Source organism: Lolium rigidum, chromosome 1, assembly GCF_022539505.1.
Source record: "Lolium rigidum isolate FL_2022 chromosome 1, APGP_CSIRO_Lrig_0.1, whole genome shotgun sequence".
NCBI lineage: Eukaryota > Viridiplantae > Streptophyta > Magnoliopsida > Poales > Poaceae > Lolium > Lolium rigidum.
In genome coordinates this window covers 170105316-170177404 of record NC_061508.1, presented here as the reverse complement: position 1 = coordinate 170177404, position 72089 = coordinate 170105316, and the positions used below count along the sequence as shown (strand labels likewise).

Here is a 72089-nt window from a genome sequence, read left to right as displayed (position 1 = left end):
CCAAGCAGGCTATGATAATTTTGCAACATAAACACCATTCTTCGGTAACTTGTGGTGCGTAGTTCGGCCGATCCTAACGACATCGGCTCCCCGGAGCAGAGACCTTCAAGGTGAGCTGCCCCCGGGCCTTCAAGGTGAGAATAGCAGCGAGCTGATCACGTCAATCATCCTTGGTTTCCAACTCGCAACGCTCGTATCAACCGATTCGGAACAAATCGGCTCTTTAGAGTGAGGGAATTTCAGGACGAGCCGCCCTCCCCGAGCTTTTTCAGTCCAAACCTTGCGCCTTGCCGATCGGATCAGCTCATCATCTTCGGCAGGTCGAAGCGACTTCCGGTGAGAACGTCTTCGCATTTCTGACACCCTCCAGACTCTTGGAGGGAACTACCCCCTGCTCTTAAGTCGATGTCTGTGCATCGGCTATGCCTGAAAATTTTCGAATTTTTTCGGCCGACTTGTATATCGGCCCCCATGTTCCAATATCCACCATCAAAGGATGAGACTCTTCTACCGCATACCCTCATGTTTTATCCACTTGGCGCCCCCGAGCCGATTCTCGTCAAGAGATTTGATGACATCGGCTCGACGGACCGTGAATGTGTTGAACCCGAGCAAGTATGGATGGTGAGGATATTCGCGGCCGATTACTGGAATCGGCCTCCACGCTGTTTGCTCAGTGAAGGTTTTGTACTGTTCCTTCATAGACCCTTGGGGCCGATCACAAGGATCAGCCTCGACAATCTTGCACATCGCTTGGCTTCAACTACATGGTCAGGCCAGTGGATAAAACTAGCTTAACCCTTCCCTTTGTCACATCGATGCGCTCGCAGTCGTCCAATTTGATGCCTGAGAGGGGTTCTTGGCCTGCTGCTTCCCATGCGTTCATGCCGGCCGTTGAAACTTCGGCCGAGTCGTCGGCTTGGACGACCTCTACCTCATCACCATCCCACCGTATTATGCATTGGTGCATCGTGGAGGGAATGCAGCAGCTTGGCGTGGATCCAATCTCTTCCCAAAGAAACAAAGATAATCGCTCGTGCTATCGACGATAAAGAACGCCGTAGGGATGGTTTTTCTTCCTACGGTCAGATCCACATTCGAACTCCTTGTGCCTCGGACGCTTGGCCGTTGAAGTCGCTCAAAGTTACGTTGGTTTTGATTAGATCCGAACTCGAGCGCCCCAGCCGACGTAGCATAGAGTACGGCATGATGTTAATCGCCGCTCCGGTGTCCACCAAGCATCCTGTTCACAGGCCTCCCATCGATATATCCTCGTAAGTACAGGGCCTTCAGATGCCTGTAGCTCCTGTCTCGTGGCTTCTCAAAGATAACCGGCCGTGGGCCGCAGTCCAGTTGTGCCACGGATGTCTCATCTGATCCTGGAGCACTGAACTCCGACGGGAGGATAAACACCATATTTGTGCCAGCCGATGTTTCATCATCGGCTTTTCTCTGCTCGGGGCGCCACTCTTTTCTTTGTGGCTCACCCTCCTCATCCAGGGTTCGCAGAATTTTGGCGGCCAGATCAGGCCGTGCCTTCCTTAGCGTGCGCAGGTATAATCTTTCAGTTTCTTCTAACTCACGCAGACGCTGGGCTTTCTGCTTCTGGGAACGGCTGAGCCCATCAGGGCACCATCTGGGCTGATGATATTTGTATTCTTCACCACCGTCCTCCAGCTCCTCGAGATCTTCCATCTGAGGGGACTCAAGCACGCTTGTTCCGATGCGGGAAAGGCCCTAGCCGGCCGAACACGTACACGTTAGCGGCACCCTTCTTCCTTTGTTTGCATTCCGGGCAGTCCTCGATTGTTGGCAATCGGCTCATCCCCGAGTCCCAAGCAATGTTTGAAGAACGGGCAGTCCCAGTGCCTATCCGTGTCACTCTGCCCCCTTGGCTTCCCTTCGGCGCGACGATCGTACCCGTTGTTGCTTCTACCATGTTGGCGGTACCTTCCGTCCTCGGCATCAGACCGGAAATTCCTTTCATCGTCGGCGTCGTAGCGCCGACGTCGGTCGTGGTGTTGCCCGTATTTGTTGAGAGGGTGCTTGGAGTGTGGGCGTTGATACCGCATGCTCCCTATTCCCCCTCTTGCCAGGTACCGCCTGTCCTCACCTCGGGGTTGGTCGCGCGGATCGGCTCCCTTTTCCTCCTTGCCACGGGAGTGGCTGCTTTCTGTTTCCTCTTTGTCATGGCGGCTTGCAGATCCTGCCACATTGACACCAAAGGAAAACTTTGGCCGATCTATGGGGTGGCTGAGATCCACCGTGTCGACACCGGGACCCGGACGTGGGTTTCTACCAAGCCCGATACCGTGCGGCCGGGTCTTCTCGGCGGAGCCGATGAGTTCGGTTCCAAGGGTTGCCTTGATCCCGTCATGTTTCCTTCGAGCTCCTTGGGCAGATCCCCATGCTTCAGAGACTTGGTGCGCTCCTCCAACGGGGTGGAGAGATCTCTCCCATCAAGTGCGCCTTCGGGCGTGGAGCCCCTCCCCCTGACGCCATGGGAGTGGGTTCGGTGGGAAGAGCCGAAGAGTGCGGCTTCGAGGATGGCTTTGATCTCGTCGCATGTGATCGGCGTGCCGTCCGCCATCTCGGATGTAGATGGCGATGTGGTTGATGCGGACGATTGTCCCACCGGGCGTGCCGAATGTGTTGACTGCCAAAACCCACCGGCGGGCAGCGGCCTTGTCAACACCGTAGAGCCGGGGGAGCCTAGAGCTGCGGCTGGCCGAGACCCCTCCGAGCGACGGCCCGCAATGCTCTTCCGGTCACACGCGGCGTTGCGAAGTGCAAGGGCGTGCCACCTGACCTATACCTGGTCAGGAAGGTGATGAGGGTGCCTCGCTTAGTTTCCTGCAGGGCATACATGTAAACGTTAAATACGAGCCTCGATCGGCTCTCGAGTTATCCCGTGAATCGGCTCAAAGAGCCGATCCACCCATGATCCGTACGGGGTGCACGAATACTTGGTGGTCCTGCTTGATCAAGATGAAGCTAATGAGATCTACGACGATTTAGGGTTTTCACCGCATAACCGGATCATCCTACTCCAGGTTGGGCCTTGCGGCCACGCACGGTGCTCGTAAGCCGATCCTAAACAAGGCCAAAAAACCAACATGAAGTTGATCCTAGGAACATCCCGTTTAGGACTTGCGAACGCCACCCTACGTGCCACCGGATCCTCCCCCCATTGTAAGGCCAAACTATTGCGGATATTAAACTAATCCTTGTAGAACAAGGAGCAATCGTAACGGATCAGATCTACTAAATAATGATCAAGCGGGTGCCGCCCCCACACCTGAGATAGGCGTGAGGGCGGCTAGATATGCAAGGGTTGCACTACGTAAGCATGCTTAAACGAAGAACAATGCTAACCCTAACACATCTAATGATAACTACGTTGCTCGCCATCAAAAGCGCTTCAAGTACGAGCAACGCATGAACAACGTGGCTTGTGCTGCCTAGATCGCAAGATGCGATCTAGGCAGCATGTCGCTACTCGATAGAAACCCTCGAGACGAAGGAGTTGGCGATGCGCCGAGATTGGTTTGTTTTTGGGGTTGAACGTGAGTTGTTGTTTATTCCATAAACCCTAGGTACATATTTATAGTCCAGCGGACTCTCTAACGCGGGCGTGCACTAAACCGTGCACGAGATAAACTCTAACTTCTAAACCGATACACAATCTATTATTTTAAGATACACAGGCTAACTAGCCCAAATTCTCCGTGCAAGGCCGCTCCATAGTTCTTCCATATGTAATCTCCCAAGCCCATCTTGATCGCGGCCCACCTCCTGATTTAGCCAAAATACTACACCATGCAGTGGTATGCCGGGTCACCACATCAGGCAAGTTCATCGCTTGCTCATACCATTTGAGTATCTTTATCAAATTACTTGCAAAGTACTATGATTATCACTATTGCATAAAAAACCAAAACCACTATTTTCATAATTATGAATATGACTATGTGGTGGGCAATGGAACCATGGATTGTGTGGATATGGTGGAGGTTCCATTGCAAGGGTTAATATCCATCTAGGAATAACAACAAATGTCGTCCAGTGATTCTTCTGCCGTAATACCCGTGTTAACCATAAGATCCGGAGTGGGACGGAGTAGTCAAAAGTGTTTCCACCTCTCGTACATCAACGGATGCGCTCTACCGTAGAAACTTGTATCTGTCGGGGGCGAGCGGTTGGCTGGGGAAGCCTTAAGTCCCCACGGCATAGTCCGTAGACACTTGTCGCCCGAAGAACAAGCGGTTGGCTGGGGAAGCCTTAAGTCCCCACGGTATTGTGGTCTATGATGGGTTGCAGCTACCGGCGAAGGAGTTTGGTTAACAAGTCCCAAACTGTTGTCGTGGTCGGGGTCCACCCGTGAGTGGGAATAATGGGACCGGCGAGGACCCAAGGTCGGGGTTTGCAACAAAGGGTGGGTGTGCGAGGTAGCGGAGGAACATGATTGGCTAGACCTTATACCGGGCCTCACACCATAGGAACTGTGGACGGGAAAGCTGCCCGGTTGGCACCAAGGTTAAGATCTCTTATGGGTAAAGCAACACACCTCTGTAGAGTGTAAAGAACCGTGACCTGTCACTCCCTGTTCCGGGATATGGAACTGTGAACGCGGCCGGAAAGGAGCTCCATGAAGTTCTAGTAAACCGGTGAAGGCTGACGGACATAGCTCTTCGAAATAAAAGCAATCTCTTGAAGAAATGTTTATCAAAACCTTCATTGGTATTAGACTTTCTGGTCTAATATCGTAGTTAGTGCATTAAACACCTCTTATCTATAATGAACTTGTTGAGTACGCTCGTACTCATCCCACTCTTAAATCCCTTGCTTAGATTGTCTGAATCGTCTGGAGGAGGACTACGACAACCCTGAAGGAGCCGAGATCATCGGCTATGAAGAACCAGACCTCTCTGGAGGTATTGAAGGCGTAGACTACCTCATAGTCTACGGAACCGGGGAGGCTTCCGGAGGAGATCAAGCTTAGAAGCACCGAGTAGTAGTAGTAGCCGAGCAGTGTGAACTCTTAGTATTTAGCTGCTCGAGGTAATAAATGTATAACCTAGTGAAACTTCTATATTGTAAGTTAAGTTGGGTTCGCCTCGAACCCAGTTGTATCCCTCTTAGGACCCAAGAGGAGCTCCGAGACGATATGTGCTTTATGCTTGTAATAATAAATGAATGAGTTATGGACCTGCTATGTTCTGTTGTACTACTCTGAGGGATGTAATATTTGCGGAATGGTACTTCGTGAATGTTATATCAATCACTGGCATACTACAACATGCAGTGGTATGCGGTGGTCACCACGGTTGGTATCGAGCAAAAGCTTTGACCTTAGGTTGGAACCTAGTAAATGGGACCGAACGTTAGGAGTCAAATAGGACTAGTAAAGAATTATCTAAAAATATGGTGTATATTCAATTGAGAATACAACAATCATATCTTTTAGTGCGATAATTCTTTATTATCTCTATTATGATGCATTATTACTAATCTTATATTCTTTCTATTTCTACAGCCAACAATGGCAAGTTCACGTCCGGGACGAAACGTGAAAGTGATGGATTCCACACTGAGTGAATATGAAGGAGGACTCGCAGATATTCTCCGTGCCATGTTACTTGAATTTGGGTGTGATCCCCAGATCCAAGTAAAGAAATACATGTACTACGATGGTACTGTATTGGCAAAGTGTAGGGTAGGGCTACGACTTCCCGAATCTTTGGGAATGAGCGTAGTAATGCCAGCAGTGAAGCCGTAACTATCAACACAGCCTACCATATAGCCGTTATGAGAGCCATAACCGATATTCGGGAGCATAAGACGAAAGAGCTTATGGGTTCCGAATTCACACACATTCCTCATATGGAGGAGGAAGATGATCCCATGCTTAACCACTTCAAATATGCAAAACGCAAGCCAGCAGAAGCTGCAAAATACATGGATAATAGCCGCAACTTACTATCATTGTTCTTTCAGTTGAACCGTCATTTGACGGGAGCAATTGATACAATGCTAGAGGAGTTTACTGAACCCAAGGAGGGGACTAAGGGGAAGGAACCTATGGAGAATGAGGTGCACACACCAGATTACTCAGCTGGTGACTATATTAGTATTGACCACCCTGAACGAGAAACTACACCCGTTACACCTGGGAACTATCTTAGTAGTTCCTATAGAGGATATGAGGGTGGAGAGGAATCCGGAAACAATCAGCGTTCCATGACTCCTATAGAGAATTCCACGGGTTGGCGTTGGGGGTCTGATACTGGAACCCATAGTACTTCAGTATATTATGACGGGGAGATGAATGAGGACGCCACGACCCAGCACCAGTTATCCGTGGAATGGGGAAGAAGATGGAGGGTATCCGACACAGGTTTAGTCGGATACGAATGTTGGAGATACCTATGGTGGAGTCACAGGGGAGTACACCCGATGGGTGGACTATGATGCACTGAATGATCAGTTCGTGAACACTGATTTCTCCCTAGGATCATCATCAGATTCCGACTACCAGCCGACGGGGAGACCTTATGTTCCGGGTTTTGTCGGGAGGACGACACGTTCGACCGGATGGAAGCCTCGGGATGTATCGGGAGTGAAGATCGACTAGAGACCACCAAGGGAAGCAAGACTACAATACACAAGTACCACGTGTATTGTAGTGTGTAATATTTTGTAGAAATTTGTACATATACTTTAATAAGTGAGTTTGCATACTCACAATGTCACTGAGTAATGTAATAAGACCACTTATGTATGTATATACATGGTATATGTTTTGTATGATTTGGATTTGCTTCTTGATTTCCATTGTGTGACTAGTTCTGTGCACAAAGTTGAGCTCAGAAAACTTGCGCATGGAGTAATTATGAGTATCATCTTGTGTTGCAGAACTAGGGGGTTATGTCGGGACCGGTAGGTGAGGAGACAGAAGCGCAGCGCATGGAGCGCGAGGCGAAGCAAAAGGAAGAGGCTGATGAAGCAGCCAGGAATCAGTTTCCACCATCACCACCACCCATGACGCAGCAGAACTTTGTCCAGTACATGCAGATGATGGAAGATAGACAACGTGTAACGTTGGAGCAGCAGAATAAATTCTTCCAAGAGCTGCTACAACAGAACAGGGTGGAGAGACCCGAGAATCAGGGAGTCACCTTATCAGACTTCCAGAACACAAATCCTATATCTTTCGCATACACGCCCGAGCCGATGGACGCGGAAGACTGGCTTATGGACACTAAGCGAAAGCTCAATACTGTTGGTTGCAACGACCTGGAGAAGGTCCGTTATGCTACACACTTGTTGTGTGGACCTGCCGCATCATGGTGGGACAACATCGTAGCCGTTTATCCGGCTGGAAAAGTATTCACCTGGGAGGAATTTGCAAGGAAGTTCAGGGAATCCAATGTCCCTGAAAGCATTGTGGAACTGAAGCGTCGGGAATTTGAGAGTCTCGAGCAGAAGGATAAAGCTATCCTGACTTATGTCAGGGAGTTTTCAAAGTTGTCTCGGTACGCTGTTGAGGAGGTCAACACCGAGGACAAGAAAAAGAAGAGGTTCTTGCGAGGGTTAAGTCCCCAGTTCAAGGTACAGCTCCGGATGATGAGAGCGACAGAATTCCAAGAGTTGGTGGATGCAGCCATCACTCTTGAAGATGATTTCAAGCAACTGCAGGATGAGAAAAGGAAGAAGGCTAAATTTGAGCCTAAGAGGTTTGTCAGCAACAAGCCAAATACCAGCTTGAGAACAACAACAACCACAACAACAACAACAACAACAACAACAACAACAACAACAACAACAACAACAACAACAACAACAACAACAACAACAACAACAACAACAACAACAACAACAACAACAACAACAACAACAACAACAACAACAACAACTACTACTACTACTACTACTACTACTACTACTACTACTACAATAGCAGGAGGAACCAAGCGTTTCAGACTGCAAATCCAATGGTTTGCCGAAGCTGTGGACTTCCAGGGCATTTTGCCAAGGATTGCAAGAAGCCAAGGATAATATGCTTTGGTTGTCGCCAGGAGGGGCACATGCTGAAGGACTGCCCCAAGAGAAATACTGGAGGAGGTCAGTCAGGAGGAGGAGGAAGCCGAGGAGGGAACTGGAAAAACAAGAAACCCTTCGGCAAGTTGAACTGCACCAGCCTGGAGGAGGTGGTTAACTCCGATCAAGCAGTGATAGGTACGCTCCAGATACTCACTCATCCTGGCAAAGTACTTTTTGATACTCGGTGCAACTACATCATTCATTTCTCAGCAATTCATCATCAAACATGGGATTAGTTGCACTAAGTTAGAAACACCCATAACCATACTTTCCGCGGGGGGAACGATAGTAGTAATCCATACCAAACAAAAACAAGTCATCATGATCAATAAATGCGCGTTTGACGCAGACCTATTCATTTTACCGATGAAGGACATTGATGTCATTCTTGGTATGAACTGGTTAGAAGCTAACGGAGCATTGATCGACTGTGTGAACAAGACCGTGTCTTTGAAAAGCCCCGATGGAAGTAGAATGATCTACCAAGGAGACAAGCATACATAGATTGAAGTTGAGCTACAGCTGAACAGCATGAAGGAGGTGAAGTTGGAAGATATACCTGTAGTAAATGAATTCCAGGATGTGTTTCCTAAGGAATTACCTCGAATGCCACCAGATAGGGAGATAGAATTCACTATCGACCTAATTCCAGGAACAGCTCCGATTGCTAAAGCACCATATAAGATGGGGCCTAAGGAGTTGAAAGAACTCAAGGAGCAATTGGATGACTTGGAACAGAAAGGATTCATACAAGAAAGTGTTTCACCATGGGGATCACCTGTGATCTTCGTAGATAAAAGAGATGGAGGTAGAAGGATGTGCGGAGACTACAAGAATTTGAACAATGTCACAATCAAGAATAAGTACCCACTTCCAAGAATACAAGATCTATTCGATCAAGTTAGAGGCGCGGGAGTCTTCTCCAAAATTGATCTAAGATCCGGTTATCACCAGATAAAGATCAAGAAGGAAGACGCTCCGAAAACTGCCTTTGTCTCAAGGTATGGACATCATGAATACCTTGTAGCGCCTTTTGGGTTAACCAATGCCCCAGCAATTTTCATGAATCTCATGAATAAGATTTTCATGCCATATCTAGACAAGTTTGTCATCGTATTCATTGATGATATCTTGATCTATTCCAAAGACAAAGCAGAACATGCTGAACATCTGAGGTTAGTGTTGCAAACACTAAGAGAACATCAACTGTATGCCAAGTTCATCAAGTGTAAATTTTGGCTAGATCAAGTGGAATTTCTTGGTCATGTCATTAGCAAAGATGGAATAGCTGTTAACCCGAGCAAGGTAGCAGCAGTTTTAGAACGGGAAGCACCCAAGACTGTCAAGGAAATCCGAGGATTCCTAGGAATTGCAGGATACTATCGGAGATTCATTGAAGGATTCTCCAAGATAGCAGGACCAATGACAAAGTTGTTAAGAAAGAACACACCATTCGTGTGGTCAGAGGAGTGTGAGAAGAGTTTTCAAACTCTGAAGGAGAAACTCACCACAGCACCGGTGTTAGCAGTTCCTGAAGTTGGCAAGGATTACACCGTGTACTGTGACGCATCCAAGCATGGATTGGGTTGCATACTCATGCAAGACCGGAAAGTAATATCTTATGGATCAAGGCAACTCAGACCTCATGAAGTAAACTATCCAACACATGACTTAGAATTAGCAGCAGTTGTATTTGCACTAAAAACTTGGAGACATTTTCTCTATGGAGCCAAGTGTGAGCTCTATACGGATCACAAGAGTCTCAAGTATTTCTTCACTCAGAAGGAACTCAATATGAGGCAGAAAAGATGGCTTGAACTAATCAAGGATTATGATTTGACCATCAATTATACTCCAGGAAAGGCCAACGTTGTAGCAGATGCTTTGAGTAGGAAGAGCACTGGAGGAGTGGAACAAGAGTTATCACCGGAGTTGAGGAAGGAAATAAGGCAAGCCCAAATACAACTTTGGGAAAAGGAAGCTCATGAAGGACTATCGGCTTTACAAGTAGCCGATGAGCTTAATGTTAACTTAAAGAATGAGATAATGATGGGTCAACTGGACGATCCGTTCATCGTAGAGGAGATGAGAAGGATAGATGAAGGTAGACCATCAGAATTTCACAGAGGAGAATCAGGATCACTATGGTTTCAGAAGAGGATTTGCGTTCCGGATATTGCTGAAATCAAGGAAGTAATACTCCGGGAAGCCCATCAAACACCATACTCCATTCATCCGGGAAGTACGAAGATGTACATGGATCTAAAGGAGCTATTCTGGTGGAACAACATGAAGAGAGAGATAGCACAATATGTGGCGGAATGCCATACCTGCCAAAGGGTGAAGGCTGAACACCAGAGTCCGGCAGGAAAGTTACAACCTTTACCCGTTCCAGAATGGAAATGGGAGGAGATAGGAATGGATTTCATCACCGGACTACCCATGACCAATAAAAAGAAGGACATGATATGGGTAATCGTGGACCGGTTGACGAAAAGTGCACATTTTTTAGCGGTAAACCAGCAAGATAAAGGAGAGAAACTCATCGATCTTTACATCAAAGAGATCGTGAGTAAACATGGAGTGCCCAAGAAGATTGTGTCGGATCGAGGATCCGTGTTCACGTCAGCATTTTGGAAGCAACTACACGAAGCTTTAGGATCCAAGTTGGACTATAGTACCGCCTATCATCCTCAGACAGGTGGACAAACGGAGAGAACTAATCAGATCCTAGAGGATATGCTTAGGGCTTGTGCCCTAGACTTCGGAGGATCATGGGAGGAGCACTTGCCACTAGCAGAGTTTTCATACAATAATAGCTATCAAAGCAGCATCAAGATGGCACCGTTCGAAGCTTTGTATGGAAGGAAGTGTAGATCACCTATATGCTGGTATGAAGCTGGAGCAAGCAAGGAGTTTAATCCTGATTATGTCAAGGAAAAGCAACAAATCATTGACATCATAAGAGATAGGTTGAAGATAGCCCAAAGCCGACAGAAAAGTTACGCCGATCAGAAGAGAAGAACATGGGAGCCACAAGTTGGAGACATGGTATATCTCAAGGTGAGCCCGATGAAAGGACATCAGAGATTTGGAGTAAAGGGAAAGTTAAGCCCTAGGTACATCGGACCTTTCAAGATTATGAGTCAAAATCGAGGGTTAGCCTTTGAATTGGAACTACCAGGAAGGTTATCTCAGGTTCACAACGTATTCCATGTGTCGCAACTCAGAAAGTGTTTGAAGACCCCAAATGAGCCAGTATCACATGAAGAGCTCGAGTTACAACTAGATTTGACATACATCGAGAAGCCAGTGAAGATTCTCGAGGAGAACTGGAAACAACTCAGGAATCGAGCCATAAAATACTGCAAGATACAATGGAAGCATCATCCCGAGAGGGAAGCCACCTGGGAAAAGGAGGAAGACCCGAGGAAAACATACCCCGAACTCTTCAGGTATTACAACCACAACTTCGGGACGAAGTTTTCTTTAAGGGGGAAAGGTTGTAATGTCCCAGGTTTAGAGACAATCGAGGGGTAGATTTTAGAAAGGGATGTGCATTGCATCGTAAATTCTGGGGTAATTTCGCGCTTTTAAAATAAAACTGCATCGAAGGGGGACAAGTTTCTCTCTCGACATCTTACAGGGTTAAGGTTTCGAGAGTGCGACAAACTTGTTCCTACTTAACTAGATTAGGGTTTTGAGAAGAGAGAAGAGATATTGCATCACAATCTTAAGTTGCATGATTGAATTCAAAATTAAGTTGCATGATTGAATTCAAACCAAATTTGAATTTGAATTTCAAATTCAAACAACAAATTGATATCACATAATTCAAACTTGAGATAATTCAATAAATAATTAAAAGTAATCAAGAATATAAATAATATAGCACTTAGACAAAGCTCATTGAGGAAAACTTGAGCTTTATTGATAATCACATATGATACATTGTCAATTACAATATCCAGAAATGCAATGTGAAATATTACAACATATTACATGAATTGGAATAAATAGAAATAAGCAAAATAAAGAAGATTACAATTCAAATGGAATTCCTAAACAACAACTTGATCTTCACTTGATCATCATCCTGATTCCCTGCACACAACAAAACAAAGAACTAGTTATGCCAAGTGGTATTACCACTTGGCAGATTAGAAGAAAAATGAGAAGTGAGAGGATATTCTCAAAGATCAGCCGAGCTGATCCACCAAATGGACCAAGTCCCAAGCTTGGTATACTCACACACACAGGCTGCACACACAGCATGTGTGCATGCAGTACACACACACAGCAAGAGAAGAGTCACCAACACATGCCAGGCTCAGCTGTCGACCAGGGAAGCAATGGCTGGTCATATATAAGCTTTTCACAGCCAAAACCCTAGCCATTAGTTTCATCCATCGACAGGCAGCAAGGTAACCATCAGATACCAAGAACAACTCAAGAACACCAAGAACGGGTGAACAGCTAGATCTGTTTCACCCATTCCCCAATCACCAGAAAATAAACCAAGATATCAAGTTTGCAAGGAGGAGCAGGGCAAGCCAAGAACTCAATCAGCAGCTGAACCTCTACACCAACACCCAATTTCTAGGAGCTGGAGTGAGGTATACACAAAAGAACCTGAGCAAAACACTGATTTGCTCATAAATAAGCATACACTTGCATCACGAAGCAAAGTGGGTGGAAAACCCTGTTTGTATCATCATATGGCTGCCAAGCCATTTGGTGCCAGCAAACCAGTGACCTAGCTAGAAGGAATTCATCAAGGGAACATTGGTCATATCAATACAGTGGTATAACCAAAGGAATCCATCATTGATGGATCCTGTCTAGTCAGCCAGATTTACAAGACACAACCATAGCTAGCTAAACCATCAGACAGATAGACTTAATGATGTCTATTTTGTTTGTCAACAGCAAAGATCACTGAAAATCCAACAAGAGATTGTCCAGTGATGCATTCACCAAGCCACCACCAGCCACAGAGAGGGGGGGAGCCACCATGACAGCACCAAAGGGCTGTCAGGGTCACCTCAACCCTTAACCACCAAGTCCAGCACATACATCATCACCCATAGGGTTCAGTATGAGCTAGGGTTCCCAACAATTGGTTGGCATCCCTCTAGCTCAAGAAAATCAAAGAAAAGAATCATCACTGAATTACAGTTCATCCATTTATCCATTTGACCAAGCCAAACTAGACAGAGAATTGAAATACACAAGCAACCAGTGGTGAGATACTTGCAAATGATCCATAGGATCACTGCAAGCATCAACAGATGCTTGAGCAAGCACCAGCACACACCAGGCCAAGCCTGTGTGATGCACACACAATACAGTGAGAGCAATAGTGAGGGACAGTTATGAAACAGCAACATTTACAAGCAAATGATGATCATGTGATCATCAGCAGCTTGCTAGAGCATGCCAGTACATGCTAGAGCCAACCTAGCAACAAATCATGAATCATTTGACTAACACAACACCAATTCATCAACAGTTGCTTCACAGCTAATCACATAAATAATTTATGATTGTATCCAGAAGCACATCAAATGCTTGATGAATCATTGGATCATAATACACCAGCTAAACATATAAATTCATCACTGTATAACACAGATAAGCCACAGTGATATTCAATTGAGCATAATCATAAATCGAGCACACGAATTAGCCACAATGGCTCAGGCACTTGCAAATATGCAAGAATTACACACTGTAATCAAGCCATAGCAATTGAAATGAATACACTTGAGGATCTGGCAAGCTTATCAACAAGAACAGAGGCACAAGGATGGAGTTAGACAAGAAATGCTAGCACAGCAAGTGATTAGGCTAGGAATTCTTGCACAGAGGCATGGCGGTGCTACACACAGCAGTAGCACGCGCATAGCGCAGCAGCATAGCACAGCAAGAGCGGGCAAACATGGCGCTGCAGAAGAGCACAAGAGCTCTTAAGCAGGCAAGCAAAGCACAGCAGTAGGGCTAGAGGAGGAAGAAGGTCAGGCACAGGAGGGGAGCAGGAAAGGAGGCGCACTTACCCGGAGTCGAGGAGAACAGCACAGCCATGGCGGCCACGGCGGCACACGCCGGAGCGCGGCGGCGCCAGGCCAAGCCAGACCATGGCAGCACCACAGCACCACACGCACCACGGCGGCGAAGCCACGGTGGTGCCACATCACCAGGGTGCCAGGAGCGGCGGGATCGCCCAGATCCCGTAACCCTAGCCGCCGCAGAGGAGGTCGAAGACGAGCTGGAGCAGCACCCGCTCCAGATCGACGCGGAGGAAGATGACCGCCGTCGTGAGGCGCGTCGATTGCGCATCATGGCGGGGGCCAAGTCCGGCGGAGCTCGCCGGAATCGAGCGGCGACGGAGGTGGTCGAGCCAGACTAGGTGGGTCGGTCGACCTAACCCACTGGGTTACACCGACAGGTGGGCCCAGGGGCATTTTTGCCATTTCACCAATTAACAAAAATCATGAAACTTCAAAAATCAATAGCAAATGTTTCCTAGCTCTAAAAAAATAATTAAAAATATGAAAACCACTCAGTATAAAATTCTCTATCTAAATAAAATATCAAAGAGAATTTTTGAAGACAACTAAGAATAAGTCTTAATTTGATGATTTAATTAATTATTTAAATCATACATATTATTTTCAATAATGAAAATAGGTCCATTAATACAATTGGACTTTAAAAACACCTTGACAACATTTCAAGGTTGTATTTACCCTAAATAGAGTATCTCCAAATCAATCTTAGTATTAACCTCTTACATGAAATAATAATGTCGTCGGAAGGGGGGAACCAACCCTAAAAGCTGAATCATGCATAATTGCTTCTTTAACCATTGCCCTTATCGGACAATGATGCTATTTTTCAGAACCAGAGGACAAGGGTCAGTCCACACCATCCAACTGCAAAACTTTGCAGTGTTCAAGCAAGTTCATCGCTTGCTCATACCATTTGAGTATCTTTATCAAATTACTTGCAAAGTACTATGATTATCACTATTGCATAAAAAACCAAAACCACTATTTTCATAATTATGAATATGACTATGTGGTGGGCAATAGAACCATGGATTGTGTGGATATGGTGGAGGTTCCATTGCAAGGGTTAATATCCATCTAGGATTAACAACAAATGTCGTCCAGGGATTCTTGTGCCGTAATACCCGTGTTAACCATAAGATCCGGAGTGGGACGGAGTAGTCAAAAGTGTTTCCACCTCTCGTACATCAACGGATGCGCTCTATCGTAGACACTTGTATCTGTCGGGGGCGAGCGGTTGGCTGGGGAAGCCTTAAGTCCCCACGGCATAGTCCGTAGACACTTGTCGCCCGAAGAACAAGCGGTTGGCTGGGGAAGCCTTAAGTCCCCACGGTATTGCGGTCTATGATGGGTTGCCGCTACCGGCGAAGGAGTTTGGTTAACGAGTCCCAAACTGTTGTCGTCGTCGGGGTCCACCCGTGAGTGGGAATAATGGGACCGGCGAGGACCCAGGGTCGGGGTTTGCAACAAAGGGTGGGTGTGCGAGGTAGCGGAGGAACATGATTGGCTAGACCTTATACCGGGCCTCACACCATAGGAAGTGTGGACGGGAAAGCTGCCCGGTTGGCACCAAGGTTAAGATCTCTTATGGGTAAAGCAACACACCTCTCCAGAGTGTAAAGAACCGTGACCTGTCACTCCCTGTTCCGGGATATGGAACTGCGAACGCGGCCGGAAAGGAGCTCCATGAAGTTCTAGTAAACCGGTGAAGGCTGACGGACATAGCTCTTCGAAATAAAAGCAATCTCTTGAAGAAATGTTTATCAAAACTGCATTGGTATTAGACTTTCTGGTCTAATATCGTAGTTAGTGCATTAAACACCTCTTATCTATAATGAACTTGTTGAGTACGCTTGTACTCATCCCACTCTTAAATCCCTTGCTTAGATTGTCTGAATCGTCTGGAGGAGGACTACGACAACCCTGAAGGAGCCGAGATCATCGGCTATGAAGAACCGGACCTCTCCGGAGGTATTGAAGGCGTAGACTACCTCATAGTCTACGGAACCGGGGAGGCTTCCGGAGGAGATCAAGCTTAGAAGCACCGAGTAGTAGTAGTAGCCGAGCAGTGTGAACTCTTAGTATTTAGCTGCTCGAGGTAATAAATGTATAACCTAGTGAAACTTATATATTGTAAGTTAAGTTGGGTTCGCCTCGAACCCAGGAGTATCCCTCTTAGGACCCAAGAGGAGCTCCGAGACGATATGTGCTTTATGCTTGTAATAATAAATGAATGAGTTATGGACCTGCTATGTTCTGTTGTACTACTCTGAGGGATGTAATATTTGCGGAATGGTACTTCGTGAATGTTATATCAACGACTGGCATACTACAACATGCAGTGGTATGCAGGGTCACCACAGATATTCCAAGATATTGAGAAGTGAGAGAAGATATAATAGTAACCATAGCCGTGTCCATACAAGAATACTACAATAGTACTAAACTTAGTTGTTCAAGACAACATTTGATCTTGGAGGTGAGAACCCTATTCCAATAGCAATACCTTAGGAAACCAATTCCATAATCGTCACAACTTGGTATTAATTATAAACCCTAAGAATCTAGGATGAGTGTGATGAGAGGAATATTAAAGAGGGATTAGTGAGGAATGAGTGAATCTTGTCTAATGCATGATCATACCTTGTAGACATAGATGATAAGTTAAACCATATGATTACTAGATCTCATCTATCACATAAAATAATAAGTATATCACTAGTAGTTAACCCCAGACCAATCATCATGCCTTGTATGGAGGAGTAACCCTAGCTATCCAATAAAACATAATCAGAGCTTATGCTTATACCCAATTCTAGCTTGTGTATCCCATGGGTAATCTCCAATAAAAAGCCTAGACCACATTTGAATCCAAGTACCACTTGGAATCATGAAAAGAACCCTACCATGCCTCATGCCTACTTATATTGCAATTTAATGAAGAGTATGCAAAACCCTAAACCCTTTCACATAGGATCCACTTCACATAAAATGATATGCCCTAATTTGTGTATCATGCATCACAAGTATAATCCAAGCTAGAAGTTGCTAAGCAAGATTAGGAATTATAGAGTTTAATCAACCATTTTATCAAACCTTAGAAACAATCATACACATAAAATCATGATTCAATTCCATCCTTATTACCATTTATTTTGAACTCTAGCCATAATTAAAATAAGATGAACAATCAATATTGTTTAACACTAGCAAAATATAATGTGTTCATCATGCAGTGATTATAAAATTCAAATCACCTGAATACATTGAGTTCCTAAATTAAAAGGAACTAAAATAAAAACATAGTTCCATGTCTATTTTCATTAAACCTCACAACATATTCGTCTAATCATGAACTAAATATTTATTGAAAAAGCAACACTATGCAGTAAGCAATAGTATTAAGTTATCTTGATATTCAAGTAATTTAGAATCTACAAAATAAACAGAATACAAATTTGAAACAAATAGAAAATTTCAAAAAACAGAATTGAAAATATAAAAGAAAGAAAAGAGAGAGGAAGTTTACTTGGCAGGCCTGATGTCTACGGGTGCTTCTATTCTTGTAGACAGTGTTGGGCCTCCAAGAGCAGAGGTTTCTAGAACAGCAGCAAGTTTCCCTTAAGTGGATCACCCAAGGTTTATCGAACTCAGGGAGGAAGAGGTCAAAGATATCCCTCTCATGCAACCCTGCAACCACAAAGCAAAAAGTCTATTGTGTCCCCAACACACCTAATAGGTGCACTAGTTCGGCGAAGAGATAGTGAAATACAGGTGGTATGAATAAGTATGAGCAAGTAGTAACGGCGCCGGAAAAGTGCTTGCCGGCGTGTAGTTGATGGTGGTAATATTGCGGACAATACGGATGCGATGAGAACAAGTAAACAAGCAGCGGTAGCGATATTTAGGAACAAGGCCTAGGGATCATACTTTCGATAGTGGACACTCTCAACATTGATCACATAACAGAATAAATAGATAGATGCTAGACTCTACACTCTCTTGTTGGATGATGAACACCACTAACCGTGTAGGATTACACGAACCCTCAATGCCGGAGTTAACAAGCTCCACAATATTCGATGTTCATGTTTAAATAACCTTAGAGTGCATGACAGATCAACATAACCAAACCAAGTGCTAACATAGCATGCACACCGTCACCTTCACGCTACGAAAGGAGGCATAGATCACATCAATACCATCATAGCAATAGTTAACTTCATAATCTACAAGAGATCACAATCATAGCCTACGCCAAGTACTACACGATGCACACACTGTCACCATTACACAAGTGCAGGAGGAATAAACTACTTTAATAACATCACTAGAGTAGCACACGGATAAATTGTGATACAAAACACATTGCAATCATAAAGAGATATAAATAAGCACTTCAAGTATGCCATTCATAACGGTGAATAAGTATTCCGTGAAATATAGCCTAAGAGACCCACACGGTGCACACACTCGTCACCTTTACACACGTGGGACAAGGAGTCTCCCGAGATCACGTAAGTAAAACCCACTTGACTAGCATAATGACATCTAGATTACAAGCATCATCATATGAATCTCAATCATGTAAGGCAGCTCATGAGATTATTGTATTGAAGTACATAGGAGAGAGATGAACCACATAGCTACCGGTACAGCCCTTAGCCTCGATGGAGAACTACTCCCTCCTCATGGGAGACAAGCAGCGTTGATGAAGATGGCGGTGGTGTCAATGGAGGAACCTTCCGGGGCACTTCCCCGTCCCGGCGGCGTGCCGGAACGGAGACTCCTGTCCCCCGCATCTTGGCTTCGCGATGGCGGCGGCTCTGGAAGGTTTCTCGTACCGTGGCTTTTTCGTCTCGGGGTTTTAGGTCAGGGACCTTTAAATAGGCGAAGAGGCGGAGTCGGAGGGCTGACGAGGCGACGACACAACAGGGGGGCGTGGCCCACACCCTGGCCGCGCCATCCTGGTGTGTGGGGCACCCAGGGCTCCCCTCTGGCGGCTCTCGGGTGTTCTGGAAGCTTCGTCCAATTCTAAGACTCTCGGCGTTGATTTCGTCCAATTCCGAGAATATTTCCTTACTAGGATTTCTGAAACCAAAAACAGCAGAAAATAGCAACTGGCCCTTCGGCATCTCGTCAATAGGTTAGTTCCGGAAAACGCATAATAATGACATATAATGTGTATAAAACATGTGAGTATCATCAATAAAGTAGCATGGAACATAAGAAATTATAGATACGTTTGAGACGTATCAAGCATCCCCAAGCTTAGTTCCTACTCGCCCTCGAGTAGGTAAACGATAACAAAGATAATTTCTTAAGTGACATGCTATCATAATCTTGATCAATACTATTGTAAAGCATATGAGATGAATGAAGTGATTCAAAGCAATGGTAAAGACAATTAGTAAACAAATGAATCATAAAGCAAAGACTTTTCATGAATAGTACTTTCAAGACAAGCATCAATAAGTCTTGCATAAGAGTTACTCATAAAGCAATAGATTCTTAGTAAAAGGCATTGAAGCAACACAAAGGATGATTAAGTTTCAGCAATTGCTTTCAACTTGTAACATGTATATCTCATGGATAATTGTCAACACAAAGCAATATAACAAGTGCAATAGGTAAACATGTAAGAATCAATGCACAGATGACACAAGTGTTTGCTTCTAAGATAGAAATAAGTAGGTAAACTGACTCAACAATAAAGTAGAAGATAGGCCCTTCGCAGAGGGAAGCAGGGATTACTATATTTGTGCTAGAGCTTTTCATTTTGAAAACAAGAAACAATTTTGTCAACGGTAGTGATAAAGCATATGTGTTATGTATAAAACATCCTATAAGTTGCAAGCCTCATGCATAGTTTACTAATAGTGCTCGCACCTTGTCCTAATTATCTTGGATTAACACTGATTATCATTGCATAGCATATGTTTCAACCAAGTGTCACAAAGGGGTACCTCTATGCCGCCTGTACAAAGGTCTAAGGAGAAAGCTCGCATTGGATTTCACGCTTTTGATTATTCTCAACTTAGACATCCATACCGGGACAACATAGACAACAGATAATGGACTCCTCTTTAATGCATAAGCATTCAACAACAGTTAATATTCTCATAAGAGATTGAGGATTAATTGTCCACACTGAAACTTCCACCATGAATCATGGCTTTAGTTAGCGGCCCAATGTTCTTCTCTAATAGTATGCATACTCAAACCATTTGATTGTGAGAACCGCCCTTACTTCAGACAAGACGAACATGCATAGCAACTCACATGATATTCAACAAAGGTAAAAGTTGATGGTGTCCCCAGAAACATGGTTACCGCTCAACAAGCAACTTATTTAGAAATAAGACACATAAGTACATATTCTTCACCACAATAGTTTTTAAGCTATTTGTCCCATGAGCTATATATTGCAAAGACAAAGAATAGAATTTTAAAGGTAGCACTCAAGTAATTTACTTTGGAATGGCGGAGAAATACCATGTGGTAGGTAGGTATGGTGGACACAAATGGCATGGTTATTGGCTCAAGGATTTGGATGCACGAGAAGAATTCCTCTCAATACAAGGCTAGGCTAGCAAGGTTGTTTGAAGCAAACTCAAGTATAAAAGGTGCAGCAAAGCTCACATATGAACATATTGTAACTATTATAAGACTTTACATTGTCTCCTTGTTGTTCAAACACCTCAACCAGAAAATATCTAGACTCTAGAGAACAATCATGCAAACCAAATTTTAACAAGCTCTATGTAGTTATTCATTAATGGGAACAAGGTACATGATGCAAGAGCTTAAACATGATCTATATGAGCACAACAATTGCCAAGTATCAAATTATTCAAGACATTATACCAATTACCACATGCGGCATTTTCCGTTTCCAACCATATAACAATGAACGAAGCAGTTTCAACCTTCGCCATGAACATTAAAAATTAAGAACACATGTGTTCATATGAACCAGCGGAGCGTGTCTCTCTCCCACACAAGCATTTATTCAAACAAAAACAAAAACAAAAGCACACAGACGCTCCAAGCAAAGCACATAAGATGTGATGGAATAAAAATATAGTTTCACTAGAGGAACCTGATAATGTTGTCGATGAAGAAGGGGATGCCTTGGGCATCCCCAAGCTTAGACGCTTGAGTCTTCTTGAAATATGCAGGGGTGAACCACCGGGGCATCCCCAAGCTTAGAGCTTTCACTCTTCTTGATCATAGTATATCATCCTCCTCTCTTGACCCTTGAAAACTTCCTCCACACCAAACTCAAAACAAACTCATTAGAGGGTTAGTGCATAATCAAAAACTCACATGTTCAGAGGTGACACAATCATTCTTAACACTTCTGGACATTGCTCAAAGCTACTGGAAGTTAATGGAACAAAGAAATCCATCCAACATAGCAAAAGAAGCAATGCGAAATAAAAGGCAGAATCTGTCAAAACAGAACAGTCCATAAAGACGAATTTTAAAGAGGCACCAGACTTGCTCAAATGAAAATGCTCAAATTGAATGAAAGTTGCGTACATATCTGGGGATCACTCACGTAAATTGGCATAATTTTCTGAGTTACCTACAGAGATTTAGGCCCAGATTCGTGACAGCAAGAAATCTGTTTCTGTGCAGTAATCCAAATCTAGTATGAACCTTAATATCAAAGACTTTACTTGGCACAACAATGCAACAAAACTAAGATAAGGAGAGGTTGCTACAGTAGTAACAACTTCCAAGACTCAAATATAAAACAAAGTTACTGTAGCAAAATAAACACATAGGTTATCTCCCAAGAAGTTCTTTCTTTATAGCCATTAAGATGGGCTCAATAATTTCAATGATGCACTCGCAAGAGATAGTATTTGAAGCAAAAGAGAGCATCAAGAGGCAAATTCAAAACACATTTAAGCCTAACATGCTTCCTATGAAAAGGAATCTTGTAAATAAACAAATTCATGAAGCATGATGCAACAAGCATAGAAAGATAAAACAAGTGTAACTTCAAAAATATCAGCATATAGAGAGGTGTTTTAGTAACATGAAAATTTCTACAACCATATTTTCCTCTCTCATAATAATATCCAGTAGCATCATGATCAAACTCAACAATATAAGTATCACATAAAACATCTTTATTCACATGCATAAAAGTGTCATTACCCTCCACATAAGCATAGTCAATTTTATTGGTAATAGTGGGAGCAAATTCAACAAAGTAGCTATCATTATTATTCTCATCATCAAATATAGGAGGCATATTGTAATCATAATCAAATTTATCCTCCATAACAAAGCGGTACTAAAAGACTACTATCATTATAATCATCATAAATAGGAGGCAAAGTATCATCAAAGTAAATTTTCTCCTCAATGCTTGGGGGACTAAAAAGATCATGCTCATCGAACCAGCTTCCCCAAGCTTAGAACTTTCTATATCATTAGCAACAATGGTATTCAAAGTGTTCATACTAATATGTTCCATGGGTTTTTTAATTTTCGCATCAAACCATCCATGTCTTAAATCAGGAAATAGAATAAGAAGCTCATTGTTGTCCATTATGCCAAACTAGTGTAAACAAGAAACAAAAAGATGCAATTGCGGGATCTAAAGGAAATAGCTTCGAGTACTTACAACGGTGCCGGAAAACCGCTTAGTAGCCGAGATCCGGAGTGTGAGTACCTTTTACCTTTCCTCCCCGAGCAACGGCGCCGTAAAAGTGCTTGATGTCTACGGGTGCTTCTATTCTTGTAGACAGGTGTTGGGCCTCCAAGAGCGAGAGGTTTGTAGAACAGCAAGCAAGTTTCCCTTAAGTGGATCACCCAAGGTTTATCGAACTCGGGGAGGAAGAGGTCAAAGATATCCCTCTCATGCAACCCTGCAACCACAAAGCAAGAAGTCTCTTGTGTCCCCAACACACCTAATAGGTGCACTAGTTCGGCGAAGAGATAGTGAAATACAGGTGGTATGAATAAGTATGAGCAGTAGTAACGGTGCCAGAAAAGTGCTTGCTGGCTTGTAGTTGATGGTGGTAATATTGCAGACAATACAGATGCAGTAGAACAGTAAACAAGCAGCGGTAGCAGTATTTTGGAACAAGGCCTAGGGATCATACTTTCACTAGTGGACACTCTCAACATTGATCACATAACAGAATAAATAGATAGATGCTAGACTCTACACTCTCTTGTTGGATGATGAACACCACTAACCGTGTAGGATTACACGAACCCTCAATGCCGGAGTTAACAAGCTCCACAATATTCGATGTTCATGTTTAAATAACCTTAGAGTGCATGACAGATCAACATAACCAAACCAAGTACTAACATAGCATGCACACTCGTCACCTTCACGCTACGAAAGGAGGCATAGATCACATCAATACCATCATAGCAATAGTTAACTTCATAATCTACAAGAGATCACAATCATAGCCTACGCCAAGTACTACACAATGCACACATTGTCACCATTACACCGTGCAGGAGGAATAAACTACTTTAATAACATCACTAGAGTAGCACACAGATAAATTGTGATACAAAACACATTGCAATCATAAAGAGATATAAATAAGCACTTCACTATGCCATTCATAACGAGTGAATAAGTATTCCGTGAAATATAGCCTAAGAGACCCACACAAGTGCACACACTCGTCACCTTTACACACGTGGGACAAGGAGTCTCCGGAGATCACATAAGTAAAACCCACTTGACTAGCATAATGACATCTAGATTACAAGCATCATCATATGAATCTCAATCATGTAAGGCAGCTCATGAGATTATTGTATTGAAGTACATAGGAGAGAGATGAACCACATAGCTACCGGTACAGCCCTTAGCCTCGATGGAGAACTACTCCCTCCTCATGGGAGACAAGCAGCGTTGATGAAGATGGCGGTGGTGTCGATGGAGGAGCCTTCCGGGGGCACTTCCCCGTCCCGGCGGCGTGCCGTAACAGAGACTCCTGTCCCCCAGATCTTGGCTTCGCGATGGCGGCGGCTCTGGAAGGTTTCTCGTACCGTGGCTTTTTCGTCTCGGGGTTTTAGGTCAGGGACCTTTAAATAGGCGAAGAGGCGGAGTCGGAGGGCTGACGAGGCGACGACACAACAGGGGCGCGCGGCCCACACCCTGGCCGCGCCAGCCTAGTGTGTGGGGCCCCCAGGGCTCCCCTCTGGCGGCTCTCGGGTGTTCTGGAAGCTTCGTCCAATTCTAAGACTCTGGGCGTTGATTTCGTCCAATTCCGAGAATATTTCCTTACTAGGATTTCTGAAACCAAAAACAGCGAGAAAACAACGAATCGGCCCTTCGTCATCTCGTCAATAGGTTAGTTCCGGAAAACGCATAATAATGACATATAATGTGTATAAAACATGTGAGTATCATCAATACAGTAGCATGAAACATAAGAAATTATAGATACGTTTGAGACGTATCAAGGCCATCACAGCCCACGTCGGGGCCCAGCAAAGGACCAAGAGAAACTCAGCCCAAGCCAGATACCGATTCGGGGGCTTTAAAAATCGTGCAAAAGAGAGAAGCTCTCTTCTCCTTCTTCCCCGGCGTCGACAACGCACGGGAGACACCTGGCCACGATCTCATCGTGGATAAGCTCGGCCCGGACGCTGCAGACGAACTCAAAGCCTCACCAAATCTTCTCTGCGTCCGTCTGATCCTATTCACGCCAATATTCGTGCCCGTAGCACTCAACCCCATCGCCGCCGCATCTGTGCCATCTCCGGCGAGTTGCCGTCGCTCCCAAACTCCACTCGCTATAAAAGCACGAGCAGACGCGCACGAACCCTAGCTACACTCAGATCCCCTCCATTATCTCTCTATCCCTCTCTATCTCTCACTGGGACCACATCCATGGCCGGTCAGTTCTCCGGCTAGCCGTCGATTAGAAGCACCCCGGCGCATGATTTCTGGTCGAGGAGAAGCGCCTGGTTCTGTTGATCATCCTCGAGCGAGGAATCGAAGAATGGAGCCCCAAATCGACGCCATCGACGCGTTCCCTTTCCCGGTGATCATCGGAATCCTTGATCGTGTTGTCACCACCGTCAACGATCAACGCCGTCGAGCAGTCCATCAGAATCACGGTGAGCTTGCGCTTCCTCCTAGCTATCTATTGCATCCTAGGATCCACCGTAGCGTTTTTCCCGAGTTCGCCGGAGTTGAGCCGCCGCAGCACATGCTCGCCGTCGCTGCTCCGGTGACCATATCGTGGTGGCGTCACCACTATCGTGCTCAGCATGACGAGACGGTTCGTTTGGCAATCTCCGCGCACTCGCGGGATGGCCAGAACGCCGACGCCGTCGTTCACCGGCGCGTCTCCGGCGAGGTTGATGTGGCAGGTGGGGCCTCAGGGTATAGTTGACTGGTCTTTGCCCTTGTGGCATTTGACCTGGTCAAAGGACCCACCTGTCGGACACTAGGGTTAGATCCAGATCGGTACAGTTAGTATTTCTCTTTAATTTTAAAAATTAGTAAATAATTGAAACTTTGCAAAAATCATATAAAATTCATTTTAGCTCAGAAAAATATAAATAAGATATCAAAATGCTCACAAAAATAAACTCTATTCAAATAAAATATAAAATAAAAATGTGTGTCAAAATAAAAATTCACTTATTTTTAGCTTTATTAATAATACCTTTTCATTTGTTTTGAATACAATTTGAATTCAATAAATAGTTAAGTTCAATAATTAAATTTTAACTATTCAGTAACTAAGTAAAATGTTAAGATTAGTTTTCTTTATCATAATTTCATCCACTTAAATATTAGTGATAATTCATAAACCCTAATTTGGAAATTACCATTTACCATTTTCTTTAAATAATAATAAAGCAAGAAAATATTAAAAGTTAATATTATTTTGGTAATTCAAAACTTGTTTACTTAAGAATTTTTATTTAACAAGTTAATTATCTTAAAACCTAATAACAATTATTAAACCTAGGTTCTTAATTAAACCCTAACTAATATTTGTCTTAATTCTTAAACCTTTTAAAATAATTAAATGCTAAGGCTATTTTTAATTTTATTCAAAGTACTTAATCACTTTAACTCTAGCACCAATTAATATTTGAAGAATCATATCACAATTTAGGAACCTAGTTCTAAAATAAATAGAAGACCAACCTCATGATTTCATGTGGTCATCTCAAATTGTTTCAATTCTAAAACCCTAAAGATTTAGCCCATGTGATCATAAAAGCTTCACCTATACCTATAAAACCCTAGTAAGAAACAAATGAATGCATGCTTATGATCCACTAGCATAAAACCAAGTCACATGAGATTATCATTTCATGTCCCTATTCTTAATTAAAACCTATATGATTCCCTAGTATCACTTAGGAGCAAACCCTAACTTGTTAATTGGATTAGTATCATTGATAACCACTCCTATATACCATACCATTAGCATCAACCTCAACCATCAAACCCTAGTATAACCATAATAATGGACCCTAGTACCAACCTTGTGTAATAATTCACAACACATGTTCCTATCCTACTAAACCCTACTTAAGGATCATAAACCACTTAGCTTGGAAACCATTAGTGATTCCTTAGTGAAACAAATAGGAAGTTATAGTACACCCTAACCATAGTATCACCTTGAACCATCCTTTGATATGATGTCTAGGAGAAACCATAGTAATAAACCTGCCAAGACTTGCTGCATATAGACCCATTCCAACTAAGAACCAACTAGTCTCTAATAGTAAACTTAATTGAATCTAATAGTAAACCCTAGAAGTCATAGCTTCTATTTAAAGTAGTTCTTATTCTTATTAACCTGTTCTTCAAAAGTTATTATTTTGAAGTACAAATGTTAATCAAACCATAGAAGCCCTAGTTTTTATTTGAAGTACTTACTATTTCTCAACCAAGATGTTCTTCAAAAGTTATTCTTTTGAAGTATAATATAAGTAATAATCAACCATGTCTTGTAGGACTTAAAATTGACAACTGTTCTTTACATATTATTCCACTACAATTCTTTGTATGTATGATTGTTATGATGCATTATATCACTTGCTTATGATACTAATATAACCCAACTCTAATAAAGACCTTGTTTGAGAACCATTCTAAAAATGTAACACACTAAAGAAATCTTTACAACTCATAAATCGTAAATCATCGAGGTTAGGTTACGCTCGGGACGATTGCATCTCATACTATGCATTATAGCATCTTTGCCAGTTCTTTAAACATTGTCCTTACCGGACGATGATGATATTTCATAATTTGGAGTTATCACGTATCAAAGCTTTTACCTGCATAATCTTGCAATCAAGAAAGGCAAGTTCATCGCTTGCTCATGTCATTTGATTATTTTTATCAAACTATATGCAAAGTACTATACTTATCACTCTTGCATTAAAAAGCAAAGTATTTTTTTACAATTATGAATATGACTATGTGGTGGGAAATGGAACCATGGTATGTGTTTATGGTGGAGGTTCCATTGCATGGGTACTATTCATCTAGGACTAAGTACCAATGCCGTCCAGTGATTCTAGCGCCGTACATATCGCGTTAACCATAAGATCTACAATGGCTCTCGGGAAGTCAGCTGTATCTTTTCCCTCTCGCATATCAACGGACTAGTGATAAGGGTTGCCTGTGTCGGTCTATCTTTGGTAAAGGTGGGGACATGTGGTCCGTCATGGTCTACCATTAGATACAGGAGAGGGCAGACTTATTAAGGGTCTATGAAGGATTGTAAGGGTTTTCCGGATCGGTCTATCTATGGTGTATAGGACAAGGCACATGAGTGGTTCGGAACGGTCTACCTTAATGGTATAGGTGAGAACAAAGGCCTGGGTCGGTCTACCCATAGATAAAGGAGAGGACAGACTTACAAAAGGGTGGGTATGCAAGGTCGCGGAGAAGGCAGGTGATTGGCTTGGGTCTGACACCTGGCCCCACACCAAGGAAGTGTGGACGAGCATGCATCTCGGATAGGTATCAAGGATAAGTTCTCTTATGGGAAAAGTAACGCACCTCTGCAGAGGGTATCAAATTGTGGCAGTCACTCCCTGTTCCGGGAAGGGAACTACAAACGCGGCAGGAAAGGAACTCCATGAAGTTCTGGTCAACCTGTGAAGACTGACGGGCATAGTTTTCAGAATAAAATAAACCTTTTGAAGAATTGTTTATGAAAACTTGCATTGGCCTATGACTTTATGGTCTATGGCTGTAGCTAGTGCATGATACACCTATTTCCTAATATGAACTTGCTGAGTACGCTCGTACTCATTCCCTCCCATTTGAACCCCCTTCTTAGATCAAGGCACCGAAGGAGAAACTACCGTGGAACTCGAAGACAAAGGAGTCAACTGCAAGAAGATGAAGAATCCAGTCAAAGAAGTCAATGGAGTCAACTTCTGCATCAGCTATAATGGAAACCTAGACTAGTAATAAAAGGGAACCTTTCCCTAATCCTAGCACCTAAGTAGCTAGATTTCTATAGCAAGCCAAGTAGCTCTTAAACTTGAGTTAGCAATAAGTTATACTATGAGTCGTTCTTCTGGAGCTTTATTTGAAGTTTTACCTCACTGTAAAGTAGGAGGTTGTGTTGATCTTATGTAAACAGTTCGTGTGTACTTCTATAGACATACCTTGGACTCGCATATGTTTCTGTTGTACCACTCTGAGGGATGTAATATGAGCGGAACGGTGTTTCACTTGTGTTATGTCAACGACTTGTGTACTACACCATGCAGTGGTACGGTGGGTCACCACAGCTAGCCCCCGGCAACGACGCCAGAAAATGTCTTGATACCCACAAGTATAGAGGATCGTTGAAATCTTCGATGGGAATTATTACCCAAATTTATATTTCGACTCAAGGGGAATAGAAGAAGACCAATAAGACCTTAGCAATTGAGACGTCACTCTCAATCACACATGTATATCAATAAACTCACAAAGCAAAGTGGTGATTTTGTAGCAGTTGATTCAAAGCAATAAAAGCAAATAGTAAATTAAAACAGTAGATTTCTAGTTTTCACCGGAAGTAGTAATGTGAAACTTGCAGTCACTAAAAGCGTAGGGATGAGGCAACAATGGGGTGATATATGGATGATATTGATCATGTAATGTAATCCAACTAACATAGCGCTCATCTCTAATTCATTTGTGTGTAGGTATGTGCTCCAAATATAGTTATGCGTACTAACTAAGAGAATTTGCATAACATCTTTTGTCCAACTTGCTCATTTCACTGGGGCCAACTTGGAACTACAAGAAATTAAGGTCTACCCTTCCGAATAGACTAGAACAAATCATTAAGATTCATGAACACACATAACCCTCGAAATTATTACATCCCCCTTTGTTTTCCCCACCTATCACCTTAGGGATTCGTAGGATCAACATAATAACAAGTAATAAACCTTGCAGATAAATACCAACCTCATATATATGATAAAGTAATATAGGTTCAGTACTGAAATCATGTCACTCGGGCCCTAGTAACAAGCATTAAACATAGAAAAGGTGTACCAACACTCATACAAGAATATCTTCAAGACAAACACCTAAAATCTCGATATATATGGAGGATTACATGATCAATATCATCCAAAACCCATCCACCTCTTAAGACTATAAAGAACAACTCACTCATGGTGATGGAGAGTGAGTCCATGATGGTTGGTGATGATGGCGATGGCGGTGATGATGAAGAAGCCCTCGAAATTCTTCTCTATGGGGTGTAGAGCAGGATCAATCCGACCCCCGAAATGAAGATCGTGGTCTCGGCAGCGCTCTGTTTCGCGAAATGTCGTTTGCTTTCCAGGGGGGGTCAGTTTTTAGGTATATAAGGCACCTCGCGAAGGGGGGAGGCGAGACGATGATCGAGGGCTGAACGGGTCTAGGTGTCGCGCCCAAAGAGTTGCGGCGCACCACCTGGCCTCCTTCGGGCCTCGTGGCTCCCCTCTCGTAATCCAAAGCTCCAAGGCCCTTCTTTTGGTGAAAAACTTCTGTGGTATTTTTTCCCCGATTTTATTTCCTGCGAAAATTTGACAAAAATGAGACTTTGCTAAAAGCAACATCAGATTTAGCAATTTTTTTCGAAGTATGGTGAGATTCCAGAGTAATTCATTGAGCTAAGTGCTTGGAAAAGTAAATACATTTGGCATGTATCAACTACACTTTGAAGTGTGGTTAACTGAACGGCGAGAAATGACATTACCATATCGGCACTTCAACACATGGATAAGGGGGGTAAAGGGGGATTCACCAAGCTCATATCGATAACCATGGGGTAAAACCCTTAATTCGATAGTCCATATATGGTTTGCAGAAGGCTAGCCGTAATGGTTATTTAGAGATGCGATGACCCATGGCTTTCTGGGAACATCTTCTTATGGAGCTCTCTTCACACACAATCTGATTAAAAGCATACTTTATTTTGATTAACACGAAACCTAATGCTAGAGGTGGATCCAATAATCCCCGAGAACAATTTGTCTTATTAAGTTTCAATCAATTTCCCATAACGCTTTTTTATTTATTGCTTTGTTTACTTTCTTGCAACCAATTACAACCATCCTTTAAAACACCTTAAACTTTATATTAGAGAGTAATTTACAAGTAACCTTTAATATATAGTATCAAGGGGCATTAAGACCTTAACTAGTAGGTCCTCGTGGTTCGATACTCTTATTTCGAAACTAGCTACAATTGATATGTGTACTTGATGTCATCATCCATGATAATAATGTGTTTATTGAACTTCATCATCATGATATTTTTGTAAAGGAACTGGACACGAGAGCACCCATCCTTAGAGGTCGTTGCTATGGAGGTCTCTACAAGATCAAAGCTCATGTCATCAAGCAAGCCCTTTCAAGTGTCAAGGTGTCCCGTGATATGTGGCACCATAGTTTAGGACATCCCACCCTTAAAGTCGTTCAGCATGTTCTTCGTAGTCATGAGTTACCATCCACACATGAGTCAAATAAGATTGACTCAGTTTGTGATGCTTGTCGGCAAGGGAAGAGCCATCAGTTGCCTTTCCCTTTGTGTACTCGTGTAACAAAATTTCCCCTAGAGATATTTATTCCGATGTTTGAGGTCCTGCTCAAACATCTGTTAGTGGACATCGTTTTTATGTGATTTTTGTTGACACTTATAGTAGTTTTACTTGGCTCTATTTACTTAAACATAAATCTAATGTCTATGATGTGTTTATCCAATTTCAAAAACATGTTGAACACCTCCTCAATCGCAAGATTATTCATGTTCAAACTGACTGGGGTGGAGAGTATGAGAAGCTCCATCCCTTCTTGCATAAGTTGGGTGTCTCTCACCGTGTGTCTTGTCCTCATACATACCAACAAAACGACACTTCTGAGCGTAAGCACCTTCACATTGTTGAAACCGGTCTCACCTTACCCTCCCATGCATGTGTTCTGTTATGCTATTGGAGTGATGCCTTTGCTACATCTTGTATCCACATTAACAGGTTTCCTAGTCGCACAATTGACATGAAAACTCCCCTTGAACGATTCCTTAAAGAAACACCTGACTACACATTTTTTAAGGTCTTTGGGTGTGCTTGTTGGCCTCATCTTTTATTTTGTTTAAGAGTAGCTTATCACGTGTACCACACGATTTGTTGGCCCCATCTTCAACCATATAATAAAGTTGAGTTCCGCTCGAAGAAATGTGTTTTTCTGGGCTATAGCGCTCTTCACAAAGGATATAAATGTCTCCATGTTCCTTCTAATAGATTTTATATCTCTAGGGATGTTATATTTGATGAGAATTTTTTTCCCTTTTTCAATATGCCCAACTCACACACATTGTCACCTGTCTCGGGGTCATCTTTATTTTCAACTTACAAGTTTATGAATGTTGCACATTCTTTGCCTTTGCTCGCTGACCATGGTGCAGGAAATGGATGCGGTGCACGTTTGGAGGTCTTAATTCCACCACAACCTCCTATTCACGTCGATCATGGGAATCAGCTACTGCATGGCTCATCCTTGGACTTTGCACCCATGCATGGCTCGCCTGCCTCGGGCTATGTGCCATTGGAGCCGCTCCTGGACGAGCCAGTTCGTGCGCCCTCGCCCGTCACGCTCCGGCCTTGCGTAACCTGCGTCTCGCAGTACTCGCCCACGCCCACGCCTGTCACATGCCCTGGGTCGCCCGCGCTGATGACGCCCACGCGTGGGATAGCGCCATTGCGCCCGACCAATGCGACAGTAGCTCGCCTCAGTTGTCCCCTGGAGCGCCTAATGTTAATTGGACAGTGCCCATGCCTCATGTCTTCCCTGCAGCAACGCCACTATCGCCTACCACCCCCGTGGAGACCTTGTCACCCGTTGTTACCTCTTCGGGCTCACCAGCTGCAGCTTCACTGCCTATGACCTGGTCTAGATTATGATGATGCTTTCAGCCCTACGATGATGCTAGCTACTGTTCGTTTATTGCTTGATATAGCTCTATCTCACCGTTAGCATCTTCGTCAACTTGATATTCAGAATGCCTTTTTCAATGGATTTTTTATGAGGATGTCTACATGAGGCAACTTCCTGGTTTCACAGATCCTGATCACCCTGGTCACTACTGCAAGCTTGTCAGGTCTTAGACTGAAACAGGCTTCTTGTGCTTGGCATGCTCATCTCAGTTTGGTTCTTGGCACCTTGGGGTTCTCTCGTTCTGTGGCTGATACGTTCTTGTTCATTCTTTGGCGTCCAGAACTCCAGATGATACAGTCTATTTGCTGGTGTACATTGATGATATTATTGCTCTCAGCCCCACTCAGGCTGGGATTCCCAGATTGATCAGTAACCTTCGTTCTAAGTTCTCAATTAAGGATATTTGTGTTCAACATTATTTCCTGGGGATTAAGGTTTCATCACCCTTGTCTGGTACTCTTCTTCTTCGACAACGCAAGTATGCCCTTGAGCTTCTTGCCCGTGCTGGTATGTTGAAGTCTACTCATGTGACTACGCCCATGGCGTCTTCTAAGCGCATTTGCAGCACTAACGGTAATCCACTCTCATTTGAGGAGACTACTCAATATCGTAGTATTATTGGCCTACAGTATCTCACAGTGACACGTACCGACTTGTCCTTTGTTGTCAACAAGGTGTGTCAATATCTTCATGAGCCTGGTAGACCTCATTGGTCTGCAGTCAAACACATCCTCTATTATGTTCGCCACACTGTTGATAGTGGTCTGCAGCTTCGGTCTTCCTCCTCTACATTGCTTTCTGCCTTCTCCGATGCAGACTGGATTGGCAGTATCGATGATCTGCGATCCACATGAGGGATATGTTATATTCTATGGAGGAAATTTAATCACCTGAAATGCTCGTAAGCAGTCTACAGTTTCCAGATCTAGAACTGGGTTAGAGTGCAAGGCTCTTGCTAATGCTATATCTAACTTGTCTAGGTGCAGGAGCTTGGTGTTGTTCACACTCAGCCTCCAGTGCTATGGTGTGACATATTTGTGCCACATACTAGTCATCAGACCTAGTCTTCCATGCAAGGACAAAGCATATTGAAGTTGACTTGTGAGCGTGTCACAGAAGCAACTACAAATTCGATTCATCTCTTCGAAGGATTAAGTTGGCTGATATTTTAACTAAGCCACTCTACAATTGTTTTATTGTAAACACAATCTCAATCTTTCACTAGCTGAGATTGAGGGCAAGTGTTAAAATATGTATCGTATACGTGTAAGATATTTAATATATACCTACTATATATTTTTTTAGGGAAATATACCTACTATATAGTAGAAAGATCCCTACCTCATGAGGTAGGTCAGAACGAGCTAAATTACTCTCGTTACGTTTACATGTGTGCGTTAGGGCATCTCCAACCGAGCGATCCAAACGGACGCGCTGAGCCGTCCATTTTTGGGCCATTTGGGTGGACGCGCGGACGGAGCCCCGCGTCCGCGCGTCCGTTTGGGTCGCGCGGTGCGCCCAACGCTGCAGAAATGGGTCGCGGCGCCGTATGGTATGTTTTTGCTTGTAAATTGACTATAAACGTCAAATAAATTATAGAAAATAGTAGTCGGTGAAGAGCTGGTCGTGGTCGCGTTCTCTTTTGCGGTCCAAGGCGGCCGCGCGCCCCGGCAAGGACCCCCGGTGCATGGCTGCGAGACAATGTGCTCGTGGATGATCAGCGCAGCCTCCGTGAAAAATTCGTCGTCTGACGACGTGTCGATGAAGTTCTTGAAGAAGTAGTCGTCGTCGCTGTCCACCATGATCTACAGATGAAAAGGGCCAAATTTTAGTAAGCCCATTTCATCGAACACATGGCAGACAGAGGCCATCCAATGCGTCCGTAGGGACCTGCAGGCCATGGCCGTCTCGGCCGACTTGCGGTCTGGAAACACGGTCCAGGAGAGCTCACCTCCGGTGGCAACGGCGCACCTGCGAACGGCGGGAGGTCTCGCGATGGTGAGAGGATAACAGCGACGGCGACGGCGTCCTCCGACTCTGCTACGACGCGGCGAAAGCAGCGCGGGGCCGCGACCTATGCTTCCACCCCGCTTGTCGGCATCTCGACGACGGTGGCCCGCGTCGACGCCGCTCCCAAATCGTCGGTCCTTGGCTGGCGGCGGAGCGGCGGTAGATGTGTGCTAGGGGTTTCTGTTTTGGGAGACAGACAGGTGGGTCAGGGGCGGACAAGGGGAGGATGCGAGCGACCAGCCTTCCGCGTCCGCGGCCACACAAACTCGTCCCAGATTTGGGCTGGGTTTGGGTCGTCCCGGACGCCGCGGCCATCCGTTTTAGGGATGGGTCCGCACGCTGGGCCATGTTTTTGTCCGAATCGACCCATCCAGACGCGCGGGCGCGGGATGGATCGCCCCGTTGAACATGCCCTTACGAGACTATCAACAAGCCGTCCGGCCACCACAGGCCCACAGCAGCATGGTCGTCATCGGCGTCGTCTATCTCCAAAGTACCAACCAATAGTTTTCTCATCCAGATGTTATGGTGTGTCGTGTCTCATGGTAATTTGTTTGGTTTATCGGCTGGCATATTCATGGTGCGTCCTATGAATCTTTGAGGCTAGTTTTGGACTATGCAAATGGTAGATACACACACTACTGTTTTAAACTTGATTGTTTTTTAACGACATCCTTACAAGACAAGCAGCACCACATCCTTAGTGAATGTTTTGTGCGAACTAAAATGTAATGAGCAGAATGTTCTCATAATTAAGCTCCTCAAATGTTTGACCGTTCAGGCACTTGCAAAGACATATTCTTTTCTTTTTACTGTGAAACCGTAGGGGAAGCCTCTACGGTGTGATTTTCTTTATTTATTTATGCACAAAAGCCATAACAAAATTCAAGAGAGTTACATTAAGGAGGAAAACTATCTTTGCAAAACTATCTTAAATAGCCAGATTAGAATGCGCCACCTCTCAATCAATTTGGATACGCATTCTGATAATATTTTACTAGTATTTACTTGCTCAATATTGTAAGATTGTTGTAGATCTTGCAATTTAAAATATTCAATCTTGGGGTCCCAATTCTGAATTTAACTATGATCCAGAATTTAAAAAAGGAGAATTTACAAGTTCAGTCTTCAAGCTTTGACACCTCACACTGTGGTACGGTACACCTAGACTAAAAGCCATAAAACTGCTCCAAATTTTGTTTTGATCAAACCAAATGTTGATGGTTTCTCTGACTCCCTAATAAGTTGAATAATATCCGCACGTGCATCCTGATATCCGAATTGCTTGTGATATCCGAGTTGTTGCAGATTTCATGTGTATTTGATATCTTCTTGATGATAGTATATATAGTCATTTATCCCCCCCAAAAAAGTTGTTTGAGTATCCTCATGGTATCCAAAACACAACCATGACTACCATTTTTTTGTAAGTAATATATTTCTAAAACCCAACAAAAATACACGTGCGAGTGGAGAAAAAAGGTTATGCACGTGGATTTGTGACTATCAATTCTTTTAGCAAGATGTTTAATTGTAATCCAAGATTTAGAAATCGAATGCTATACATTGAAATTACATACGCTGTTGTTGAGGATTATGAATAGATCGGTGTACTCTTCGCAAAAAAAAGCAAGATGTTGATAACCAAAGTTTTCGAAACCTAACTATCCTTTGAAACGACATATGCTATAGAACTGGAGGGAATATTACAGTTAACATTCAGTAGTAGAAATATATTTTCGTGTTGTATGTATTTGATGTTCTCCATGATTCGGCAAACCCTAACGCCACCTCCAACCAAATACATGGTGGCCTCGCCTACCGCCGCTGCCGGCAAGGGCCGCGGTAGCGGGGTGCCGGGGGTTTGCATCGTGGAAGCACTTCGCTGGTGACGGATGAGGATGGCGCTAGTGTCATTCTTCGTGCGGCGGCGTCCCTGGCCGTGTAGCGGCAGCGACCTTCTCTTCTGCACGGCATCCGCGAGGGGAGGATTCTGTCTGTTCGCGCAAGATGGGCTAATGCCCGAGGTCGTGTGGTGTAACGGCCCAGGGTAGCACCCCTATTAGAATATGTTTGTTCTTTTTCTTTGTGAATCATCATGGCATCATGCATCATATCATCCATGTTTTACCAAAATAAAATTATTTTATAAACCCTTCTTATTTTATTTTACCCTCCCATAAGGTTTTTATAATAAACCTCCTCTCTTCTATGATTTAACAAAACCCTAAAGACTAAGCTTTTAAAACAAAATAAAAATGTTTCAAATGTTTCAGAAATAAAATCTGGTTTGTTTTGGTTTATTTTGAAAAGGTTTTATAAAACCAGTTTTTAAAATCAAAGGAGAAAACAGGAAACCTTTCACCCTCTCTCCCTGGGCCCTTATCCTTCTCCTCTGGCCCATCTCACCTCTCTCTGTTTCTCCCCTCCATCCACCGAAGCAGCCCAGCTTGGCCCAAGTATCGCTCCATCTGCTCATGTCGCTTTCTTCCTCGTACGGCAACGCATCGGCGCACTCCACGTCGCCTGTCGCACGATGGGACGGCCACCGTGCAGCTCTCTTCTCCCTATAAAATCCTCTTGCTGCTGAGCTCGAACCCTAGCCTCCACCTTCTTCCTCCTTGCCGCTGCCACTCTGTTTCGTTTTGCCTCTCCAGCCGCTCCGCCGGCGCCTTGCGCTGCACGGGTCTGCATGGCCTGCAGCTCGACTTCCAGCGCGACCGCGGCTCCCTGCAGTGCTTCTTCCGGTGCCGTCCCGGACGTCCTTGTTTCTGACCGCGTTGACCGGCGTCAAGACCTTCCCCGTCGGCCGCAGCTCGTCTCGGGCGTCCTGGCGCTCGTCCTCGAACCGCGACCTTGTAGGTCCGCGCGAGCATCCACCTGACCTGCACCGTCTTCGCCAGCGCCTGTCTCCGGCCGCGCGCTCCTCCACATGGACGCCACTGGTTATCTTCAGGACTCTTAGTCCAACTTGTATCTTGTCCGTACTCGGACGTATTTGATCTTCTGTATGATTTGGATCTTTATATGGTATATTTGTATCTTGACTCGTTGGAGTTGTTGTTGTAATATATGTATCTTGTGGGATCTATTGTAATCCTATTGTAATGTTACCGCTCGTGTTAATTCCTCTGGCATCACGTGTGTGATTTGTCGCGCACGTCGTGTCGGAGGGCGTCTCTGGATCGATATCGTGCGGATTTCGGCGGGATCGCTGGAATCCTCATGGTACCGGTTCCGGGGCGTCACATGTGGCAGCGACGGATTCCCCTTTTGCGCCCGCGCGTGGAGTGGAGATTGCGGTAGCAGATTGAGGCTCCCGCCTTGATCTGCCATCAGCGCGGCTATCGGTCGCTCGGAGGCGCGTGGGAAAGCAGCTCGGTGCATGCTACCGTTCTTGGGCCAGCGTGTGTGCATCATTCGTGTTAGGTTACCTCCGCTTTCGCCGGAGGAGGTCGACTAGCGGGCGGTGGTATGGGGTCCTACTCTCTGCTTCATAGAATAATGGTGGCAGGCAGTTCTTGAATCCCTCTCACACCGTGATGATGAACTGCATGGCGCTATGTCTTCATTGATCTTGGACCGAATGTCGAGTTCCAGAAGGCTACGCCGGTGAATTCCAAATGGACGACATGCTTGGAGTTTACCAGAGCGGGTGGGCTTCGGTCGCGCGTAACCATGTTTTTTCTGACCGTTTGGTTTTAGAGGGAGCGTTGTGAAGCTCTGCGGTGTGTTGCTAACGTGTAACATGTCTTATAGTTCCACTGTGAAGTCAAACACGGAGAATGGCATGGAAGCAGAGAACTAAGGACTAGCAATGGAGGTTTGAATCTTGGTGGTGACGAGATTCTGGCTTGGTGATTTGTGATTTGGAGCAGCAGCATTGGCAACTCGGGGCGATAGGAGGAATTTAATGTCTAAACTTCCAGGGTGAAAACCTAAGATCTGGCCTTAATTGATTGTATATGGCAATGATCTTGTTATGTGAGTGCAAACTTTATCCGTGGTGAAAACCTATGGGCATTGATCAGGGCGATCAGGGCGATGACGGTGCTTGTGCACTATTTTCTTCTTGCATCGCTTTTGGAGATGAAGGATTCCTGGTATTATCTTGGTGGTGTTTGGTCCGCTGTTAAAAGGAATATGTCATCTATTTTGCAACCGTATTGCCAATAGAGCATTGCGTTATTGCAGCTGGGTGTAATCGGTATCTTCGCGATTTTAATATATACTCTTTATTGAGAATCAATTTTAATAAGATGTTGATATCGAAGTTTTAGAAATCGAACGTATACATTGATATTACACGTAATGTTACAAAACTGAAGAAGATAATATTTAGTTTACCGGTTTCAGGGCTACTATGGTAGTCCCATCGATTGAAATTAGATGATTTTTCTTTTTGACGATTAAAAGTAGGAGCTCTGCCATTTCATTTCAGAATTCGGAGAAGGGAGTAGATGAAAGGAGAGTGAGATTATGCACGACAAGCTAACATACCAAGGGAGGTGGGACGAATCCATTTGCTTAACCAAGACATGTTCAACCGGCTGATCAAGCATCTCAAGGTGGTTCTTTGGATTCCTTTGTCACGGACAAGGTCTAATTTTGTTTTGTAGGGGCAAAGTTTACTTAGAGCCTCCATGCGTGCGTTTGGCTGTATTATTCATCTGCAGCAGCGACCGAGCAAGTGACCATGCATGGGTGAGTTCCACACAAAATAGATCGGTGAAAACTAAGGAGCCACGGGTAAAGAAACAAAATTCCCGTGGACAGGTCAGTTTATTTCATCTTGTTGGCACGCCTGCATCCAGACAAAAATACGGAACTTACGTGATTATTTACATGTCGCATTGTTGATTTGATCAGCTTGTTTCTATCTCCCTCACTCGTCCATCGCAGAGGTCAAAACAATTGCATGGTTTCCATCACACAGTCTTTGTAGAAATCACCTCCAAAAATAACTGTCACCGCATTACGGCATCGCTATATATAATAGCGATATCTTTACTCCCACTGCATTCACAAGAATCACCGCCTACCAACACAAATTAGCTTGGTCGATCGAGAGCTAGAGACATCAGTCACACACAAAGCAAGTGAGCCATGGGAGAAGCTGCAATTGATGTCGCGGCGTCTTACGACGACTTCTTCGGCGTGGGCGAGTGCAAGGGCCAAGTGGAGATCGACGGCGAGCAGGTGCCGCTTGTGCTGACACCGGCGAGCCAGGAGGTGAGCGGCAACCACGAGGCGCTGGTGGCGGCGCTGGTGGCCAACCGGGAGTGGGTGGAGGAGAAGGTGGTGACCAACAGCGCCGTGCTGCTGCGCGGCTTCGGCGTGCGCGACGCCGTGGAGTTCGACGCCATCGTGGACACGCTCGGGTGGCCGGACATCCGGTACGTCGGCCCCGCCCCGCGCACCCACATCCACGGCCGCGTCTGGACCGCCAACGAGGGCCCCCTCGAGGAGTTCATCTACTACCACCACGAGATGGTCCTCGTAAGTACACCGGCGCCGCAACTCCATCTCCATCTTGCTTGCTCCACCTCACCACACACATGGTTACCACTGATAGTGTGTTGTTCGTACAGATCAAGGAGTTCCCTGGGAAGGTGATCCTGTTCTGCGAGGTGCCGCCCCCGGAGGGCGGAGAGACGCCGTTTGTGCCGAGCTTCCGTGTGACGGAGCGCGCGCTCAAGGAGTTCCCGGAGATGGTGGAGGAGCTGGACGCCAAGGGTCTACGCTACACCTTCACGGCGCTGAGCAAGGACAACACCAAGTCCATGCGCGGGCGAGGGTGGGAGGACGCCTTCGCCACAACCGACAAGGCCGTCGCCGAGCAGAGGGCCCGCGCGCTGGGTATGGACGTGGAGTGGCTGCCGGAGGAACGCGGCGTGAGGACCATCCTGGGCCCGAGGCAGCTGACGCGCGTGTTCCCGGGCAGGAAGGGGCGGCGGATGTGGTTCAACACGGTGGTGGGGATGCACGGCAAGGAGCTCAGCTCCGCCACGTTCGCCGACGGGTCCGAGATCCCGGAGGACTTCGTGCGGCGGTGCGGCGAGATCATCGAGGAGGAGAGCATCCAGTTCCGGTGGGAGAAGGGCGACGTGCTCATCCTCGACAACCTCGCAACGCTCCACGGCCGCCGGCCGTCGGGGGCGCCCAGGAGGGTCCTCGTCGCCACTTGCAAGTGATGATCTCATGCATGCTCGTCTCGTCATCCATCTCCAGTATACTAATTAATTAGTTAATTAAGCTTGTGGATGGACCTAAGCTTGGTTAACTAATTAATCTTCGTTGCTGGCGATGGATGCCACATTTGGCTCCTCTATGATCAGCCGTACGTCCTACTTGCTCCGGGAAAATAAGAGCTGCCTGCGAGTTTGATTAAGTCAGTGGACTTAATAGTTTATTACCAGGCAGAGAAGGTTGTGGTGTATTCTCCTTTCACAATAAGAGTATATGTACTAGTAGCAGTAGTTTTGCATCATGCTGAGTGACATTTCACTATCATATATGTAAGCTTTTTATTTTCTTTGAGACAGAAATACTCATGGAGACGTGAACATGCATACCCACTGTTGTGCTTCTAAGACTACTCGACCTCTCATAGTGGGAGTGATAGGTAGTTTTTTCCGAAAGGGAGAAGCGAGCCCCAACCTGCATTAAAATGATGCATACGGCCTCTATTAATTTATTGAAAGTAGTCTCAAATTCACCTTATTACACTTTTATTACAACTCACGGATCACTTAAAGTCGATACATGTATCAACCATCTAAAAAGTGATAAACAAAAATATCGCCAAATGATCAACATGATGTTAGCTTGCGATCAAGCTGACAGCCGCACCGGCTGAATAAATCATGAGCGACCGTCTCCAAACGGTTGCACCCAAAATTCATGTCCTGGCGTTGGTCATCTGGCTGGAGACATAACCACATACGGGTACAATGTATTGAAAGAGGGATAACCTACAAAAATAAGCATTTTTTGAATTGTTAAAGATAGAATCATTCCGTACATGCCATATCGGTTACATCACACAGCCTAAAAAAAGAGAGTGAGGTAGTAAGACTACTCATAGTGGGAGTAACTAAGGTAGTAATATGAAACTACATGCATTGTTAACTAGGCATTTTGATGATATGGCATTCCATTAAATGAAAAAAAAAACGCAACCAACCCAGGCACTAGCACCCGTTGGCATTTTTATAAAAGAAAACTCCTGAGCACCCGTCGAACCCAAGGTTCGAACCCGGGTGGGCAGGGTGCGCTCCCGCACGCCTAGCCACCAGACCGACGGTCTGTTCTCAAAACGCAACCAACCCAGGCACTAGCACCCGTTGGCATTTTTATAGAAGAAAACTCCTGAGCACCCGTCGAACCCAAGGTTCGAACCCGGGTGGGCAGGGTGCGCTCCCGCACGCCTAGCCACCAGACCGACGGTCTGTTCTCGGTCTGGTAACATAACATCACATTTTTTCAAGGTACAATGAGTCTACAAGCTAATTAATACATCCATGCATGATGCTACATCTAAGTTACATAGACTAGTGGCATATGCATGACACTACAGTACTCTATGTTACTCCCCACTATGACTAGTCTAACTAGCTATGTTACCATATCATCACACACCCTAAGACAAGATGAGTCTACAACATAATAAATGATACAATGCATGAAATTACAAAATTACTACCTACTCATAGTGGCATAAGGTAGTTCATGTTACTACCTTCATAGTGGAAAGTAACATAGGGATGATATCATGCAAAGTCTTATTTATTAGTTTGTAGACTCATTTTTTCTTGGGGTGTGTGATGTTAGACTAGTCACAATGGAAATATCATAAGTAGTAGTATCATGCATGCCATGTTGCCAAAAATCTAATTTGGCGCACCAATTAATGAGGTGAGAGATGGTAGTGGTATCATAATATGATACCCTCTCTAGGCTCAGATTTGATCAAGTTGCATTGTTATATGTTATAAAAATATCATTAGAAAGTTCAAATGTTCTATTTCAGGATATAATTTTGTATTATATAATTTAAATTATATAGGTTAAATTGATGACCTAGGGGTACGTGCGCGCCTAATAAACTGTGAAGGAGGGAGTATTACCTCCGTCCCGATTTAAAGGGCCTGCGCGTATCCCAAGATCATCAATTTGACAAATATAATATAAATTTTGCACTATAAAAATTATACCATTAGAAAGTATAAGATCTAAGCTTTCTAATGGTATATATATTTTGTAGTACATATCTTAGACTACCCACAATGGGAGTATCATAGCTAGTATCATGCATCACATGCATGCAAAAAGCTGATGTGTCACATTAATAAATGAAGAAAGAGATGGTATTAGTATCATAGGTAGATACTGTATCATAGCACGTAGAACTAGAAAAATTAATGTCAAACCAATCTTGTACACACTTTTGCATTGAGATTCTACAAATCACTAAATATAATTAACTTATGATACTACTACATGATATTATGCATTGTGAAGATAGTATCAAACACTAGTATCATATGCATGATACTACTATATGATACTCCCCATTGTGACTAGTCTTTGTGAAATTAGCAACCTAGAGATACGTGCAAGACCTGTAAACCTAGAGACCCATATCATAGCACGTAAAATTAGAAAACTTAATGGCAAACACATCATGTGCACAAACTTGCATTGAGATTCTACAAAACATTAAATTTGATGATACTATGATACTATGCATTGTGGAGGTAGTATCATAATCTAGTATCATGTGCATCATACTAGTGTATGATACTTTCCATTGTGACTAGTCTTATGATAACATAGCTAGTTACCACCCCACTCTCTTTCTTCATTATAGTCATATCATGTCACCAAAATGTCTTGAAATGTGTGATCTTACTATCTATGTTACTCCTACTATGAGTATGAAGGTAGTAATTTTAACTAGTAATGGAATATGTTACTAGTCTAAGTTACTCTCCACTATAACCAGCCTAATATTTTAATATCCCCATCCAAGAGGATACATGTTTTACATTGGCACTAACTTCGAAAAGCAACGTTGATTGTTACTCTTCGTACAATTATGATAGCAAAATTCAAATTATATTTTATAATAAAAATATCATTGCGACTGTTTCTTAAATATATTATCTGTAGAAGTTCAAAAGGTTTTGAACGACATTAGTACCAATCATGGGTCAAAAAATTTATGTTTCTATTTGTAACATAAATATGGGATGCATCTCGATGGCGTCCTTGTTTGCACTTTCTATGTGTTTTTTCTGTGAAAAAAATGAAAAAGTTCTTTGTGTTCCGATACATTGTTAGAAAGCATAGGGTTATGTTTTTTTTCCGAAAAAGAGCATAGGGTTATGTACAAGTCAAGAAGGACCGCACTGAAAATACAACCCCGCACCTAGGGTTGAAAATAAAACGGAAACGGACGGAAACATGCTTTATCATTTTTGTTTTCCACTATCTTGTAGGAATCGAAAAAGGGATCGAAAATCCCGGAAACGAATATGAAAACGAAAATCATCGGATATGAATACAGAACAGATACGTAGCGGATACGTTACGAAAACGGATATTTGCCGCAACATAGCGGCATAATACCTTAATTTGTAGGCTGAAAGACACACATAAATAAAAATATAATAAGATAAGATATATCACTTAACTTCGACAAGTGGCAATTCAACATAAAGTAACACACATAGTTTAACGACTACATGTACATGCAATTATATAAAATGATTAGGGTTAGAGTAATTAGTGGACTTGATATGTGTCCAAGCCCAGTTTCATGTGTAAATGTAGGCCTACTAAATGAAACGGGCCTCTCTAGGTTATATTTCCGAAAAATTTCCGTATTAATTTTTACAGAATTTTCTCTGCCGTTTCCCTTTCGTCGGAAAGGGCTCCCTTGTTTTCTTTTCCGTTTCCATTTATGATTTTGCCGTTTCCGTTTTCTTTTCCTCTAAATGCCGCTTCATTTTCCGTATTTAGCTCTCCATTTCCTTTTTCTTCGAAAACGGACAGAAAGTTTGCGTTTCATTTTCAATCCTACCCGCACCTCTAATAGGATAGCTTGGTCATGCTGCAAAGAAGTGATGCCAGGCACAACCAGGCTTTTCTATTGTATCGAGTAGGCTAGCGATGTCAGGGAGTGGCCATTTAAAATGACCGGAATTATCTCTTCTAGATCCACCAAGCCATAAGGGCATCTCATCTAAACGGACGCGCTGGGCCGTCCGTTTTAAGCCGTTTAGGTGACCGAGCGGACATGCGGACAGCGGCTCGCGTCCGCGTGTCCGTTTGGGTCGCGCGCTGCGTCCAACGCGCGGACGCAGCGCATATGAAATAAATAAAACAAAAATCAAAATGAAAAAGGAAAACAACAAAACATAAATTTAAACTAGTTGGTAATTAAACTTAGCCCTATTTTGGGCAATTTTTACACAAAAGAAAACCCTATATGGGCTTTAAACTATAAAAAAAAACCCTAGCCAGGGTTTGCGAGCAGGCGGTGGCCGCCGGCAGTACTACCCCCAGTAGTACTCGTCGGCGGCGGCATCGATGACGACGACGCCCCCCGGCGGCGAAGCGCTGTTCCGGCTAGAAACGCTGGAGGGCGGCGGGGACTCCGGCCAGGGCGACCACTGCGCCCTTTCCCAGGCGGAGTGCGGGTTCGGCGGGCTCGCCGGCCTGCGCAGTCGCACCCTCCGCGCGGACTCCTTGCGGAGCTGCTCCTCCTCCTCCGCCCGGAGCGCGGCCCGGCGCTCCTCCTCCGCCAGGAGCGCGGCACGGCGCTCCTCCTCCTCCCAGAGCGCCGCCTGGCGCATGTCCTCCTCCTGCCGGCGCGCCATCTCGAGGAAGGCCCACGCCTCCGCCTGGGCGTTCTCCTGGGCCTTCCTGGCCTTCTCCGCCAGGGCGGAGGCGCGCAGCGTCTCGGCGAGGTGCGGCCATTTGGCCAGCTCGTCGAGGTCGCACTGCTCGCGGGACGCCGCGAGCGCCGCCTGCAGCCTCCGGGTCGTCTTCGTCCTCCTCGCTGCCGGGCCTGCGGCAGGGGCTGCTGCTGGGACTGGGGCTGGGGCTGGGGCTCGTCGATGTACAGGCCGCCGGGGCGGCGGCCTACCCGCCTTGCAGGTGTGCGCGGCTGCGCGCGAGGCCGCGCCGTCGCCGACGTGAAGCACGTGTGCCGGCGCGCATCGTGCTCCACCTCGAACCACAAGTCCTAGTTGGGACTTGCGTCGCCGTACGCGGGGTCCTCCTGGAGGTCCGCCGGCAGCTGCGCGCGGCGCCTCCGGATCTCCGCGACGCGGGCGCGGCCTGACGCAGGGATGTGCGGCACCGGAACCCGATCTGGGCTCAGGTGCCAGCCGTGGGGGAGGCACGTCCCCCCCACGGCATTGGGACGCCGGCGTCCCAGAACATCTGCGCCACCGCTACGGTGACGTAGATCCGGTCGCGTTTGGGCGTCGCCGGCGGCCCCATGGCGAACGCCGGCGGCCCCATGGCGAACGCCGGCGGCGCGACTGGCCGGCTGCTGCCGGCCTCGTGGTCGTTGGCGGACGGCGCGAACTCACGCTTCGGGGCCATGGCGGCGCGGAAGCTTCGAGCTCGCGCGTGCGGCCGGAGTGGATAGTGGGGACTGGATAGGGACAGTCCCCCTCCCCAGCCCACATTTAATAGGACTGGGGCACCGACATGTGGGCCAGTCAGGCGGACCAGGCGGACACGCGAGGACGCCGCGTGCCATCCGCGGCCACGCAAACCCGGCCCCGTCGTTCCGGACGCCGCGGCCATCCGCTTTTGCGGTGCGTCCCCGCGTTGGGCCGCATTTTTGTCTGGCTCGACCCATCCGAACACACGGGCGCGGGATGAGTTGCCCCGTTGGAGATGCCCTAAGCCACCGAAGATGTGTCCTTCGTTGCTGCATTGGAGGCTGAGTGGATGGCCAGCTGCCCCCCGTCCACAAAGTCACCCCCAATGACGGGAACGAGGCTGAACGATTGGATCCAAGCTAGCACCTCGTGCCACGTGGTTCGCAAAAAGAGCAGCCTGTCAGGATATTGAACATGTTCGATATGTTGTGACATCTCCTTATGTTGTACATATTTTTACTATTATATTTAAGTTGGTACGTCGTCAAAAATGTTTGATGTCAAAGATTGGAGACATCTTGACCATCCAATCTTACTAAACGTCGCCCCTTTGCCATCCAGCCATCCGTGCGATCTACCTTCTCAAAATCTTCTAAACACCGATCACTTTCCAAAATCAAGGTCGGGAACATTTATAACGGGATCGCCACAATCAATCTGGAGAGAGCAATTGGTAATACTCAAGAATACATGGAAAGCAATATCGATCACCGTAATTGTAATCGTTAGTATTACATGGAAAGCAACGAGGACTTATTCGCAAAAAAAAGTGCAATCATGACCACTAGTGGTGCACAGACTTGCCACCAATCAGACTTCCATTTTCTGGTCAGAGACGTTCCGATCCTTCTTAGTCGCGTCTTAGTTTCATCTGAATTCTGAGCATCCTTCAGAACGGGAGAATCAACGAAACAGCGCATCATTTTCCCATTGCCACACAAGGGGAAGAAATATAGGCGAGCGGCAGCCTGATAGGGTTTGTCACCTCCCCTTTCCTGTTATCCTCTAGCGCTGTCACCGCAGAAACGGAACTTCCGCCTCAACCCGCGCCGGTGCCGGCCTGGGCCGCATCAGCCACGACGGGACAGAGGTAGGCAAGTCGCGGAAGGATCGAGTTCAATCGATATCTCTATCGCCGGTCGATTCCCCCGCTTACCCAGCTTCACGGCTACAGGATTCCCATGTGCCGCCTCCATCACCCTCCCACCGCTGCCGCCACATCACGATAGAAGACGATCATATGGTGGGGGAGGGGATCCGTAGGAGCAAGACGTACGGGTCCCAACGGCGAGGACGGATGGTCTACACGTCTCCGAGAGCAGGTACACGGCCTGACCGATCCCTTCTCCTCTCTCTCTCTCTCTCTCTCTCTCTCTCTCTCTCTCTCTCTCTCTCTCTCTCTCTCTCTCTCTCTCTCTCTCTCTCTCTCTCTCGGCAGCAGACATTGCGTTGGCGAAGACGGCCACATCGAGCACGACCCTGGCGGCGACACAAACACCAGTGTGCAGGTACAGGTACGCCCAGTTTACCACTTCCTCCTCCACCCATGTGCTCTTCCTCACGTCTCACCTCCTCCACTTCTCTCTCTCTCTCTCTCTCTCTCTCTCTCTCTCTCTCTCTCTCTCTCTCTCTCTCATGCAGCAGCGATGTCAGATCTTGGAGCACAACATTTCTACCGGGATTGTTCCTTGATGTTAGGTATGTTTTAGGTTTCAGTTTGATCTCCTGAAGTCGCAAACAAGTGATGATGGCAGATTGGTAGCAACGGAGCAACTGCCATGGCAAGCTGAGGCCGTGTGAGCAATAGCAACAGTCAGGAAGGCCACTATCTCGTGGTGCTCGGCCTCCTTGAGTCCCAAAGCAGAAGCAAGTGGCTGGAGCAGAGAACTGTGGTGGTTTCGTTGGTGGACACGACTAGGTTCGTTCTCTTTGGTCCTTCTCTGAACTTTTGGCCCGAAGGTTCAGGTTAACTGTTGTCCCCTATATTTTCTGATGTGTAGCTTTAAGTAGTAATTCAAAACCTCTACTGCAACCATCCATCTACGCTCTATAAAAAGCTTCATTTTTACCATATTTTGTTGATCTCTGGAAATAGACTCAGTGACATTGGAGGCGAGTCCCCGGTAGCATGGACAGAGGCCCATGAAATTCAGAGATGGTCATCATGCCAGATAATGAACACGATATGTACTCTCCTTCTCTCCTACTATTGCTTGTTTTGGATTGTATATAACATCGCTGGGTTACATGAAGAACTACAAGTGCATTTTCATGATTCGTTTTCACTTAGATGTACGTTTTGAACATTCTAGATTCATAATGCAAGGTGAACTTTTGCAACTTTTTTTACCTGTATCAAATATTAAGAAAATGCAATTATGTTTTGTTTTATCAAATCATCTTTAGTGTCAGGTTTGATTCTTATTCTATTTGGATCTAACCCTTTAGTTGGGTTAACCTAGATATTAATTTTTGTGTTGCTTGTCAAGTTGAAGGAAGCAACCAACTTCTTTGGGTATTGTACATTCGAGAGTGGATTTGGTGTTCAGGGGTACGTGAGCACGATCTAAGCATCGTTGGATCAGCTTTGAGATTCGTTTTCTGTCTCACAGAGACTACACGGCGTGAATAGCTTTTCTGCCTAAAAAAACGGCTCATCCTCGTTGTCCTCTAATCATGCCCACCACCACACCACCACCCGCGCTCCTCCACTTTCTCCCTGAGTAGCAACTGCTCCTTCCCCAAAATCAATTCAGTTCATGGAGAGCCCCCAAACGCTGGGAGCCTGCGGGCGGAGGAGGAGCGGACGGCGGAGGGGAGGAGGCGGCGCGGGGAGAAGCGGCGGCGCTTGCGGGCGAGGCGGTCGCCGGACCTGGAGATGGTAACCTGCTGAACAAGCGGCTTCCCCACCAGCGAGGGAAGAGGGGATCGACGGGCTGCGCGGAGGCCGGCTTCAGGGACGAACGCGGCGAGGCCGACCAGAAGACGTGTGTTATTTGGGCCGCCATGGCCGCCCCTTGGTCCTGGAGTGCGGGGAACAAGGGCGGCGTTCCAGATCGAGCTGGCCGCCTCCCCATCGCCCCTCTCCCGAGCGCCCACCTCCCGGCCTCCCGCGGACTCGCTCGGCGGCGGCGTGATGGTGTGAGACACCATAGCGAGCTCCGGCAGGAAGATCCTTCCGTCGCCGTCCACGTCGAGCTGGAGACGGAGGCGGTCGCACCCTCGCGCAAGCCCACGCTCGCCAAGAAGCCCAGGAGGAGGGTGCCGGAGGGGAGACCATGATGCGTCGTTGAAGAAGAAGGAGAGACGAAGGGCGAGGCCGGCGACGTCCCAAAACTGACCCCAGGATCTGAGCATCTTCTTTCGGCCATGAGCACATCGATTAAGGAGATGGGGATAAAAAGAGCCACACGTTGTTGTGTTCCCATTATAGGTAACGGAATGACAAGCAGCGTTAGACACGTGTTAGCTAATCACCGCGTGCTCACGTACCCATGTGTTCACCAGGCTTCATTCGTTGTACATTCTTGCAACAAATAGCCAAACAAGTTCAGTGATGCATGCGCTTTGTACATGGATGCGGATTCGATGGGAATGTCCTTCTGATTTATTCATCATTACCACAATATGTGTTGAATTAGGTGTTAAACTAAGAGGAAACCGATGATGCATGCTTGTTACAAGGTATTGATCTTGTAATGTATGAAAGTGTTCATCACATAAATATCTGGAAATTTCTATACTGGTACCATGGTCGAGTGAATTGATTTATTTAGATAACATGGCAAAAAGCAATATTTGATGCCGCTCCAGGCCACGAGTGCATGGCTCTACCAAGGAAAACTTACAGTGATGCAGATTTCTCTCTCTTAATTTATCTGTGTTTCATTGTGTGGGGGGATTAGTAAAGAGAGGTTCTGACATCATACACAAGTTCATAATACTCATCCATCTTAAAAACCAAGAAATTGTAGAGGTACATAATGATTGATTTTATTTGTGTTCAATAAACAGCAGAGCCATAGCTTGGTAGACATAATTTGCTAGATGGGGATTTTTCTTGCTATATTGTGCTACGAGCTGTCCAAGTTGGCTTGGAAGTGTAATTATATCCTTGCTGGGGTTAAGTTATTCTGGGAGTCCTTGTATTGCTTGTTTACATTGCGCTCTCTAGATTTGTTCGCCACACACTATTGTTAGCCAATGTCTAATTTCATATTTTCATGTTCAATGTTATGTGTGGTATAAACATCTGATTTTTATTTAATTGGCATTTAACTGCATCCCAATTCTTCATTGTATCTGATCCATAGTGTACAAATATTTCTGCTATAAGAATAAATAATACCATTGCTGATTTTAGGATGAAAGGAGATGGCCATTTTCATGACTAAGTAAAAAATTATGTATCTGGTTCTGTTGAAGTACTATCTTCATCTGTAATGCCATCGAAAGGATCTTTTGCGATCCCATCAAAACAAGCCACCTACATCAGGAAAAATTTCTTGACAACATTGTAATACCTAATGCATCTTTTAATAAAACAAATTAGTTGAAGCGGCCTGGTTTGCATAGTACCGTAGGCAGAATACAATGGTGATGCTTTTTTTTCTTTGCTTGGGGTGAGATGACTATAAAAATATATTGGCGACGATGAAGAAAAAATATAAACCGTAGCAACGCACGGGCATTCAACTAGTTTAATTTAAATTAAGAGCAGTAGGAGTCTCTCCTGATGTAGTGATGCGGGCTAAGCCCGAGGGTGTGCCCAATCTTCACGGTTTGACCCGGGTGAGTGTGATTGCGGAGGGGATTCGCGGGGAAGTGGATGAACGCGAAGAACACGATACAAACACACGCACACAACACAATCGGTTTGTTCTCGTTGGCCCGAACCACCAACTCGATAGAAGTTGCAAGGAAAAGACCTTTCGGTAGAAGTCCCGCAAAAAGATCGACGAATCGAAGATCCTATGAATCTAGAAGGGTGAAAAGATCAAACTCAATAGAAGTGCAAGCAAAAGACCAAATAGGTAGAAGTGCAAGCAAAAGATCAAGATTGGTAGAAGTCACCAAAGAGATACAATAGGATTCGATCGGAGCCCGGGTGGTACAATAGGAATTAACCTAAGGTGGGGGTCTCCCAAATCCACTAGGGGATAATAGAGGCATAAGCCAATTCATCTAAACATCGTCTCTCCTTCATGAAGGTGGGGGTAGGTGCCTATTTATAGGTAAGGGGATGAAGGGTAAGTTACAAGCCAAAGTGGGCTGAGATCTGGCTGAGGTTCGATGGGGCGGAAGTTCCGGCCGACTTGGGCGGAAGTTCCGGTCCTGGGCGGAAGTTCCGGCCATCAGGGGCGGAAGTTCCGGCCGTAGCTCTTCAGTGCGAGCATCTTCGGTCTTGATAGTGTCTGGGCGGAAGTTCCGGCTGTGTCGGGCGGAAGTTCCGGCCTGGAGCGTCCAGCTCCTCTTTATCCTTCTCTTCCATGCTTCCGTGACATCGGCCTTGCGTCCTCGGGTCTCCATGGCATCCTCTCTTCTCCCCGTACTTGTCGTCGAGTTCCTATCATCAAGATATGACGGGGTATGAAGTAGTATATCGTCCCAAATAGGCGATTCTAGGCACGCGTAAAGGAGAAGATTCACCTTAGCGTGCCGTCTTGGCGACGAAGCACATGATGCGGTGAAGACCGAAGGTCGCCCCGTATCATCTCCCCCCACTTGAAAAAGAGTCGTCCTCGACGATAGCTCTTCATGAACTTGTATAGGAGGTAGATGACAACCACACTTGAATGTCGCTTCGCTTGTCAAGAGCCCTATGAATAGCACAAGAAAAGCCAAACAACACTCAAAGCATAGCCAATGTTCCACGGGTTTAGCAAGAGAGCGTAAGTAGAAGGAGGTCACCTTAGCATAATGTCGGTGTGCTCTCATTGAGAGATCTTGTGTAGTAGATGTATGGGGTTGAACCCATTCGTGGACGCTCATCCATATGTCACATGTACCTTCACACAACAAAGACCAAGCAAAGTATGTTTGTGTGTGATATTGGAGCACATCATCGATGACATGTCCTTTCATGTTCACAACACCGTTAGCACAACACAAATGTATCAAGAATAATGCATATGCAAGGTCAATGTGTAAGAACTCCTTATGAACATCTTCCAAATGTGGAAACACAAAAACTCCCAATTGTGAGACGACCGTGGTGTCCATCTCATGTAGAAAGTCATTTTCATTGTTGCTCTCAAGCAATCGGAAAGAGAAATTGTTCAACATCCTTGAAGCAACAAGTGGAGAATTTGGCAAAAACACATACGGAAGAGTGTCCAAAATATCATCAATATGTGTGCACACAAACCATTGGAAAGAGAAATTGGTCCTCATATTTGGTGCAACACACAACATATCATCCAAAAAGTTCATCAAAACAACATTTACACAACCGTGTGTGCCAACAAACCAAATGAAATAGGAATTGGTCAACTTGGTTGAGGCAACACCAACGGTAAGAATCACATCATCATGCTTGCAAAAGAACAAAGAGAAAGAGAAATTGTTCGACATGTTCAATGCAAAGCATGGGAAAGGTATTAGAGCCGGGTTCGATCTTGAACTCACTTGTATTATGCTCTCTAGAGCTCTCTTTGTCAACTCGTGCTCAATCGAGGTTGACATGGTATATGAACACATCATCCATCATGATGGTCCATCTCTTTTGCACATCACCATTAGCGTTAAGCAAAGCATCATAATAGATATGGTGAATATGCGGGGTAAACACATGAACATGCTCATCATGGATATAGGCAAAGTCTCCAAAATTTGAGAGAGCTATGGGGGCAATCTCATTTACAAGCATATTAACATCATTGCAAACCAAGCATTGGAAAGAACAATTGTTCAACATTTTGGTTGCATTAATGGGAGAGTATTGCAAGCATCTAGCACAAAACATGTTCAACATTTTATCATTGTAGTCGACAAACCTAGGGAAAGAGCAATTGTTCATCAAGGTTGTCACAACACAAGCATTAGCATCATCATTTTCATTGCAAGCAATACATGGGAAAGAGCAATTGTTCGACATATTGCAAGCAAGAGGAAGTAACTCGAAAGACTCATAGCATGGCATGGAAATATTATCATAAGCAACTAATTCCACATGATCAACAATAGTGGTATCACAAGTATCACAAGGGAATGTGAAAGAAGCATATGACATAGCAATAGGATCATCCAACTCATGCAAGCACTCACAAATCATCATGTCCACTAGTGGGATCATGGCATCATCAACACCTATGTTGGTACCTTTGTACTCCGACTCCTTTGAAGTAGGTGTTGTGGAAGAGGTAGGCTCCATGTGGCCTCCATGTTCATCTTCAATTAAGAATGGTGTGATAGCATCATCTTCATGCACCATGTACATCTTCTTTTCCGTGATCGACGTCTCATCATCCATGGGACCTAAAGAGACACAAGGAAACACACTAGAGGTAGAGGGTAAGTGGTTAGAATTCGAAATGGCCTCACATGACCTATCAACTACCACTCTCATCTCATGTGGTGTATCACTCATGCTCTCGAAGTGTATGCACTCAAGCTCACATATAGTGGATGCACTCATCTCACATATAGTGGAGTCGCTCATCTCACATATAGTGGAGTCGCTCATCTCACATATAGTGGAGTCCCTCATCTCACATATAGTGGAGTCCCTCATCTCCATGGCAATGACGTCGTCGATGTCCGAGCAACCTAGCAAAGAGGAAGACAACACAAGAGGAGTAGAGGTTAATGTGTTAGAAATCAAAGCGTCCTCACTCAACTCATGTGGTGTGTCACTCTTGCTCTCAAGGTGTTTGAAGTAGGATTTGCACTCGGCTTTATCTTGGGGGGTCATATTGGCTATTTGATCATCTAAGTTGGCAAAGTAGGCTCTCATCTCGGCTTGTTCTTGTGGTGTCATTTTGGGTGGCTCTCACTAGGAAGGGTGTATGTATGGTGGAAGGAGAACTACCAAGAGGTCAAAACTAGCAACAAAATCGAGAAAATGGTTCAAGTTAGAGAACAACCGATATGTACTCACACACACACTCAAAGCATACGCAAAAGGCTAAGAACTCTATATGGTGGTAGGTGAGGAAGTGGATAGCAAACGAAAAGAACCAAAGAAAATGTCTATTGTCAAATGTGGGTAAGATCCAAAGTCAAATGTCAAAAGCGGTGATCTATGTCAAGAAAACACGGAAACACACACAAGGAAGAACAATGGGGTTAGCGCGACCAAGGAAGTGAGCAAGTAACAAAGATGGTCCTAACGAAGACTATAAGCTCGGTGTCGCGCCAACACAAGAGAGACCGTAGCTTGGTTGCATATTCGAGAAGCAACAAGATTTGCACAAATGCCACTCTTCTCTTTTCTCTCTTAGTGCTTACAAGCTTTGCACTCCTTTGTATTGGTGGACACACACTCTTTTTCTATTTATTTTTCTTTTTCTCTTTTTTTTCACTTTTTTTCTATGCTTAGAAGCTTTCTTTTTCTCTATATATATGTCACACTTTTTCTTCTTTTGTGTATCTTTCTCACCGAGCTTGCTTCGGAGCTTTGCTCAACACAACGCACACACACACCCTCTCACGGTCGTGACACTTGTGCAATGCTTCGCAACACTCGGAAAGCCACTCTCAATGGGATAGGTACACAAAGAAAGAAATGGGGTTACAAGGGGTGGGGCAAGTTATACCTATTGATGTTAGGCGGTGTCAAGCACACGAACTTGCGATGATCGAGGTGGTGTCGATGATGGTGTCGAAGTTGCGCCGGAATCCGGGGTGCCAAAGGTGTCGTCGCGGTGGTGATGTAGGCGCGGAAGCGAAATAGACAACCAATGCACTCCAAATCGGAAACCGAACACAAAAGTCAATGCCCGAAAAGTTTGGTCAAAATGAGCGGTCAAAGTTGTCAAAGTTGGAGTCAAGATGGATGGTCAAATTGGTCGAAATTTGAGGTCAAACGGGCTCCGGAAAGTTGGTTAAGTTACATGCTGAAACTGCCAGTTTTAGTGCTGAAAGTCGTGCTGGCGGAAGTTCCGGTCGCTCGGGGCGGAAGTTCCGGTCCTGAGGGGCGGAAGTTCCGGTCCTGAGGGGCGGAAGTTCCGGTCGGGGCGGAAGTTCCGGCCAACTTCCGGTCTAGTTCCGGAAATGTTCGTTTTCGTTACAGAACCATCCCGGGGCGTTTTGGCGCAATTCCGGAACTAGGCCGGAACTTGGGCGGAAGTTCCGGTGGGCGGAAGTTCCGGTCTCTCGGGGCGGAAGTTCCGGCTGGATTCTCTTTTCAGGGAATCTGGGCGGAAGTTCCGGTCCTGAGGGGCGGAAGTTCCGGAAATACCAGAAAATTTCAGATCTGAATCTGCGCGACGAACAGCACGAACACGGGCGGAAAAATGGGCAGAAAATCGTCGGATTAGAGGGGTAAACGGTGGAATTAGCTGGTGAAATTTGGAGGGATGATAGATCAACACTAAAGACAACAGATCTGTTGACCAGAACCACAAACAACGCAACAAATCCTGAGATCCAAATTCGAGCTATTTTTTGGGGGAAAAATTTTGGGGCAATTTTTGGGCGAAATTGGTGGAATCGGAGGGTCAAATCCGTGGCAACCTTTGCTCAGATACCATATGATGCGGGCTAAGCCCGAGGGTGTGCCCAATCTTCATGGTTTGACCCGGGTGAGTGTGATTGCGGAGGGGGATTCGCGGGGAAGTGGATGAACGCGAAGAACACGATACAAACACACGCACACAACACAATCGGTTTGTTCTCGTTGGCCCGAACCACCAACTCGATAGAAGTTGCAAGGAAAAGACCTTTCGGTAGAAGTCCCGCAAAAGATCGACGAATCGAAGATCCTATGAATCTAGAAGGGTGAAAAGACCAAACTCAATAGAAGTGCAAGCAAAAGACCAAATAGGTAGAAGTGCAAGCAAAAGATCAAGATTGGTAGAAGTCACCAAAGAGATACAATAGGATTCGATCGGAGCCCGGGTGGTACAATAGGAATTAACCTAAGGTGGGGGTTTCCCAAATCCACTAGGGGATAATAGAGGCATAAGCCAATTCATCTAAACATCATCTCTCCTTCATGAAGGTGGGGTAGGTGCCTATTTATAGGTAAGGGGGTGAAGGGGTAAGTTACAAGCCAAAGTGGGCTGAGATCTGGCTGAGGTTCGATGGGGCGGAAGTTCCGGCCGTCCTGGGCGGAAGTTCCGGTCCTGGGCGGAAGTTCCGGCCATCAGGAGCGGAAGTTCCGGCCGTAGCTCTTCAGTGCGAGCATCTTCGGTCTTGATAGTGTCTGGGCGGAAGTTCCAGCTGTGTCGGGCGGAAGTTCCGGCCTGGAGCGTCCAGCTCCTCTTTCTCCTTCTCTTCCATGCTTCCGTGACATCGGCCTTGCGTCCTCGGGTCTCCATGGCATCCTCTCTTCTCCCCGTACTTGTCGTCGAGTTCCTATCATCAAGATATGACGGGGTATGAAGTAGTATATCGTCCCAAATAGGCGATTCGAGGCACGCGTAAAGGAGAAGATTCACCTTAGCGTGCCGTCTTGGCGATGAAGCACATGATGCGGTGAAGACCGACGGTCGCCCGTATCATGTAGGTTCCTCAAAAAGAATAAAAAATCATACATGTTCTCCAAGTTGGGTAGATGAAGAAGGGCGAGTATTGACCGCCTGGCATCACTTCTCCGATGAAATCGAGAGCTGATTTAGAAGCCTGAAGCATGTATCCATACCTGGGCATGGGAAGCCGCCGAACGGCCGACGACCGGCCGAAAATCCGCGGGCGGGCTTTCTCTCTATCGGCGGCTCGGCCACATTCTTCGGCCGTAACTAACCGGGCTCGGCCACGAAAAGCAAATTAGCATTAGATCGGGCGGCCGTGGCCAGCCCGAAAACCGGGCTTTCGGCCGCGGGCCGGGCTCGGGCCAAAATTTGCTGAAAGTTGGTCGGGCCGGGCCGGGCTCGGGCCAAGGATTTCCCGTCGGGCTTTTTTCGGGCCAGCCCGAAGCCCGCCCGGCCCGAGAAATGCCCAGGTATGCATGTATCCACTGGCACCCGATTGACACTAGACATTGCAGAGTGCACACGCTGGCACTTAGCATTCAAGACGCATTAGCTCACTGAAATCAATCACTACTAGTTCACTATCACCATGGAGAAATGTCAAGTTAGGAGATTACACTGATAATTAAGTAAATTTCTGACACAGCACAGGAAATGCCATGAAGCTACAGACGACAGTCAGAATTACGGTATCCAAATACGGTAAGTACATCAGTTACTAGAGGGCTTCAGATTATTAGACACCATAACTGAAATCACACTGGATTTACATTGTACATGAAGCATGCAAACCTAAAGCATAGTCTAGGAGGCGCACATAGTCTTTAAGCACCCCATCTTGAACTTGTACCGAGGCTACACCACAGAGTCACGAACTGTCCAAGCCGTGCTCCGCCTGTGGGTGTGATAGCAGCTCCGCCTGGGGTTGAGGTTGCTCCGGCACTTGCGTTGGTAGATCCGGCTGCAGATCGAGCTGGGGTTGAGATTCTAGGGGTTGCTGTGGCTGAGGTTGCAGGGGCAGTGGTGCAGTCTGTTGTGTTTGCACGTGTAGCTGTGGTTGAGTTTGCAGGGATTGCTCTGGTTGAGACTGAGGCTGCAACTGCAGCTGAGGCTGCATGGTCTGCGGATGGACCTGCACTTGAGGCTCCAGTAGTTGCTGTGGTTGAGTCTGAGGATGCAGCTGGAGTGGTTGCATGGGCTGGTGTGGCTGTTGGAGAGGTTGCTGCTGTTGAGCCTGCGGATGCAGCTGCATTTGGGGTTGCAGGAGCTGCTGAGGTTGAGGATGCAGCTGCACTTGAGATTGCAGGGGATGCTGTGGTGGAAGATGCAGCTGCACTTGAGGTTGTGCAGGCTGTTGTGCTGGGAGATGCAGCTGCACTTGAGGCTGTGGAGGCTGTTGTGCTTGAGGATACAGCTGCACTTGCGGTTGTAGAGACTGTTGTGATTGGTTATGTGGCTCTATTTCAGACTCCTTTGATTTGGTTGCCCCATTCTTCATCCTTGCACGGGCTTCAGCAAACATCCTCTGTTGTTCAGCAACAGCTTCTTCTTCTGACATTTCCACGCCTGTGAATTTGGTTGCTTTTGGAGAGTCCTGCAGAGATAATTATACCAGAGTCGGTATATTCTCCAACGTTAGTTAGAAAAGGCAACTGAGGAAAATAGGGTTCGTTCTATGTGTTATAAATAATAATAGGGCTAGTCCATTAGTGCTCACCTGGTCAATTTCTAACAGCAATATTCCCATATTTCTTATGCACTGACTATGGCTCAGTTTGTTTTAAAAAAATTAGTTTGTTAACCAGTTGACAGTTGTCGGTTCAAGATTTTCTCAAAGTTATGCGCTTGAAGATATTCTAATAGTTGGATCAGGTCTTTTATGTGAGAAATAGCAAAACCGAATTTCTATCCTTTACAATCTGTGTCACGAATCATATGTTCCTATCTGTTTGCTTCTTATTAGCTAGGCTTAAATTTGCTAAAAAGTTTAACCTGTCGCTACCTCTTTTGGGCTTTCAACACATTCTTTGTAGTTTGTACAAACTTGTTATACATGTTTTGGGACAACGTAACTGCATTATATCCTGCTGTAACTCGAGATAAATGTTACCAAAGAAGTCAATATTCAGTTTAACAGGAGAAGGATGAATATTTTAGGCCGACACTTTGTTAGAACATAATATTCAGTCTACGGTGCAGATCAGTACAAACCAGAGTATCAAGCTTGTGCTGCTCGTAGGCTGCGTAAACCTCTTCAATGTACTCCTTGAAGCCAAGATCCTGCAGAGAGGAAGATTAAGAAAAATGTGAGAATTTTGCACCAGCTTAAATCCCAACCTATTCACCCAAAAGATTTTTTTTTTAGGGAAGGTGAGTAATACAGTAATTCTTCAACAATATAGACAGCTCGAAACAGCAATAATATTACTCTCAAGGGAGATCAAGCACCAATAAGTTTAGAATCAAAATCCTGGGTTCAGGATTCAATTATGCCTAAGAAAACCTGGTTAGCTAGCAAACCAGTGGCTTTTACCATAGTTTAAAAAATGGACCAGTGAGTGGACAGGTCAATCAACTGGCTCGCTAGTTTGCTGGTCAGACCACCAGCTCAGCCAGTTCAATGCAGGCCAAAACCGCTAGCTTTTTTAATGGAGCACCTATTTTTCTACTCTCACAATGAGCTCCATAATCTAATTTGTTGTAGCCATTCGATTTGCTAGCTTGGTCTGCCAAGACCCGTCTGATCTGGACAGAGAACTTCTTCACCATGTAGCGTGCATTAATGCATTCTAAGTGGGTTTTAATCCCATCACATTTAATTGTTTAATGTTTAACTTTTTATATAGTAATGTATTTTCGTGCATAAATTTTATGGAATGAATTTATATTGTAAGCAATATTTAGAAATCAAATCACCAATTCCGCGGCAACGTGTGGGGAATCATCTAGTTCAACAAATATTTATGCTTGTTTGAACAAGTTACGACTTCCTATGCTTTGGGAAGCAAGTAATATACTCCCTCTGTCCCATAACAATGGTTCTAGTAACATCTTATATTATGCGACAGAGGGAGTACCGTTTACTAGATGATTTGGACACAAAATGAGTCCAACCCAGTTGGTAGAGATCTAGCACACTAGTTGGGTCAAGGTCATGGTTTCAATTTCTAGCTAGCACACCTCACCAAGGTCATTTTTTCCGGGCTTTTTCCAGGATAGTCTTCTAAGAAAACTGGACCGCACAAGGCGTTGGTTCCGATTCTGTAGTCCAACTGCCATTCGCTCTGGTTTTGTAAACTAGTCTTTGACCTTTTCTCTGGTGATTTGTGTTTCAAAAGATTTGCAATTTAATCTTTTCAATAACTCGTGCTTGGAGCATATCTATTACGTAAATACATATCTATTCTGCAAAGAAGGGGATGACACAGGTGTCATTAGCCCTTTGAATTTTCCCTTTCTTAAAAACAGTACGAGCGCTTTCAGCAGGTTTTCTGCAGTTTATGTCATGGCAGCTCGAACTGCAATAAATACAGGAAAAACATCATCTGCCATTTTGATCTGTGAACTGTCCCCAGTGACCCAGATATTCAACTGAAAAATTATTTTCAAATTTTAGTCACAACTTGCAAACGATCACATTCAGATAAGAGCACATGAAAACCAATAATTAATAAATGTAATGTATATGTTCAGCTTTCGCACCATACCCAGACATACAATTATCATTATCTTTAAGTTGTAGAGTATTAAAACTTGAATGATTATATGGAAACCCACAAAAAATTAGGTGCCTTTATATTAAACAACTAACAACTTGAATGATGTTATTATTGAACAACATAAAATCATGACAGTTTAAAGGAGATTTTCATGTAATCATGTTCTTCAGTGGGGTGGACAATCAAAATCTTCATCAATTATAAGAAAAAACAATTCATGTAACTATTTGCATGATAAAATATACTCATATAATCATGCACCGTAAATTAAAGGAAAAAAAAAGGAAGGCAAACCTGTAAAGCCCTAATAACATGTTCAGGAGCAATAGTTTTCTTCTCCTCCCGGCTGCACACGTCATTGGATTCAGAAGACAGAAGATTGATGAACTCTGAATATGTAAAGAAGTATTCATACAAGCGGTTAGATCAGATCCAGCCTTTGCATCTTCTGCTTGACGATACAAAAAAATGATACAGTCTATATGCAAATATTAACCCATCATCCTTGGTGAACTTAGTGACAAAAATACCTGGACTATAAACTGTACCAGGTGAAATAACCACGTTTTACACGAACAGAGAAGTTTGGCCCTACTATGTTATTGTATGGCACATGCAGTAGATTATGTATCTTAACCATCTTAATCTCCTTAGGACAATCACCATTCTACTTTAATCACAATGGCATTCAATTTTACATATGGAAGTATTGGACACACACGTAAAAAAACAAAGCTGGAGGATCGATTGATCGATTCCTAGCAGCAACAGGTCCACAACTTGGCTGATTGCCATATCATGCCTGTTTGAACACTGATTCATGGTCTGGTGTTGGTGTTGATTACAAGCTGGGTACACATATATAAAAGCTAGGATATAGGAAACCGAGTCAGCTAACTGCTGGTATACTAATCCAACTCGGACTCGGACAGACTACATACCCTACTCGGACTGGTGGAGGGTGTGTGGATGAACCATCACCGGCTCCACAATATTAATGCAAGATGGTCGCGCCAACCATACTCTGCTATTCAAGAGAAAATATTGCAGGATTGAACACACAAGTTATACCATATATCTAAATGGGAGCCATAATATAGTTCTTACCTACACAGCATTCAACAAGAAGATCTTGTGTATCTCTTGCCACTCGAACATCAGGTGGCAGCATCTCCTTAATGATCTTAAACATTGTTGCTGAAAGGGAAAGCAGAATGTTCAGTCAGTTAAGATTCTATAAACAAGCCCACGGACAGGAGGAAAGTGTTTCCATTCAGAAAACAAGGAAACCATTTATATCTGAGAATTCTACTTGATTACTCTCCCCAAAAGTTGGGGCAGTTTACTAATTATTAGGTAGGTTTGGTAGCACCACACAGAAAAAGGTGGCAAATATCCACAACATAAACAACACTTATCATGAGGTATCCTAGAAAGATGTATCAAAATTACAAAATATATATAGTCTCTTCTATGGGTTCTTACAGAAAAGCATAAAAGGACACAAACAGGGGTAACTTTGCAAACTATGAGCTCCCATCTGCGGATCATCTAGATAGAAAAAACGCAGATGAAACATTATTCACCCACTTTAGACTAACGAAAGTAGCAAAACCTTCAACTTCAATCAAGATACTCCGACGTGGAACACGACTACATCTGGATATTGATAGACATGACAGAATATACACCTTAAATCTAGTGGAACTGGATACGTATCCTTCTACCACGGCAAACAAAGAAAAAATCCTTTTAAAAGCTGGTACAGGAATCACATCTTGTCTAGTAACCCCCGCCAGAGCAAACTCATTAATTAACCATAACTCATTAACAGAATTACCAACTAGGATCCACTAACAAGTCAAAAAGACGAAACTACATCTAATTGCAAGGCAGTGAACATAGGAGAATCTCTATATAAAAAAAGCATGCGCCTAGAAACATGTCCATGATATAGGGGCGGTTAACGACTATCTCCCTGCGTAGAATTTTTTGTATAAGATAAATTGCCTACGGAAACCACTGCCCCGTAGCTATATTGATTAGGGTTAGGGTTAACAAGACCTTATCGCATGGAGGAAGGGCAGCATCGAAGTTTTTTTTTGGCACCAATAGTACGAGATATATCGGGCAATCAAGCCAGGGAGCTTACATTTGGGGAGGGAGACGTCCTCCTTGGACTTGCCCACGATGTCCATCGGATCCATCTCCGCAGCGGCTCAAGGTCCAGCGGAGGATCTAGACTGGAAATTTGTGGACGTTAGTTGGGAATTAAGCAATCACCGGGTGACCAAAAGCTCGTACGGCCATACCCTAAAAATCAATGTCCAAGGCTGCGGACGAGGGGCGGGAGGAGGTGGTGCAAGGGGAAAGGCGATGGCGGCGACGTCGTAGGAGGTGGAGGGGTTGGATATGTAGAGGCGCCGGCGGTGGCGGTGAGCTGCGGCACGGGAGCAGCTCTAGGGCACAGCGGTGGTGGACTGCGGGAGCGAATTTAGGGTTGGATTGGGTCTTGGGTAGGGCAGAGCACGAGGGCAGCGTGGAGAAGGGCGGGGATCGGGGATGAAGAGGAAAGGTAAGTTAAGGTACGGGGAGAGAAGTCAAGTTGCGAAGGAGTTGGATTTGATGGTTCAGATTGGCTGGCATGAGTGGTGCTACATGGAGGGTAGAGATTGGACTGTTTGTGACTAGAGCTATGTTTTCTTTTCTTTTCTTTTCTCTCGGAAAATAATAACCTTGAAATCCAAGATGAAGAAGAAGGGCTGGGGATTTATGCGTAAAATTTTGAAAGCTTTAGTCAATAGTAGTTCCGGTACAATCAGCTGGTAGGCCGACAATTTTTCTGGATAGATTGAACTATTGGAAGCAAATGGAAAAGGAACATCGGGTGGAATCAAAGAAACTAGAAGGAAAGTTGGGCTCTCACATGAGTTTGATATCTCCAGGCAAGAGTATGTGCATGGATTTTTAGTTTCTACCCATGGGATAGCGGCACCATATGTCTTCGTGTAAGTGATTGCGCTACCCGCACTATACTTTACCAATTGTCATCGGTTATATATTTTGTGAGCTAGGTTTTTTTAGTGGAGGTGGGAGAACACAAGGGGATTTGTTATCTGGTCTCTAACGGATGTGTTTGTGTGGGGAGTAGGAATGCACTACTTGGAGGACTTGATGAGAGATCATATTAATGGCTTAGGAGGGTCGATAGCGCCCCAAGGTGTCAGCTTATCTGGTAGGGTTTGGGTATACCCACACGTCCATAGCATATACCCATGTTCTCCCAGTCACTAGTCGGATATAGTTTGGGTGCTACCTATGGATTAAAAAAACGTATCTAAACTATGATCATTCGAGGTACACACCCCCAGTAAGGTGAAAGAAGTTGGGAAAGAAGATGATAAAGCCCGTCCTAGGGCCGACGCCTCCTCGAGGTCTACAAGTCCTCTAAGTGGACCTATGACTCAACCACGAGCCAAAGCACTTCAAGATGTGGTGAACTCGCTCCTCTCCACATATAACTTCAATACCTCTTTGGATGGTATATTATTTCATTCCGATGTGTTGTTTATACTTAGATACGAGCCAAATGGAACACCACAAGAAAGTATGGAAGCAAAAAAAAAACGAAGATGGAAACGAGGAGAAAAGGAAAGAAGCAAAGAGAAACCAAACTTTAGGTACAAGATTATACGGCAACTTGTCCCACGAGATAGGACTATCATGTAACTTGTCCAACGCGCACACAATATGTGACAGGACGTGTCCAACAACTTGGTTGGTTGGGACAAGACTTCCAAACACTCTGAGCAAGAATGTCCAACACCTCCAGTAAGACATTACAACACCTAAAGAAACTATCTGAGAAGTACCAGGTGCAAGACTAGATGGCACCACCAAGATCGGACTGTTTTCCCCCCTACCTGCATGCATAAAATGTGATGTTGTCATTGTAATATTATTATAACTTACCCCTTCACACTTAACACTAATATAGCCCTTGTAGCTTAAATCTGAGATTTAGACTAGAATTGGGATAAGATAAAAAAAAATAGGGCATGCATGTGCTTTCTTCATCCCTCATGGGTATTAAGGTCTCTCCTTAGGCTTAGGGTTTGATCTACTGATTTTTATCCAATCCCCCCCCCCCCTCCCCCCGTGATTATGAGTGAACTTCATTGTTTTGGTCTTTCCTTTGGATTAAATCATTTGATACCTATTTACTCTTAGAAATCTATCCTCTTGCTTGCCAATGTTTCATGAGGAAACTCTGCCCTTCATCACTTTCTTGCGGATTCTATTGAGTTGGTAAATCGGTCTACCAAGGGCAACTAGTGAGTGTGCGTGCGTGCGGGTGTGTGTGGGGGTGCGTGCATGTGCGTACGTGTGTGTGTCTTGTATGTTTGTATCTCGATTTCCATTTCATGTTCATCATGTGAATCGCATTCCTCACCCCTCGCTCGTCGATCCCTAGAGACCGTGTTCGTCATAGGAGGCTAGACCTCATCAGAAGAATATGTAAAATGATACTTGTACATGAGATCATCTTTATTTGCTCTTGTTTTATTTTGGTATCCTAATTTTTATCTTAGATTTTTTTATCCCAATTAGTATGTTGTAATTGTGGTGCAAATTGATGCAAGTTTAAGCAGTAAAGAAAGAACGACAAGTTCAAGGATATAAGGTAGCAAAAAACATGAATGTAGCCTATTGTAGTATAATTTTCTCTTTTTTTGCGAATAGAATCCTAGCATTAAGAGAAACATCAAACAATACAAAACACCACAATAAAAACAATTTTTACAACAAAATTTTTGATATGCCCTTCGTCTTCAACCTCCAGACCATGTCAACAGCGCGCCAGCGCTACCGCTCCTCCCCGAGTCGGCCTGCGGATGGGAAGTCGAATAACCGCCGATGAAGCTCCATGAAGATCCGAAGATCCCCCTAGCCAGAAGAAGTCTTCGAGAACCACACCACTCCCACAATTTTCTCGACATCACCCTCAAGGTGGGGCTGAAGTCGGAGAGACATTATTGAAGAAGACGCCGCCACGACCACCTAAGCGCTACCCCACCAAATTAAAACCCTAAAACTAAGGGAATGGAGCCCTCCCACCAACGCGGCCGAGATCCGCCCCACCTCCATGGCTCGAAGGCCACAGAAGTGAGGCAAATTACCAACGGGAGGCGGAGAAAGCCTAGCCGCCCCCTAAGCATTTCGGGCGAAGGGGTACATGACGGAATTTTTAACGTCCTGGTCCTGTTGATCTGATGGAATAATTTTCTCCATTTTATAAACTATAAATACTTCTTTACCATTTATAAGATTAACGCCTTATATTATGGGACATATATAGATGGTAGTAGGAAAGTTCAATACAGTTGGCAACGGTGGAGAACATAACTCAATGAATTCCTATACATTTTAGAAGACAAATTTCGTCGATGCCCCCCTCCCCCACTCTGATAAGTGAGCATAGTCTTGAAATGCTTGATATTTTTCAAAGAAAAAAAAATACTCGATCCCTCCTTCCCTATTGGCGACCCATATTCAGAAGACATCAAAGGACTAAGATGGTTATATCTCTGGCCCTCTACGAATCAAACTGCAAATATCAATTAGGCAGAATACTCTTTTAGCAGTAGCTCGACTCGTTTGTGACTTCGTTAATCTTGAAATTTAGCGAAACTTTGCTTTAGGCGCGGTGGTGCGTCTGTGTGGTGGCGCCTCTTTTGATCATTGTACCCGTTTACCCCATTTAGAAAAACTTGTGTCAGTTCTTACCCTATTTACTTTTATACTGTTCTGCTTGGTTAGATTCAGTCATAGCAATATACCTTCCCACATCTCGCGTTATTTTTAAGCATAAATTTAGCTTTGTGAAAATTTGTATTTTTATGAATAGCTGATGGTACAATCTGAAATATTTGGCTTGACTAGACTTTAAAATGTCATAGTAGATTCCACTGGTACACAGATAGTAGAAGTCCGTGCAACATCATATCGGGAGCCCCATACAAAGGAGATGGTGCAATATCATATTGGGAGTCTATGAATAGTTTCTCTAGCCAAATGGCTGACGTTTCAGTTCTATCTTCTGAATTTCTTGCCAAACTAATTTAACTTCAGGCTATACACGGCCTAAGAAGACCTACTAGCAGGAGACAAGAGATATAGCTTTGACTTTCTATTAAATATCAAATTCCGCACAATGAAAAACTCTAGGCACAAAAAGGAAGAAAAAAAACGCGGGGACAAGGTTAGAACTTACAGCGCTTTACATCACTTTTGAATACTGTAAAACAACCTCATGTCAACGAACACTTATACACAAACACGTTAGCCTACGATCTTGTAGCTCGGGTTGACAAGATTGTCTAGGCCTGAGACAACCTGGATGGACTCAATAACATCCCCAACCTTGAGATCAGCCAAGTAATCCTCATTTTCAGTTACATAACCGAACACAGCATACCGCCCATCCAATATATTGGAATTGCTTGGTGTCAGCTCACTTTCTTTCAAGAGCCAAAAGATTTGACTAGAAGCGGAGTTGTCATCAAATTCCTGTCATGATATACATATGCAGTGTGTCAGGACTAAGAATATGTTAATCCCCTCATCCAGAAATATAATGCACACGTTCTCAAATATCTAAACATTGACCATCAGTCAAACTATATGTGCATTGTCGGATACCATTGAAAAGTGTTTTTAATGCAAATCCAACCATAACAATTTGGGAAAGCGTGTGTTCTTTATATTTCTGGAAGGAGGGAGTAAACTATTTCTGCATATTCTTGACATGTTAAAACTGAAGAGCCTAGGTGAGACTTACCTCTCTAGCCATTGCCATCGTTCCAAATGCATTAAAAGGAAGTTTTGTTTGAGCCTTGTAGAGTCCAAGTTCCTGAAATGCATGACGATATGAACCACAAGAACAATACCATTCAATGGACAGCGCCAGAATTTCCAGCAGCCGTGCAATAGACAATAACAAAACTAATTGATGGGTACGTACTTCAAGTGTTTCGCCGTAAATAGGCGCCTTTTCACCATCAACCATTATCTCAAGAGGTATGGTACGACTCTTGCCAGTACTGGGATCAATAAAGCCCTCAGCCGGTCCCTCAGGATCTCCCGTTTGAACAACAAAACCATCAGCTGCAAAAGGACCAACACGCGCGCTGTATTAGTAAAAATTTAACTGTTTAGACATACTTGCTTGTTCGGTTGTGAACACTAAACAGTTAATATCTGGTGGATAATGCTAATGCATACTACAATAGAGTATAATCCTTGAATGCATCCCAGATATTGGGTTACCTCTTTGGACTTCCATGCCATCGTAGAACTTCCGTTCCACCAGATCTAAGAAGTTCCCAGAAGTCACAGGAGCATTGTATCCATCCAGAACTATCCGAAATACACAATCTTCTACGTTCGGATTGTCTTTAATCTTAACCTTCATATCCACAATAGCTCTTCCTTTAAGAAGAGGCATGTTGTTGTATTCTTCTGGTACTTCATAGGGGAAGCCATCGACCATATCTTCTTCTATGCTGCAGAAATGCAATGTCCCAGGAAGATCTCAGCTGCAGAGTGAATGACAAGGTATAAATGAGAAGAGCTCTTTCGTAAGAGTTCTCAGCAGTTATTTATTGGTAGAGATATATAATTCAGTTTGTTAATGCTACAAAGGTGTCATGTTTCACAATTACCATGTTTTTCGGGAAATTATAATATCATAGACAAACCCCATAATTTTTAAAAAAGGAAACTACCAAATCCGACTCCCAAAAATAAGTGATCAGAACTGAATAAAACCAGAAATTTATTTAATTTTAATTTAAGGTGATAGTATTACTCACGTTCCAACATAATCAAGAAGCTCTTTCTGCTTTGGAGCTACCGCTTTCCTGTTTCTATCCTCAACAATTCGTTGAAGCTCTTCAAGTCCAACAGCTAATTTATCCAATATTTCTTCTCCATTTGCTCTTTTTGGTTCAGCAAGACCAGTAAGTATTAAACTCCTCCCGTTAGTCAGTGCTCTTGATGCTTGCCTCACATTCTACAGTTTCAAGAAAAATACGAAGAAGCCAGGATTCATATGGGTAGAGCATATTCAAGAAACGCTACACAACAGATAGCTGCTTTCTACTTCTTTAGATATAACCTAAATCTTTGCTACTAGGAATCATGACAGTATGACTTACTCTTTCTACTGAATCCAAGGCTCTAACACCAGCAACCTTGAGACTGTCGGTGATATCCTCCAACGGTTTTTGAACTTCACGGATAGCTTTATTATCTATGGGTAAAGCATATCTCAACAAAGCGCCCGGATCTTTAATGGGAGGTCCAGAGATGAGAACTGAAATATCTGGGATCACAGGTTCGAGAGGAGATGCATGGGCTGACCATCCAAATGTTGATGGGGCAGTAATTAATCCAACCGACAATGCTACAGAAATTGCACATTCTTTCCAGCTGAATGAGTTTCCTTTCTGCAGAATTGAAGGAAATGAAAAGGAGAACTAAGAACAGCTCATAGTATTAAAATTTAGTCAGCTATAATGGTGAGTATCCAAAAAGGGCAACTAAAAGAGTAAAATCATGAAATGTGTTTGCATATGCTTGCATAAGTACGTTCAAATCTATGTATCTACACAAAATATTCAGTTGCAGAAACCTAACAACCATAGAAGCTAATTTAGAACAAAACTAACTGGACGCATTCCAATCCTTTGAACATACTCGGCACCAAGATACACAACAATATCATTTGGTTACAGTTATTTCTATTAGACGGAGATCTCAATTTATACATCAAGCAACATTTCAAGAATTTTATTGTCCTGAAAAAATGATTTGATTTCAGTCCTTAACACAGATAATGCTTCCCCAAAACAACCCATTTATAAAACAACTTCACACTCATCCAAAGGTCAACAGCCATGAACTCACAAGTACTTCTGGCTTTCATTCTGAAATAATATACTCAATCTTTGGTCATCCAAAATAATCAGTAACATTGGTTGTGTTCATGCACTAACGTTCAGTCACATCGTTCAGGCTGATATTCTTTAGTTTCAAAATACCCAATTACCCACCTAACTGAGTACATATAACCACATAATTAGCAACATTCTCACCGGGGTTAAGAAATACAGCAACGCTGAGCCATATCGGCATGCATCAGAAACCCCAATTTCGAACCAAGGGCGACATTGCAGCGACTACAACTGCTACGATCGTAAGAAATCGTATCTCCTCACCTCGCCGGACAGGGCGCACCGGGCGACAGAGCGGCGGCCGCGACCAGTGGGAAGAAGCGGGGGGCGGCCGCAGCAGCGGGAGGAGGCGAGCGCCGCGGCCATGTGGACTATGTTTTGGGGGAAGCTGGACGGTGGTGGTGGCGGAAGGAAGAAGGGATGGAGGTGGAGGAGCAGGTGGTGCTGGTGCTGGCTTCCGTGAGGTGGATAAGGCGGGACAGGTGGAGGTGGCGTTTTTCGCGATTGGCGGAGGAGATGCTGAGGTGGATAAGGACTTGGATAAGACTAACCTCGTTTCAGAACCTACATACTCCCTCCATTTACAATTACCCTGTATTTAAGCTTTGCCCTAAAAAAAACCCTGCGTTTTAGCATTTTGGTAAAGTTAAATTTTACAAAGTTTGACGAAGCTTGTACTCATATTTCCACGCTCTTTTCAAGGTTAACATTCACCATGATTTCGGTCAACAAAACATAGGCAATGTGTTGTAAAAAGTTATACCATGGAATTCATATTAGAACAAAGATTCTGATAGTAGATTTTCTAAAATAACATTTTCATATAATATTGGTGAAGTTTATGTTTCAAGTCAAAGGAGCCTGGTTTGATTTGGCTTGATGGTACGGTGTGCATTTTATTTAGTTATTACTACCTCCATCCTAAAGTTTAAGGTTGATTTTTTTAAAGTCAAACCAAGTACAGTTTGATTAAATTTTTACAAGAATCTATCAACAAAATATGATATTTCATAGATATGATATAAAAATATATTTCATATCCATCTAATGATATTGAATTTGAATTTTACATGTTAATGATTTTTGGTAAAAAAGTTAATCAAAGATGACATAGTTTAACTTTCTAAAAATAATATAAGCTTTGGAACGGTGGTAGTATCTGCATTGTTAAGCATAGCATGAATGCATAAATTAAAGCCTGTTATTTAGTTGCATGTATTAATGGACCAAAAATCTGCCCTTCATTTTTCTTTCTTTTCTTCGGTAATTTTCACTTTTTACTCTAATAGTTATCCATTTGTGATTCATGTTACCACATTTAGAAAATTTTGGACATGGTTTTATGCCATCTTAACATTTTTGCATGTTTTCTTAGCTGTGACGAGCATGTTAACTCGGTGTGGTACAATAAAATATGTAAATATCAAAGAGTGTCATCGATGATCATCATGTTCATCATTTTATCCACCATCTGTTCCATTCCTTGTCGCCATCCACATATTTTTTGAGTTTCAATCATCACCTCACACCTTCCACAAAGATATGCATTAGAAATAGAGTCTAAAGTTTTTTTAAAAAATATTGTAGATGAACTTTAATTGAGGGTAAATTTTTTTTGTCTCAAATAATCTAAATGAATTTGCATGATTTTTTCACCCACGGTATTAAAGCAACTCTAGCGGATCCGATACCGTAACATCGCCAAAACCGTAAAATAACTGCTCGTTTAAAGTTTTCGTTCGATTCCGCGCGTTGATCAGATCCCAGATCTATATGAACGCGAACCGAAAAAACTGTACAAGGCTCTGAAAAATTCTCCGACCGAACTGTGAATACACGTTTTGCGCGGATGAACCGAGTGTGACCCGCGCTACACATCTCATTTTGGCGGGACGGAACATTCAGCTCCCTCCCTTCCCGCTCCTGCGACCTCGCCGACAACGATCTGCCTCCCCATCGTCGCCCCGTGCCGGATACACCCCATGAACCTCTCGGAGCACCCGCCAGCCGCTGGCCAGGTTCCGCGGCCTCAGTCGTCGCCTCCTGTTGCTCCTCCCGTGGCCAACCCATCCGCTGCCCCGTCTTCCACCCACAATGGTGCTGCCCCGTCGAGCGCGAAGAAGCTAGGGGAAGGTGCGAAGAAGTCGCGGCCGAGCGCGAAGAAGCCAGGGAGGGTCTATAGAAGGCACGGGAGGGCACGAAGAGGAAGACAACTGCTGATCTGCCGGCCCCGACTCCGCCAGCTACCGAGATCATCAGCTTGTAGGAGCACGGCGACGGCGCCTCAAACATGTTCGGCGGAATGCCGCAGAGGTATGCCAGGCCAATCCACACGATGTTCTACCGCTGTTCATGGAAATTCTAAACGATTCCTCGATGA

General features: G+C 44.6%; 3 protein-coding genes across 3 annotated transcripts; 1 reads left to right on the top strand and 2 right to left on the bottom strand.

Moving 5' to 3' along the window:
• The first annotated feature begins 39721 nt into the window (after positions 1-39721).
• Positions 39722-41084, top strand: LOC124682741 (clavaminate synthase-like protein At3g21360). The gene is made up of 2 exons (XM_047217369.1): positions 39722-40154; positions 40247-41084. Exons 1-2 carry the CDS (start codon positions 39762-39764, stop codon positions 40847-40849), a joined length of 996 nt encoding a protein of 331 aa, XP_047073325.1. The 5' UTR covers positions 39722-39761; the 3' UTR covers positions 40850-41084.
• A 16438-nt stretch (positions 41085-57522) lies between these two features.
• On the bottom strand, positions 57523-63124 carry LOC124684768 (activating signal cointegrator 1 complex subunit 2 homolog). The gene is made up of 6 exons (XM_047219028.1): positions 63005-63124; positions 62845-62935; positions 61800-61889; positions 60987-61081; positions 59185-59253; positions 57523-58567 (listed from the first exon to the last, which is right to left on the bottom strand). Exons 2-6 carry the CDS (start codon positions 62897-62899, stop codon positions 57842-57844), a joined length of 1035 nt encoding a protein of 344 aa, XP_047074984.1. The 5' UTR covers positions 62900-62935; positions 63005-63124; the 3' UTR covers positions 57523-57841.
• Positions 63125-66867: 3743 nt separating this feature from the next.
• LOC124684756 (peptidyl-prolyl cis-trans isomerase, chloroplastic) lies at positions 66868-70103 on the bottom strand. The gene is made up of 7 exons (XM_047219022.1): positions 69974-70103; positions 68912-69202; positions 68567-68766; positions 68022-68257; positions 67717-67859; positions 67534-67605; positions 66868-67262 (listed from the first exon to the last, which is right to left on the bottom strand). Exons 1-7 carry the CDS (start codon positions 70073-70075, stop codon positions 67035-67037), a joined length of 1272 nt encoding a protein of 423 aa, XP_047074978.1. The 5' UTR covers positions 70076-70103; the 3' UTR covers positions 66868-67034.
• Positions 70104-72089: the final 1986 nt, after the last annotated feature.

What these genes read in the sequence shown, in the direction of transcription:
- LOC124682741 (XM_047217369.1), top strand. Translation starts at nt 39,762, where the DNA reads ATGGGAGAAGCTGCAATTGATGTCGCGGCGTCTTACGACGACTTCTTC. An exon ending in ACCACCACGAGATGGTCCTC is followed by an intron (nt 40,155 to 40,246) that starts GTAAGTACACCG and finishes TTGTTCGTACAG; the next exon opens with ATCAAGGAGTTCCCTGGGAA.
- LOC124684768 (XM_047219028.1), bottom strand. Translation starts at nt 62,899, where the DNA reads ATGGATCCGATGGACATCGTGGGCAAGTCCAAGGAGGACGTCTCCCTC. An exon ending in ATGTTATTAGGGCTTTACAG is followed by an intron (nt 59,254 to 60,986) that starts GTTTGCCTTCCT and finishes TCCTCTCTGCAG; the next exon opens with GATCTTGGCTTCAAGGAGTA. An exon ending in AGCACAAGCTTGATACTCTG is followed by an intron (nt 58,568 to 59,184) that starts GTTTGTACTGAT and finishes TTATCTCTGCAG; the next exon opens with GACTCTCCAAAAGCAACCAA.
- LOC124684756 (XM_047219022.1), bottom strand. Translation starts at nt 70,075, where the DNA reads ATGGCCGCGGCGCTCGCCTCCTCCCGCTGCTGCGGCCGCCCCCCGCTT. An exon ending in CCTTGGATTCAGTAGAAAGA is followed by an intron (nt 68,767 to 68,911) that starts GTAAGTCATACT and finishes TTGAAACTGTAG; the next exon opens with AATGTGAGGCAAGCATCAAG. An exon ending in CGATGGCAATGGCTAGAGAG is followed by an intron (nt 67,263 to 67,533) that starts GTAAGTCTCACC and finishes ATATCATGACAG; the next exon opens with GAATTTGATGACAACTCCGC.